The sequence below is a fragment of the Dipodomys ordii genome, unplaced genomic scaffold, assembly GCF_000151885.1.
Source record: "Dipodomys ordii isolate 6190 unplaced genomic scaffold, Dord_2.0 Scaffold3, whole genome shotgun sequence".
NCBI lineage: Eukaryota > Metazoa > Chordata > Mammalia > Rodentia > Heteromyidae > Dipodomys > Dipodomys ordii.
In genome coordinates, this window is record NW_012267219.1 from 27,022,343 (window position 1) to 27,094,431 (window position 72,089).

General features: G+C 37.4%; 2 protein-coding genes across 6 annotated transcripts in view; one reads left to right on the forward strand and one right to left on the reverse strand.

Moving 5' to 3' along the window:
* The first annotated feature begins 6,565 nt into the window (after positions 1–6,565).
* LOC105989327 (pleckstrin homology domain-containing family G member 7) lies at positions 6,566–51,554 on the forward strand. Of its 5 annotated transcripts, none has more exons than XM_013021292.1 (16): positions 6,566–6,964; positions 7,449–7,471; positions 17,052–17,179; positions 20,450–20,490; positions 25,826–25,924; positions 26,845–26,988; positions 30,644–30,739; positions 31,879–31,980; positions 35,018–35,131; positions 39,284–39,458; positions 41,401–41,516; positions 41,860–41,953; positions 44,902–44,981; positions 46,853–47,006; positions 49,268–49,365; positions 51,074–51,554. In XM_013021292.1, the coding sequence occupies exons 1-16, from the start codon at positions 6,566–6,568 to the stop codon at positions 51,179–51,181; spliced, it is 1,971 nt and encodes a 656-aa protein (XP_012876746.1). In that variant the 3' UTR covers positions 51,182–51,554. The 5 variants fall into 5 exon arrangements, with proteins under 5 accessions (XP_012876746.1, XP_012876754.1, XP_012876783.1 ...); XM_013021300.1 differs by having other exon boundaries at positions 25,829–25,924; XM_013021329.1 differs by lacking the exons at positions 6,566–6,964; positions 7,449–7,471 and adding an exon at positions 10,996–11,090.
* A 6,274-nt stretch (positions 51,555–57,828) lies between these two features.
* The window catches only part of Eea1 (early endosome antigen 1), a 94,302-nt gene continuing 80,041 nt past the window's right edge, over positions 57,829–72,089 (reverse strand). The window contains exons 21-29 of the mRNA XM_013021281.1: positions 70,767–70,961; positions 69,653–69,835; positions 65,292–65,477; positions 63,667–63,798; positions 61,996–62,181; positions 60,428–60,666; positions 60,045–60,165; positions 59,262–59,360; positions 57,829–58,398 (exon numbers count right to left, since the gene is read on the reverse strand). Of these exons, the coding sequence (XP_012876735.1) occupies positions 58,276–58,398; positions 59,262–59,360; positions 60,045–60,165; positions 60,428–60,666; positions 61,996–62,181; positions 63,667–63,798; positions 65,292–65,477; positions 69,653–69,835; positions 70,767–70,961 (1,464 nt within the window). The 3' untranslated portion in view covers positions 57,829–58,275. The remainder of the gene's footprint in view (positions 58,399–59,261; positions 59,361–60,044; positions 60,166–60,427; positions 60,667–61,995; positions 62,182–63,666; positions 63,799–65,291; positions 65,478–69,652; positions 69,836–70,766; positions 70,962–72,089) is intronic.

Here is a 72,089-nt window from a genome sequence, read left to right on the forward strand (position 1 = left end):
ATTTACATGCTAATCCTAAACCACTCCTTCCTGTAGCTCCTGGGATTGAAATGCATATTTGGCTTCTCTAGAGCCAAGGATTCTACCCCTCAAGCTGGCCATGAAATAAGCATGAGGGAAATATAGAAAAGAAATCTAAAGTCTTTGGAAAGAGCAGTGGGTCATGGATACAAGGAAACTATATACAAGTATCTACTAAAACTCAAATTCACAGCTGTGATATTGAGATTCCAAACAAGGGAGGTTTTCATCAGGAAGTCCGGCCCTTCCAACCTTCTCACTTCAGCAGATACACAGATGTAGAGATCCAACAGCAGTAACAGGAAGTCTTCCAATTTTTATCCTGGTAAAAGTCTTGAAAGAGGGTCAGGCATGCAGAGAAGCTCCGCTTGAAAAGCAGTTTTTATTGAGATGAAGCACACATAAGCCTAAATATGTAGCTCTCATTGTTGTGCCAGTAGCTGTGTATACTCAAAAAAAGAACCAACTGAGGTATCACCTCTCAGATCAAGAAATGGAACATAGTATCCCAGAAGCTACATACCAGGCTTGCAGTCCCTGCCTCTCCACTAAGTTCTAGAGAATCATAATTTTCTTGTTTAAGTTACAACCAGAGTTGGACACTTTTTGCATTGGAATCCAGTTTTCTATTATCATTATCCTCTAGGAGAGACAGTTTTATAATCATGTGAGGAGACTGGGAGATGAGTGACCTTCCTACCATAAACCAAAAGCAAAAAACTTATTCACTTTTCTTTGTTCCTAAAGTGAAAAGAAAAATCTTTTTTAGTCAGCCTTGGCAGAAGAGCAAATCGTCTGGTCTCCTGTGCTATAGTGGCATAATAGATATTCCTTGATAGTCTATGTTAAGTTTACAGGTGGTCACGATGGCCCTGGTGGCCCAGGAATATCTAGTCATTTTTCTATGTGCTGAGTTAATGCTATTCAAAGAAATCTGATATGACAGAATTAAAGATAAATATAAAAGCCAAGATCTTTAAATTAGACATATTTTCTCCTAAGGCAAGGTTTCTCAAATTTTAAGCGTTGGAAGAATCATCCATACATCTTGTTAAAACCCCAAACGTTGAACCCAATCATAGAGATTTTGATGGCAAGTGAATGTTTTGTTGTTGATGTTGTTTCTGTTTGTTTATTGTGACAGTATTGGGGCCAGCCTGTGCTCTCACTTGGCTTATTTGCTCAAGACTACTACATTAGAAATACTTCTACTTCCAACTTTTTCAGGATTAATTGGAAATAAGAGTCTCATGGACTGCCAGGGCTGGTTTTAAACTGTGATTCTCACTTCTCAGGAGGCTAAGATTACAGGCATAAATCATCTGTTCATGGCTTTGGAAGGGGTTTTTGGTGTCAAAAAGTTCCCAAATGATGATGCTGGCTGCTGGCCCAACAACGCTACTTTGAAAATCACTGATTTATAAGAAACTTTCTAATAAGTATCTGTAATAGTTCTAACTGGTAATAACATCAGTAGATTAGTAAATAGGTTCGTTTGAATTTGTTTTCAGAATGAAACTACAGAAATATTTTTAATGATGCATGCATTAAACAGTCCATCTAGATATCAAATAAATGTTCTTAGAGGATGGTGACCTAATCAAGATCATGGAGGATACAATACTTTTCCCTTTTAAAAAAAATTTTGTACCAGTCCTGGAGCTTGAACTCAGGGCCTGGGCTCTGTCCTTGAACTCAAGTCTAGTGTGCTACTACTTGAGGCACAGCTGCATTTCTGACTTTTTTGGGTAGTTAATTGGAGATAAGATTCTTAAGGTCTTTCCTATCTAGGCTGGCTTTCACCCTGGATCCTTAGATCTCAACCTTCTGAGTAGCTAGTATTACCAGTGTGAGTCACTTGGACTGGTTTCATTTACATTTTAATTACTAATGTACACAAACTTGTTCCAAAGGACAATAATCATCTCCTCTATATTTAATGTTTATCCAAGCACCCAATTAAGAATATAGATCAACACAAAATATTTTTAAGTTGGGGTGATAGATTCTGATAAATTATTCATCACTTTAGAAACTCAGACCTGCCCACTGCACCATTAGTGAAAATTATTGGACCTCTTAACAGGAAGTAGAAAGCCACATTTGCCATCAATTCTACATTGGAACAGCCATTGTTCAGGAAAAGCTCATCACACTGGCTTTTTTCTTTGGTGGGCTTAGATTCTCAACTTGCTTCCTTTTAGATTTTTTTCATAAACAAATAACTGGAAACATCTCTAAGAAGAGGAGAGGCCAGTTCCTCATTTTAGCTGTATCAAAGTTGCTTGTGCTCCTCCTAGGGGAGGGCCCGTGGTTGCAGGTATGTAATCGGCTGTCTAAAAACTTCATCTGGCCACTGGCTCTGTAACTAAGTAGACGCTGTGGATGGGCAGGATCCAGCCAATGTCACATTCAGAGGCCGATCATCCCTCAGGTACTAATAATGTTTGACTGCTTTCTGTTTCTCTCCTACATGTTTGTTTGGTTCCTGTTGCTACCAGCTTTGTTTGGTCCTGTCTAGCTGGTCTTTCCAGGTTTAATAAGAATTAGTGAATCATTAATCTATGAGGCTTTATAACTGGTACAAAGAGATCCTTCCCCAACAGTATGAGTGGGTATTTACTGGAACAACACTTGGGAGGTCAAAGCTGGTGGACTTTTCTTTATAATGATCACATACTGATGGAGTCTTTTAGAGAGGGCAAAGAAGAGATAGGTGAATAGAATTACTATTAATTTCTGACTCCATCACCGCCAGCCAGAGTTGTATTGAGGAAAGGCATCTCCCCAAAGCAGTAGCCACTATCTCACTAATTCCTGCAAGAAATCTGCTTGGGAGGCATTGTTATGCCTTCTTATAAATGCTGCGTGGAGGCAGATAGAAGAGAAAGGGCCCATCTCAGATCACACAGCTTATTGGCGGTGAGGGTGGAAGAGAAACCAGATCCGTTTACTCCAGCATTTCCTGATTCTCTGCAAACCACATCCCAAACTGTACATACAGTTTCTCCAGTCCTTTGGTGAGTCATCCTAGCCATTACTATTACTTTGGCTGATGTGTAGTTATCATTGCTGTGCTTTTAAAATTTAAGACACTAGCCAATAAATAATATTTAGTGAACCTTTAATACTATTGGGCTCACCAGTTGTCCTATCCTGAGATTAGATGACTGGAAAGAATCCCCAGTGCTGTATTCTAATCCCTCAAAGAAGAAAAAAGGTCAATTCAAAGCCTAAAGATTCTGATATACCTATTACAAAAATGCCTATGTAAACTTACTGAATTTCTTTTACATTCTTGTTGTCTAGATCTTGGATAATCCGCTAAAGGAAAAAGAAAATTAAATTTCTGGGCGTGGACATGTGTGAAAGTACCTATAACTCCAGTCCTCAGCTCAGCTGTTTGTTTGTTAGGAGAATAAGGAACTAACCCCACCATAAAACAAGCGCAGAGCTCAGGACCTTAAGCAACTTACTACACTTGACTGGGTCAATAGTCAGAACAGCCATTTTATTCGCTGCACTTCCCATGAAGCCGGCCTCAGTCTCTAGAGCAGCAACTAGGAATTACCAATCTTGAAGGCAGTTCAGGCCCACCATCACTAAATGTGCATTTTGCTTGGTATTATTCTCCTTCTTCACCCAACCCCCTCTAAGGCATTCTAGATGAATATGTGAAATTCTTGAACACTCAAGTCCTCGGCCATCAGAGCAAACCCAACAATACGAATGTAAGATTGCTTTGATAAATATGAATTTAATTGACTTTCGTTGATATCTAAGCAACTCCTTAAAGGCTCCCCAGTATTTGTTAGTTTGATTTGTCCTTAAACTAGGGGAGAGTCATGGAGTAAATTAAGAGAGCGTGAAGTTCCCAGAATCAATATCACAATATAGTCATGACAATAACATAATATCAAGTTTCTTTACCCCTTTACTGATAAGGGAAGATGGAAGAGCTGTTAACTCTTCTTATGCAAAGATGTCAGAACCTCCTAGGCCTGAAGCAGATTAAAAGAAACTACTTCTGGTGGTAATCCAGCTACTCAGGAAGCTGAGATCTGAGGATCACGGTTCAAAGCCAGCCCTGGCAGGAAAGCCCTTGAGACTCATCTCCAATTAACCACCAGAAAACTGGAAGTATCACTGTGGCTCAAGTGTAGAGTGCTAGCTTTGAGCCAAAGTGCTGAGGGACAGTGCCCAGGCCCATAATTCAAGCCCCACGACCAACAAAAAAATGAAAGAAAGGGGGGAGGGGAGGGAGGGAAAAAGGGAGAGAGGGAGAACGGGAAGGAAAGAAAGAAACAACTACAGGGTGGAAAGTGCCTCACTTAGCCAACCGCCTAAAGTAAAATAAGAAGTAATGAATAAAAGTCAGGAGTGTATCAATGTTAGACCATTTAGTGTTAAAGTATCATGGCCAATAAAAGCCTGTATTGGTTGTTTTATGTCCACAGAACCCCAGCAAACAGTACTAATTCTAGTTCAGGTGCTGTGGTGATAATCAAGAAAAGGAGGTCAACTCATGTTTTTAGCATTTGCTATTATCACATAGAAAAAGTAAATGACACACTAAAGAAAAAGCTCAAGAAGCATAGACAAATGAAGAGATGAAAGTGGGGGGAGAAGGATGCAGTCAAAAACTCAATGTAGCCAGGCACCAGTAGGTCATGCCTATTATTCTAGCTACTCAGGAGGCTGAGATCTGAGGATCACGGTTTGAAGCCAGCTGGAGTAGGAAGGTACATGTGACACTTATCTCAAATTAATCATAGAAAAAGCTGGAAGTTGTGCTGTGGCTCTAGTGGTAGAGCATTAGCAAAAAAGGAGCTCAGGAACAGGGCTCCAGACCAGAATTCAAGCCCCAGGACTGGCAAAATTAAAAATCAATGCATATCTTACAAAATTAAGAAAAGTGAGGGAAGTGATGGGTTGGGAGAAATGGGAAAGGGGAGAATGTTGAAAGGGATAAGACTGATCACAATGCATGTATCATAAACTGCTTTGTTGAATGGCAACTCCTTTGTACAATTATTTAAAGATAATAAAAACAAATACAATCAATTGGCACAATCATATCTGGTAAACAAAAGAAATAGCTCTATCAAAAAGTCTTGTCTATGCAAATAAAATTACATAGAATTAAAGAGTATAATATTATAATCCTAAAATCTTGCATTTCCAAATACATTCATTTGTAAGCAATTCCAAATCATTGTGTATTCTGGAGATTCTAGAATATGTGATCAACTGCTGATGCTTAGCCACAGAAAACCAATCTTTGCACAGTCTGAAACTACTTTCCACATTGCCCAAGGCAGAGCAGATGGCTGTGGTATCTATTCCACAGTTTCCCCCACTTCCCCACCAACACTAAGCAGTAATTGATGGGATAGGTAAAGATTGATATTTTCCCACACATTCTTCATTCATACAGAAAATTACAGAATAAAAGAGCTGCCCTAAGTCATTTCCATGTCCCTGTGATTCAATTGTCAAATGTCAGAATCAGCTTTGTTTGAGCATGAGAAGGCTTTGCTAGAAGGCAACTATACCTGTGAATCCTAGAAGACACTCCTCATCATTAGATGGGCATTTAGTGACATCTGGGGTTTTCTTTTCAAACTCATAAGTCATTTGTCTAAAATAGGAAAATTGATGAAATCTGTCTTTTTACCAAAAAATTTACATCAATTATCTTTTTCATTCCGTTGGTTGCTTGATTTGGTTGGTTGTTGGTTTTGAGAGGGAAAGAGTTGAGATAGGGTCTCACAAGGTAGCCTAGACTGGTTTGGTACTCATGAGCTTCCTCCTCATCTACAACTATAGGCATGCATCACCAGGCCTAGCTCACATCAAATGACCCTGAAGGCATGCCTCATTACATAATTTAAACTCTGACAGAAAACCCTTGTTTTTCTTGTTTGTACATCCCAGGAATGGAGAAATGTGTCTAAAATACACATACATAAAAACAGTGTAAATTCAATGTATATCTGATTCTCTTAAAATGGTATAATCAATAGGTGATTAACTATATGACTTCCAAAAGACAACAAAGTCTTTACAAGATTATTTGTTTGACCCTAGAAGGATATTAAGTAATAGATGCCAATATACGACTTAGATAGGAAGACATGTGTTAATTATCTTCTAAATGTAAAGGGTGGTAATGAGAACTGGGCTTTACTTATCTCTACAGAAGAATTTGAAGTCACCTTGTTTTCTCACCCCAGCCTCCTCATTTACTACAGGTTCCATAGACTGCTCCTCACAGAAGACGCACCAACCTTCATGTCATTCGCCTCTAGAAAAGCACAAAAAAATACCAGGGAATGAGTGGCTCTTGAATATAGACACTGAGCAACCCCACTGTGATCCAGAGAATAGTAACAATATCTCCTGGAACCTTCCAGCAACCAGTCCTCTTAGCTTCATGGAGAAGACGGAATCATCCAGCCCAGAGACAAAGTCCCATGACTGTGGGACATCACCTCAGAACCCGTGGCACTCGTCAAAGAAACCCTGTGAGAGTCAGAGCCACATGCTCCAGTTTGACCGACAAGCTCCAGGTCGCATTTCCACCTCTCCCACTTTGAGAAGGTTGAGGGGTAGTGGCTGGGGAATTTCATCCTTGCTACCCCAGCAAAACGCCCTGGAATTGCCCACTTGGGGAAGCTGGAGAGGACCTGTGAAGGCCCAAGGCTGTCTTTCTAAGAGTCTCCCTGGAAGTCCAAAGGGTTCATCACCTTCCCTGTCACCCCTGACACCTCACTCTTCTGACCCTGCAAGCATCAATAACACAGCTGGCAAAGTCAGATTCCAACCCAGGCCCACTGAGGATGTTCTTCCTGGGCTGCAGCTCATCAATGAGGGGTCTCTTCACCAGGCCGACGAAGACCTTAGCCTGCCTTGCGCCACCCCAGGGTACCCAAGTCCTAAGGTAACGTAGCTATAATTACCCATGCAGTTGGTGGACAACAAAGTGAAATAGGTCTTGGAATTGCCCCATTACCCCAAAGGTCAGGGGACTGCATCATGGGAGACAGCCCAGAACGATATTAAGTAGACATACACTCTTTGAGGAGCACCAAATCTCATTCACCACACTTGGTGAAGAAGAAAAATGAAGAATTACTCCAATTCATTTTATTATGTGTTTTTTATGACACTTAAGCCACCTAGGGTCTGTCAGGCATTGGATAGCAACTCCAGCCCTCTTGCAAATACACACCACGTGAAGATAAGATGGAATAGGTGATTTAAAAGAGAAGAGAGAGCTAACTATTCACATTTCTTACTCGTCCCTCTCCCCCAAAGTAGAACATTTTAGCTACAAGACAAATTGTGTGTCCTTCCAAGGTGTCTGTTTTGGCCTTTTGGATAGTTTTAAACCATATTAAAACAATATGTTTAATTCATTGCAGGGAGAAGAATTCTATGGATCCAGGTGTGTATGTACTTATTTTTTCCAGAGATATGATATTTACTGGCCATTTACTCTTATGTCTTTAAATAGTTATACAAAAAAGTTTAAATTCAGTGTGTGCATTTACAAGTACAATACATCTTAATCAATATCCCCCCCCATAATTCTTACCCATACTTTTATGCCTTTATTTCTGCCCTGGTACAGTAACCAGAAGGCATGTATCAGTGCACTTGGTTTAACACCTCATCTGAATTTGGGCTTGGGAGTACAAGAGTCTTCATTTCATGAGACTCCCTTAAGAGCACAATATTTTGTTATGACTCTTTTGGGCAGGGTATAACAGCAATATAAACTCATGGCTTTCATTCTGAATTGTCCATATCTAGACCCTGTGGCTTGATTAATGTCCATTTAGTAGTGATTTTCTCTGGCAAAGAAAATGGAAAGTCTAGAAATATTCACAGCCTTTCAAAAAGAAATTCAAAGAGAAAAGATTAAAAGGAACAAGATGTCCTCTTTAAATCTAGCATGACTTTAAAATGAATATGACAGCCTGTACCCTTATCTAGAATACAAGTTGATTGTGCTGCTTTGGAAACGAGGGCTCTGAAGTTTCAGCATGGCCTCTGGGTTCTAGTAGTTGTGTGTCTTCCCTCCCACAGATGAAGAGTTTCTGTGGTAGAAATAAAATTTGGTTCCACACCCAATTTCATCTACCCAATTTGTGGAACTGGCATGGAAGATCATGTAGATAGACTCAGAGGAGTCCTGAGAGAAATAGCTACTGTTATACCAGACCCCAGTCCTTGATCCAGTTTGCTATTCATATATATTTCATATATATATTCTTTTATTCATTAATCCTGATTTCCCTAAATGTATGGTCAAAATTATAAATTAGTTATGGTGCCTCAGAAAAGGCAAATTATTATATGTAGTATATCAATTATTGTATATAACAAACCACTCCAAAAACGAATAATAACCAGTCATTGCTTCTTTAAAAATTATGAGGATAAAAATTTTTCCAGGGGCTGGGAAGGTGGCTCAGTGGCAGAGTGCTTGCCTTGCATGCATGAGGCCCTGGGTTTGATTCGTCAGCACCACATAATCAGAAAAAGCCAGAAGTGGCACTGTGACTCAAGTGGTAGAGCATTAGCCTTGAGCTGAAGAGCTGAGGAACAGTGTCCAGGCCCAGAGTTCAGGCCCCATGACAGAAAAAAGTAAATAAAAATAAATTTTCCAAGAGCAAAGACCATTCCAACATCCAGGAGTCAGCTAGAGTCTATTTCCAAATATACTGAAGGAAGAAATGGATAGAAGGAAACAGGCAGGCTGATAAGCAATTTAGGATTACAATGCAATGAACTACCTCCAATGTATTTTTGTTTTGACAAAGGACTTATCCAAAAGCCAAGCAAATAAGCTGTGTGAGTGGAATTTTATACATTAGGAAAGAAGGAAGGAAAATTTGTGGGTAGGGAGACTTCTTTATATTCCATAGTCACGAAAAGCTGTTAATCTCATCTAACTTCCATGTTACCCTGAAAAACTGACCCTCAAAAGGAAGTAGGAAAAAAGTTAAATATACTCAAATTAGAAAGTGGGGGTAAAATTACCTTGGAAACCAAATGACATGGTATTTGACAGTCTATCTTGAGGGGGAAGGAAAAAAGAAAAATATTGATGAAGAATCCCAGATACTCCTTCCACCTAGGGTACCATTAGAGGGCAGCATAACATGGAATTAGCTAAAAGCTGAGTCAAATGTCTGAATCTGAATTCTATCTCCACTTGTCTCTGGCAACACAATCATAGACAACTTCTTTATCAGCTTGAGGACATCTTCATCCATGGAGTGGAGATAGAATGAATATCTATTTCAGAAGTCTTTTGTACCTATTAAATATTGTAAGTCAAATAATTGCTATTATTTTTAGAGGCACAATTCATTCATTCATTCAGCACTTCTCATGCAATTTATTGATTTATAATTCTTTCTAAACTTCTATGACACTGAGTTAAATGACTGATTGTGGAACACTCATCTGATGTATCTGAATATTGAGTTTAATACCTTCCACATACTTTATTTATAACCTGTGATTGCCTGGCACAGAGTTGGTATTCAATATTATAGAAAGGAAAACAAGTGGATCAGTTAGTTAGGTTTGGACTTGCCTGTAGGGGAAATTATTATTTTGGGGGGGGTCCGGTCATGGGGCCTGAACTCTGACCTGGGCACTGTCCCTCAGCTCTTCAGCTCAAGGCTAGTGCTCTACCACTTGAGCCAGAGCGCCACTTCTGCCTTTTTTTCTTTTTGTTTATGTGGTGCTGAGGAATGGAACCCAGGGCTTCATGCATGCTAGGCAAGCACTCTACCACTGAGCCACCTTCCCAGCCCCTGCGGGAAATTATTTTGTATATTCTTCTCCTCCAAGTACTTACTTATCCCCCTCTTGTTTCTTGACAAGCTCAAGGTTGACATCTTACTTTTGTACTTACCACTTGAACATAATTTAGAATCTTGGGCAGTTGAATAATTATTGTTTAATCCCATTTAGTAGTATGTTGACTTGTCACAAAAAGAGCAGTAGCCTAGAAAGAGGGTGACATTCTAGATTGTTACCAGTCTAGTTACCCATATCTTTAGTAATCAAAAATTGGGCATGGTGGCACAAACCTGTAATCCAAACACTCAGAAGGGTAGGCAGGAGGATAATGAGGTCAAGACAAGGCTGGGCAACATAAAACCAAACATATATAACTGATTAACCCTAAAACAGCACAGGGTAGGTAGGGAGTACCCCTGTCCTATGTGAGAGTCTATGGTGAGACTTCTGGGTAGCAACTTTGCTCTAGGTTTTAAAGGGACATGTCTTCCAATTATTCACTCCACTCTGTATTTATAATACAGCCATCAGGTGCCAGGTTCTAAACAAAAATAAACTGTAGAACGTTCCTGTTCTTTCTGCCTTCTCCAGTGGATTTCCATCCAATAAGATATATTAGATGGAAGTTGAACTAGAAATTGTAGACAAGCATACAAGTGAATATTCACAACCATCTTCTAAGACACTCAGTGGAAAAAGATATATCCTAGATTTAAGCAAGAGAACTACCATTTCTCTTCTGAGAACAAGAAAAATTTTTTAAAAGATTATCACTGAATCTTAATTTACTCTTCCTAATCAACCTATCCTTTAAAGCAAGCACCCTAACTGCTCTACAGATAGTCTAGGGAGAATCTGAACTCAGTAAATGCCAGCTGATATTAAATAAGAATAATAAATCATCCTGACCAATCTACTGTTTATGAAACCTATGAATTTGGTGCCCCATGGGGTACGTATTTCTAGCAGCAGAAACTTTCCCTCTAGCATTTCCTCAGGCACTCATATGCCAGAGCAGCCTCATCCAGCTGAGTGCTGACTCCTGGGCACAAAGCTTGCTAGGCTGTGGGGGGAATTCCTGGGATTCTCTACATTGCTGCTGTCTCAGCCCACACCATGGGTCTTCCAATCTGCTGTGAAGGACAGAAGGAGACATTCTGGTACCAGAAGGGAGACAAGGTTATTCCAGCAACCATGGGACTAGTTCCTTCGGATTTGACCAGCTTGGGACAACGCAATTCAGGGTTAGTGTATATGTTGCTGTTATGGGGTTCTGGGTGGTAATGGGGGTAGGCCAGGCATAGCCTGACACGCCCTAAAGGACTGCCAAGTCTGGGTGAGTCATCAAGTAATACAACTTTTTGAACCTAGAAATTTGTCCTGAAGTTAGCCAAGTATCAGACAAAACAATAACAAAATGTGTTTCTCAATAAAGGGCAATATACTCACTAAGTACTATGATAGTACCATGTACCATGACAGTAGGTTACTAGCCACCCCCTAACTGTTTTACATTTATCATTAGTTTGTTTCTTAGCTTAATCTCCTTATGAGGAAATTACATATCTAAATGCTGGATACACACACACACACACACACACACACACACACACACACACACTTTTGTCTGAGGGGAGGAATAAATGATTACTTCCAGTAGGTAGACAGTCCAGAACAGAACACAGAATTTTTGCATACATACCACCTTTTAAAAGAAGCAATCTAACAAGACACCAATTTGTAACCAACAAAACACCCCCCCACACACAAGCAACCTAAATTCAAAGTATCATTAATTTCACTACTGTTGTTTGTATTGGCATCATTTGTCCAGTGTTCTGAGCAATGACCAGGGTCATTGTCAATTTCAGGAAATCTAGTACACTGGCAAGCATGAATTATACAAGGCCTCATTTTCTACAGCTATGCCTCTTCATGTTGTTGGGTACAAGCATTCCCTCTAATAGCTTTCCTAGGTCTCTGTATGGTTACAATACTTTTTGTTAACCCCTGCTGTCGTTTGATGAACAAAAACCAATAAATGTCCATAGAGGGTCTGTGACCCCCTCCAGGGGCATTTCTACCTTCCTAGAATGAGCATCACAGGGTTTTACCCACCAAAGCAAAAGCCAAGGTCATGGACTCAGGCTTGTGCAAGCTAGTTCTTTCCTCTGCTGCATATATGCAAACTCAACCCCAAACCTGACCTAGCCCCTGTCAAATAGATGCCTCTTGTGTTAGAAGGTACTCCAGACAAAAGAGAGATGCATGGGATGAGGGTAACCATCAATAATGGGGTAGAGAGAAGGTGAGGGTCTCAAACTTATTTTGCTATTGTATATGCGTATTACTGCTTATTTATCCCCACAATTCATTTGAGGACTGTCAGTATTTTATTGTATAGGTCAACATGTCTATGTATTCAAGAAGTTTTTAGAAAACCTGCTTTAAGTCAGGCTCTATGCTTAGTGATTTGATTCTGTGATATACAACAAACCAAGAGAAGCTGTCAATGAAGTCATTATAAGATAAAATGTATAGGTAGGAGACAGAATGTGTGTGTGTGTGTGTGTGTGTGTGTGTGTGTGTGTGTAAGAGAGAGAGAGATGATATTCCTTGAATAGTCAAAAACAATGATTTCTGAGCAAGGATATCTAGGCCAAGGGTTTCAAGGTGGATCTTTTTGCCAGGCAAACAGAATGGAGAGGAGCAGGCAGATGGGCATTACAGGAGCCAAGGCGTATAGGCAGACAGGACATTCATGCAGAGCACAATTAGAGAACACTATACAGATACTTACTGGAACCCATATTCTACAGGATTTCATGTTGGCAAATGATAAGGAAAGTTCTAAGCCCTATTGTGCTTATTGTGCCATTTACTCAACAAATGTTCACTGAGTTGTCACTAAACAGGGGCATTTAGACCAGGAGCTAGGAGTACAGGGTAAGAGAGGAAATAGGCATGAATCTAAAAACAGCCTTTTAAAGTAAAGCACTTTCCTTGAGAGAGGACAACATGAGAGGATTATGCAATTCCTTCCTGTTTCATCCATGACAATGGCTTGAGAAAAGCAAAGACAGGTACAAACAGTCTCAAAAACCCCAAGGAGAAGAGATAATCAAATAAAGATGAGTCCAATTTTATTTCCATATTTCTCTTTTAAGGTATTTCTTTTAGATACCCCCTGAGCCTGCATCTCCTGTTATACGTAGGGTGAGGCCTGAGAATAAGGAAAGTGTAAAGCATTTCTATCCAAGTCTCCAACATTTGAGACACCATTCTGAGCAGTGATTTATAAACCATTCCTTTTTCCAGAGAATAAATTTCCAAGTAAAAACTAAGGAAGGTAAATGAAACCAGATCATGCAAGTATTGAGTATATAGATTAAAATGCTTTGCTGGTATAAGACAACCAAACACCCTCTGAAGCCAGAGGGGAATAAAGTTACACTTACATCTTGGATAACTCACCTTGAGTGAAAGTACAGAACACAGTCAGGAGGATAAACTGAAGGGGAAGAACCAAGTTAAGAGGTTGATTTTATTAACACATATAAACAATGCAAACAGCTTATCTGACAGTTTACAGAGGAGAGCATAAAGAGGAAGAATTACCTCTTAAAACATCAGGGAAGACTTCTTGGAGCAAGTGACCGTTCATAACTGAAACTTAATATTTGTCCACAACATCTATCTGTAGAGGCTGAGGCATCTTTCTTATATTTTATAGAATTTTACAGAATATAAGTTATTTGCTAAGTAGAAAATCGTAAACAATTTGTTCTACTATTCATACATTAAATGATCCTTTAAACAGGGGAGGGGTTTAGCCAAAGGCTAAACATTTTAAGTGATCCTATTTTCAAATATGTAAAAGAATTGTACCAAATTATTTATAGTGTCAAAACTGCCTGCTTTCCTCCTCTAGTGAGTATCTAGGAAAGTGGGTAAAATTACAGATGTAGTGGCCCACCTTAAACCCACTGGCTCAGAATCACAAAAATGGAACTTAGGGGTGGTATTTGTAATAAATCCCATAGAGAGTACTAATGTACAGCAGACTGGTCAGTAGCTTGATGAACTTGACAGGCCATGATCAGGATCTCAATATCAAACATATTGATAAGAAAGCAGCATGGGGGCCAGGTGTTCTGTGAGAAAGAAAGGGAGGGAAGAACAAGTGGAAAGAAGAGAGATAGGCAGGGAGGAAAAAAGAGATGGAGAGGGAGGGAAGAATAGGGAGAGAGGAAGAAAGGGAGAAAGGGGAGGAAGGAAGGGGAAAGAAAGGAGGAGGAACAAGGAAGGGAGAGGCAGGAAGGGAGAAAGGGATGGAGTGAGAGGAAGGGAAGGAGAAAGAAAGGGAGATGGAGAGAGGGAGGAGAGAAAAAAGAAAAAGTATACATCCTTAAGACCTCCAGTCATACTTACCTAATGAAAATAAGTTTGCACGTGTAAAAAAAAGTATACATGCTCCAAGATTGCATAATTAAGAAGCAAGAGATCAAAGTGTAGGCAGAAAGACCATGAGCCACTGGAAGATCAGATCATAGGGCTTGTCTACAAAACATGGTAAGACCTGAGTAGTAAGTAGATAGGAAGGTGGAAGGATCAGAGGAAGGGCTGGGCTAGGGAGATTACTGGTGCTTCAGATAAAGGCACTTGGGTATAATGAGTGCCACATGAAAAAAAAATCATAGCTAACACCTTCATGATTAGAGGGGTATGACAAACCTGAGCTTGAAATTTTTCAGGAAATTTCAAAGCCCTTGCTGCTGAATTAAAACAAATTTCCTACATGAAGTATCCTATAAGCTAAACTATTGGTTGAAGAAAAAATAACTTGAGGGTCATAGCTGTTAAATAAGAGGAGAATTATATCTCCCATCCCTGAGAATAGAGCAAAGGGCTCTGAATAGTTCTAATAAAGAAGCTATGAGAAATTCTAGGATTTGTTGTTCAGGCAGGTTCCTACAGGGCCAACCTCTCAATTCACCAAGCTCCTTAGATATTATGGAGCAAATGCCCACCAACTTTGGTACTTCTCCCCACTGTGTGTAATATATCAACCACTTATTCTGTGAGTACCCCCAAAGAGGGGAAATTTCATAAAATGTGTAGAGACATACAGTGAATCATCCTACTTACTAGCTTTTCCAACAAGGCATCTAAGAAACACTAAAGTAACAACCTCAAACAATCAGTGTTGGATTAGTAGGAGTGAAGGGACCACCTCCACAGGCTTGCTCACTTCTGCACATCATTTGCAAAGACTTCTGGGTTTGAGAACTTTCCCCTAGTCTCCTTCTGTGATTTGAGTTGACATGTCCACATGATCCCTTCTGCTTTAAATTAGTCAAGATTAGAAATTATAATGTTGGCTGGAAACAGGTAGCTCATGCCTGTAATCCTAGTTAATCAGGAGGCTGAGATCTGAGGATCTCAGTTCAAAAGGCTAATAAGGACAAGCATGGCTTTTTATTTTAATCAAAAGCCTACATTCTCTTCATGATAAGAATGATTATTTCAGCCAGGCACTAATTCTATCTACTCAGGAGGCTGAGATCTGAGTATCATGGTTCAAAGCCAGCCCGGCCAGAAAAGTCTATGAGACTCTTATCTCCAAGTAAATCACAGAAAAAGCTGGAAGTGGAGCTGTGGTTCCAGTAGTAGAGTGCTGGCCTTGAGAAAAAGGAGCTCAGGGACAGCACCCAGACCAGTTCAATCCTTGGAACTGGCAAAAAAAAAAAAAAAAAAAGGGTTATGGCACCAGACGCAAAATTATGTTACTATCACATTGCAAAGGTGTAAATGAACATAGTGCAATATGAAATGTATCAATTTGCATATGTAATGAGATTTCTTGTATTTACTGCAGTGTATGGAAATCCATATTTCATAAATATGATGTAAAAATAGATGTGTATGGCGGGCACTGGTGGCTCATGCTTGTGACCTAGCTACTCAGGAGGCTGAGATCTGAGGATCATAGTTCAAAGCCATCCGGGGCAGGAAAAGTCCATGAAACTCTTATCGCCAATAAACCACTAGAAAACCAAAAATGGCTCTAAGAGTGCAGGGATAGCACCCAAGCCCAGAGTTCAAGCCCCATGACTGACAAAAAAAAAAAAAAAGAAAGAAAGTAAGAAATGATAATGTTGTAAGGTGAGAAAACAGAAAAAACACATTTTGTTGTTTGGGGGTTTTTTGTTTGTTTTTGTTTTTTGTCAGTCATGGGTCTTGAACTCTGGGCCTGGGCATTGTCCCTCAGCTCTTCAGCTTAAGGTGAGCACACTTAAGCCACAGAGCTACTTCCAGTTTTCTGGTGGTTATTTGGAGATTAGAGTCTCATGGACTTTCCTGCCCAGGCTGGCTTTGAACCACTATCCTCAGATCTCACCCTCCTGAGTAGCTCAGATTACAGGCATGAGCCACCAGTGCCCAGCTAGAAGCCACATTTTGAGAGGTCAAAATTTGGAGTATTTATTAAAAGGCCGGCTACTAAATGGTAGATTCCTGTCTCAAAGACCAGCAGACAGCAAGTATACTTAACACAGTGAGGAAACTAAACCATGAAGGCTGGAGAAGAAAGAAAGAACAAAAAATACCAACTAATCAGTTAAGCTCCAATGGAAAGCTGAAGTGGGACTCCATGGTGACGGAAGAAGAGGCAAGAGCCAGGAGATAGGACATGAACACAGAGACATGTGGCATGGCATAATGGCGCCTGAAGTGGTCCAGGCTTAAATAGAGTTAGGTCAGAGGGCAGGGTCACAAGAAACTCCCAGTCCCAGGCACTGGACTGACAGGTTTGATAACCTATCAGCCAAGAGCCCGACCCTGCCTCCAGGGATTCAGGTGGCATACCCATCTCCTGCGTGGTGGGGGCTTCACTTTTGCTCGCCATGAAGACAAGATGCCAGACTCTACCATCCACTATGTGACCAAGATGGCACTGGCCAGACCCAATCACCCTATTTCAATAACAAGGATCAAAGAGGTGGCAAATTAATGTGTGCTATTTGTATGTCATCATGACCCTCCCATGCCTGGATCCAGAAGTGTCCTCTGAATTCTTCGTAAGAGACCAAGTAGCTAGCAGGCACTTCCCACTAGCAGCTATTTCCTCATACCAACCAGATAAACTGAATGATAAACCTGCCTGAACCCAGCTCTAAATTTTCACCTGCATCTATTGAACACAGGTTCTATGAACACAGACGGAGTTCTGTGGTGCTGAACTTGCCAGGACTTGAAGTATTCCCTGGAGATCTTCTGGTGTCTGATGGAGCTGCTGATTACCTGTGTCACCCACTTCTGCTGCTGAATCCAGGTGCTATTCATTCTACCTATGTCTAATATTGGGCACATATTGTCATTAAGTAAAAGAGACTTTCCAAAAGTGGATCAGTTAGACTGAAATTCTTATCAATTTGAATAGGCACAGACACGAATCACCAGAATCATCTACCAGTCTTGTATTATGCAGTCCACTTACAGAGATAGATAAAGCATTTGTCAAATAATTATACCAGGTTCAGGACTTAGGACAGGTCCACCAATAAAGGTGAACAATTCGGATCAAGGCCCTTGGTGGACTAGTAAACAACCTACCTATAGTTATTGTACAGTTTATCCATTACTTCATTCAGCCTCAACTGGTGTCTTCCAACTAGGGTGACACTGTAGAATCAGGGATGGTGGTAGCACATGAATGTCTGATAAAGAGAGGCAGTCTTACGGGTGGATCTTCAACTGTGAAAGAAGAGAGTACTCGTGATGAAGGAGGTGTGGGGGGGGGCTTTACTCATAGTTTTGAGGGCAGGCAACTCAAAGCCTTTGAGAACTAAAAAAAAACTAGTAGTTTTTAAACTGGGGCCCATTTTATGGAAGAATCCTTACTTAGAAATCTAGTATATATATAATAGATCTAGTTCAAGTTCATTAACTAAATCTAGAAGGGATTCAAAGACATATCTATGGCATTCTCAGAAGTCGTAGACATCTGGAAAACTACTTTTAAAAAAACACCAAGCTCTATGGGCTGGGAAGGTGGCTCAGTAGTAGAGCGCTTGCCTTGCATACCTGAGGCCCTGGGTTCAATTCCTCAGCACCACATAAGCAAAAAAGAAAAAAGCCAGAAGTGGCACTGTGACTCAAGTGGTAGAGCACTTGCCTTGAGCTGAAGAGCTGAGGGACAGCGCCCAGGCCCAGAGTTCAGGCCCCATGACCGGACCCAAAAAAAAAAAACAAAAAAACCCACCAAACTCATTGTTTATTCACCACTGTCCAAAATGAAACTCATAAAGAAGTGGCATAGTCATGGTGAGAGGTGATTTGTATTGGAGGAATGGAATTAAGGCTCCTGACTCTTGCTCCAAGTTCTTTTATTAGCTTGCTTCAGCCACACACTAAATGGCAGATGGAGTCCTCTAGATTCAAAACCTAGAATCCATCAGGGAATAAGGATAACATACATTTTTATGGCTCTTCATTTTTGTAGTTCTCTTTTACACTTCCTATCTTAAGTGATTACAATGCATTGGAATGAATATCTATCATCTACTATGATACAAGTCAAATGAACAAACCAGAAGGTACAAAATAAGATGCTTAAGGATATGTTCCACATGCAGAAATCAGAGCTAAGTCTAAACTAAACATAACCTAGCCCATGTGTCATAAACTAAGATTATGTGTCATGAACTAAGATTAGTACATAGATTAATATATATATATATATATATATATATATATCATGACTCTCACAAATGCTCTATACCCATTAACAACTATAGCAGCAGTTCTTGAAAAGTTGTCAGAAATGCAGATTGTGGGGCCCCACCTCACACTTCCTGAATCAGAAACTCAGGATGGTGTCCAGCAATCTGTGTTTTAACAAACCCTGAGTCCCCAGAGTAAGGAACAAAACCTTGAGTGCTATGTGATGATTCTTCTAGATGTTTTCTAAGCTTCTCTTATAAATTGTATGCCTAGCATCATGGTAGATGCCACACAGTCGAAGATGAACAAATCCCCTACTATAGTTCTCCATTCCCTATTTTATTTTTGGTTGTTGTTTTGTTTTGTAGTACTGGGAATTGGACTCAGATTCCTCTGACTTTGTGCTCTCTAGAGAAGATTCCAATCCTTTTGCTTTTAGCTTGTTTTTCAGATTCAGTCTCACACTTTTGTACTTACTGGACTGGAACCAAGATCCCTCTCCTATGTCTACCTCCCAAATAACTGTGATAACAGGCAAACATCACCACACTTGTTCCCTCCATGCCCTTTTCTAAGGAGTTTAGAATCCAGATATCATATTCTAGAGTCATGCTCTAAAGCAGTGCCTCTTGGGCTGTGATACACATATGAGTCTCCTGAGGTATTGTTTAAGTGGAGATTCTGATTCAGCAAAGAAATTTAACACAGATGATGAAAGACTATGTATTCATAATCTCCTGAAAACTTGTAAGATTTTCCCAAGATTCTAAATGTTATCCGCAAAGTTCAAAAAACAAAAGAGAGAAATTTGCCAAAGACTGGGGCCCCAATAATTGCAGTTCAAACTGCATATGATAATTCACCACCAGTCATATGAGGGACAATAACTCAGAGTTACTGTCCACACTAGGGAAGATTCTACCTACTCTCCTAAGTACAAAGATAGTAATGTGGTCAGAATGGATGAGAGGATTATCAAGTGGGCTGATTTGGGCCTGTCCAAGACAACAGTAGAAAAAGTCCTCAAGTGAATATTTACAGTGGATGCTCCCCAGAAAGTGACTTCTACTGACTGAAAAATTAATAAGACATTAGAGTCTCACAGAGACAAATTTAGATGACCTCCATGTTCTGAGGGCGCATAGCATACCACATAAACCTAATACATAATTCCCAGATTTTTTTAAAGTATCTCACTATGCATCCTGAGCTGCTTGAACTCAAGATCTTCCTGCCACAGTTTCCTAAGTGCTAAGATTCTAGTGTGTGCCACCACGCCTGACCCAGATTTTCTGAATATCATAAACAACATAAAAATCAAAAGGCCAATTCAAAGCAACTCCTAAATACTAGTGGGATGGTAACCAATAGCAACAACGAACCCCATAGAAATGGAAGGAATGTTGATGTTCCTATTTAACAGCACCTGGGGATTACTGGGTTGAAGAAAGCTCCAAGTTTCCTGTTTAGGTAAGCTCCTGTCATTGAATATGAGGGGATGCTTTATGAAAGTGTCATGTAAAATAAAGGCTAATTCTTTCAGTCACAAGGTGCTATGATTCTGTATTAAATTAATATTCAATGTCTTTATTGCAATTTGTAGATTTCTTCCCAGGTGTTGGGGAAAAGAAGGCCTAAATAACACCCTGAAGCAGCAGCATAATACCACATTGAAGAACAATGGAACATCAACATCTAGGTTGTCACATGGAATCACTCATCTGCAAAAATATAAATATGCATTATGTACATAAACAAAGAAGATTAAAGTACAGCAGATTGTGTTTGTCTCATTTTCAAAAAGCTGCTTGCAGAAAGGACTGCAATGATCTGTCAGTAGTTGTGTTAATGATACATTTCCCTTTATTTCACCCATTAGAATCCAAGAAACCAAGATGGCCTTTCTTCAAAAGAGGAGTGGTAAGTGCACTGTCTTTTTTTTTTTTTAATTAAGCTAAGAAAGCAAAATAAATGGCTGAAGAGCCTCTTCTGCTTTGTCTTAACATAAAAGCACATGGTATGTGAAATGTAAATGATATCACATCCATACTATTGGATATGAAACATGCCAAATAGTGCCATTTTGGCAGCAAAACAGTACTAATTGCAGCTGTTAATGAGTTCTACAAAAAAGAAAGCAATGCAATTCTAACAGAGGGATGTTTTTGAGCACTAAACTTATAACTTAATATGGTTTAGAAACAGCTCACTCAATGAAATGAAACCTGCATAAATCTATGTCCCAGGTGGCAGCCAGCACCACATATATGGGAAATGTTCAAAAATTAATGAGATATTACAGAAACAGACTCTACAAATACTCTTCTATTCTGGGAAAGTCAGTGTTCTGTCAATTATTAAAGAGCAATACATCTAAATCAGCAGTCCCTAAGTCTTTACTGCCTAGGACAAAGATGGCCTGGGACAAGTTAAGCCTTTCCTACTGTGGATGCAGGGAGGGAGGTTTCATGATCATAACCAGCCTACCTGGCTACTTTATAGACCAAAGGAAAATCCTGTTGCTGGGTCCTCTGATACATTTCTGCTTGCAATACACATACATGACAGTCTTTCCCAGGAGCAGAGCCTATGGAAAGTCCCTATGCATTCTCTGATAAAAATCTGCTCACATGATCTCTTCAGTCTATTTGTTACCCATTGCTGAGATCTATGATGGTTTCATAGACATAAACATCTTGAGGGTTTTTTTAAGCCTAGTAGTTCAGTTAAAAGCCCCCTAAGGTTCTAATCATACCTATTTAACATACAGATCTATGTCTCCCTCGCTCTATGTCTTCTCTTTGCAAAGATGGAAAGTAATCACTGAAGCCTGACAAGATGGTTTCAATGACAAAAGCATAGATAATGTGGAACACTAGGCACTCAAAAACACTCATTCAGTATTGGTCATATTATTGTAGTAGTGTTTTTAATTAACATCTGGAAAACTACTTGTTCTCATAGCCAGGTATATGATTAATGTTTATATTTTTAATTAATAGTTTTATATGGAACTGAGTCTAAATATTATGAGTTACAAATAATAAATTGTTAATTACATGGCAACACCACCATGATTCCTAGGGCTATTGGCTCATCAGTCATTAGGGACATACTTTCTCTGTTTTTATGAGATAATTAAGACAGAGCATTCTCTCCTAAGCATATCATATAAACAAGAGGCAGGGCAGGTCACTAGTCAGGTGTGAGATCATAGGAGGAGCCTAGTTTCCCCTGGCTCTCCCAGGTAATACATCTATAAGAGTTTCCTATTCAGAAGGGAAGGACCTAACTATGAAAGAAATGTCCTACAAGTAGTTAGAATCAATCCATTACTTCCCCTTAAAGAAGCAGTTTGTTCCACACGTTGGGTGAACTTGTGCCAAGGACTGGGCACATGTAAGGTTCCATGTATATTCAGGTTGGTGCAGTGGTGGCAATACAAAGAAAAAGATCAACCCCTTGCACATGATGGCATTGACTGGAGGCACAGCTCAAGTGACTGAGTGCTTTCCTAGAAAGCAAAAGGCCCTGAGTACAAACTCCAGTACAGCCCCAGATGGCATAATGTTTGCAAGTAACTTAAATATACCCCTCTGTAGACCCTACATCATCTTCAGATTAATTATGGTAGCCAATACTATGTTATGCAAATAGTTCATATTCTAAACTTTGGAGAAATATAGGAAAATGAGTTTGCACATGTTCAGCACAGATACAATTCTTTTTTTGGGGGGGGGGTCTGGTCGAGGGGCCTGAACTCTGGGCCTGGGCACTGTCCCTCAGCTCTTCAGCTCAAGGCTAGCACTCTACCACTTGAGCCACAGCGCCACTTTAGGCTTTTTTCTTTTTGTTTATGTGCTGAGGAATCGAACCCAGGGCCTCAGGCATGCAAGGCAAGCGCTCTACCACTGAGCCACCTTCCCAGCCCCAGATACAATTCTTAAAAATATTTTTGATCTGTGGTTGGGTGAAGTCATGATGTGGAACTTATCAACACAGAAGTAAAACAGAAAAATGGCTTAGGACAGTGTTCTCAGCAATGAAGAAAAACAAACTTCTTGAAAGTCCAGTTTTAAAAGGATATAATATCTGGTTTGCTTAAAATCACTATGTCTACCTCCTTCCTTCTTCCTCAGCCTTATTTATTGAATATCTCCTACCTATATAAATGGCATAATCCTTATCAATATCACACACAATATCATACAGCTATAAATTATGATGCACTTTCCCAGTCTATTATAGAATTTCTTTTTTTAGCCAATAGCTTACTGTTATTGATAGTCAGAAAAAAAGGAGAGAGAGAAGGAAGAAAAAAATTCTATAATAGACTTGGAAAACCCATCAAAACTTATTGGAATTATCATTTATATAGGTAGGAGTTCCCCCCCCTCTTTCTTGCTCTTTCTCTCTATCTATATAATATATACTTTCTTAGTAATGTTGTTATATATACACACATATGTAATGTTACCACATTACCAGGCACTGTTTCTGATTACATATATCATTGTGCATGTATCTCATAGCTTATGTACATGAACTCTTAAGTTCTTACAACAACTCAATAAGGTATATGGCATTATTACTTCAATTCACAAATGGGGAACTGGGTCTAGAGACACTGAACAGTCTGCGTACAATCACAGAGCTTGTAAACAGTGGACCAGGTATGTTTCTAGCTAACCCCAACATTGCACCAGCCCTCCAACTGGGGAGGGGCAGGGAGTAGTCAACACTGGATACTACTTCCTCTTTTCTGACTGTCCTTACTGTCCTCATCCACACAATGCTATCTCTTTCTCAGCTTCTCCAAAATGTACACAGTCGGTTTGACCGTTTAGTCACTCTAATTCTTCATCACCAGAATCTACTGCCCTACAATTTACATGTTAGGTAGTAAATATGAGAACCCACCAAGTCAATCTTGGCTTCTTACTTTTCTTTACCCATTATATCTCCCCAATACGCTGCAGATTCCAGCCAGCAACAGGTACTAGATAGCACTGTGATTTGAAAGGGTTAATATGACCACTGGGAAACTGTCACCTCCCTTCTCCTGGAAACACTCCCCCGCCCCTGCCAATTTTTTAAATAAAAAATCAAGGTATTTTAAAAAGTAAAATGTTCTTGTTGAAGAACAAGATAAGCAGAGCTCCCACTAGATAGAAGCAGTCCCAAGGGAGGGACACCTTCCTCAAATGTTTTTGAGCAGGAACTTGGTCAAACCCAATGGTAGCCACAGTGAGTACCCTTCAAAGTATGAAGCTGGCACCCACTTCCCCACAATTCCAACACTGCCATTGTCTTAGCTTCTTTCTCTTCCAACTGGCTGGTTTTTTTAAATTGCCATAACATACAATCACTATGGTTTCAGACATAAACAAAAGGCATATGCCCCCATTGCTGTAGGAGGTCCCCAACTGGCTCCAAGATTTCTTTGCTAGCTAACATGAAGAATCAAGCATCAACAAGAGATTTTGTCTATCAGTGCTACAGCTAGGCCAGAGAAATCCACCATGGCCCCTTATAACAATTTTGAAGCTGTTACAGGGTCTCCTATCCAGTTCACAGGATCTCCTTCCCACAATAGCTGTCAGATGGGTCTTTTGTTCTTAGCATAATGCTAAGTCACTTGCCAACAGAATGAGGCAACAGAATGCTGAAAAATTACTGGTGATAAATATTCCACTGAAATGCAGCCAAGCTGATGTTAGAAAGTCTACCCTTTTATTTGATAGCTTCTTCCTGGTTTGGTTGGTAAGATGAACTCTTCAAGTGGGCAACATTCTCTGTTGCAACAGAATACTGAATGAACCAAAAATAATGTTCACAATATATTGTTTAAAAAGAATTATAAACCAGACTCCATGGCTTAAGCCTGTCATCCCTGTCACTGGGGAGGTGGGGATCAGGGATTTGTTGTTTCAGGCCAACCCAGGCATAAAAGTTTGTGAGACTCCATCTCAGCCAATGGCTGAGCATGGTGGCACATAGATCTTATCCCAGCTACAGAGTAAACACAATGGCAAATACAAGGGGAAGCAGAAATTAGGAAGATCATAGCCTAGGATGGCCAGGACAGAAAGCAAGACCTGCACTCAAAAATAACCAAGGCAAAAGTAGATGGAGGTAGGGATAAAATGGTAAAATGTTTACCTATCAAGCTTAAGACACTTAAACCTCCTCAGTCTTGCCAAAGAGGGAAGGGTCAGGGGAGGAAGGAGGAGGAGAAGGAGAAGGAGGGGAAGGAAGAGGAGGAAGAGGAGGAGAAGGAGGAAGAAGAGGAGAAAAGAAACTTAAAACAGATGTGTAAATAAACACAACTTAAAAAGATTATGAATATGACTAGAATGTGTTTGATGGTTATCTGAAAGTGAGGATTATGAATGGCTTTAATTTTGTTATTGTTTTTCTTTGTTTCTCAGGTTTTCTACAGTGCCTTTGAAGTCATATTTTTTTTTCCACTCCTGGGGTTTGAACTCTGGGCCTGAGCACTGTCCCTGAGCTTTTGTGCCCCAAGGCTAGTACTTTGAGCCACAACTCCACTTCTGGCTTCTTGTGGTTAATTGGAGATAAAGAGTCTCAGGGACTTTCCTGCCTGAACTGGCTTCAAAATGCAATCTTCAGATCTTAGCCTCCTAAGTAGCGGGGATTATAGGCATGAGCCACCAGCATCCAGCTTTTTGTAATCAGATTTTTTTAACAAATGTTATTTAGAAGAGATACTATAATACCAAAATTAAGTGGGTAGTCTCATTTTAAGAAAACTAGAGTTTTTCATGTTATTTGTTATTCTTTGGTAGAGAATCATAGTGTTGGACAAGCCTACTTAACACTATCAGCTTTATTTAGACATCTGCTATATGAGGGGTCAAACTATTACAGCCATGATGCTTTCTCATGCTGATGGCCTGTGTAAAAGTCTGAACTCAGAAGAATATATGTTACTCCACGGGGTGGACACTAGACTTAAGAGTCCATGTATTTGTTGTATGACCACTTTTTTTTCTATTAGTGGAATGAAAGGTTTAAACTAGACAATCTCTTAAGCCTCCAGCTCTGTCATTCTGTGACTTGGCAGGTCATAATATAACTTAAAATGGCCTTAGAGCTGTTTGTGGTTTAAAATGCTGGATCTGTTTGTGGTTTGGTGTGAATATCAGAGAGACAACAGGAGATGCAGAGGCTACTAAAACCATGTCACTAAGGAATTCATGTTTGAAAATACTATATTCTTGCCATCTTTAAGCAGAACAAAGATAAACACAAACACATGTCCAATCTGGAAAGCTGCCTTTCCTCTGTGCGGATTACAGACTTCAGGGGCTACGAGTTCTACAGTCTTAAGGTTTGTCTTGAATTGTTTGTTATGTGGAATAGCTTTCCATTTTCTTCTTCTATTTTCTTATCATTGTTTTAAGTTATCAGATTATTGCCTTGTTCATAATAACCTAACACCAGGTTCAAGGAATGATCTCAGGCCTGGGAGAAACACTGAACCTGAACCTAAGGGGAAGTTACTTTAGCTGAAACAGATAATGGATGAGAGTACCGTGCAGGCCACAGAGCCCTTTAGAAATGTTACCACAGTCAACTACCATATATGTCATGTTGAAATCCCTTTATAAATTAATAGACAGTAAAGTTAAAAATCACAATTAGAAAATATTTTATTTCTGTCAGTAATGGACCATATTTATGGTCTCATAAGATAAGCTGGTCTAGTGATACCTCAGCCACCTTAGTTTGCCTATCACATGATGTTCTCACAACCACCAAATTGGCTAAAGGAGAACTTTTTAGAACAAATAACTACAGTTGTTACTAGCATTCACCTCTGTGTCTTCCCTCATTTGAGAAATACGTTGCTTGTAGACACTTTTTAACAGTCTTTTAGAGTTCAAAAACAGTTATAATCATGATCTACAAACTTTTGCCAGTGGAACTTAGAATCAAGACTACCCTGTTCTAGATTTGATTCTTTGAGGCTTAAAACAAGCTGGAAATGATTCATTAAATTCTCAAGCATAATTCCAAACATCATCAATTTGAATTTGTTTTTTGTGCTAAATCCACATGCTTCATACTGAGGAACTGGTGTCCCTGAGCCTCAAGGAAAAGCTGTGGTTTGGGTAGTTCGAAGAGCTGTCAATGGGGACACAGCATCTGCATAAGGATTCCTGACACAGTGTGGATGAAGGAAACTGAGAACAGGTCAACTCAATGAGGTAGAAATGTTTTACTCTCTCTTTGTCTCCCCATGTATAGGATAAAACCTGGAGTGAAGTCATGGAAACACATAAAAAACTCCCTGATGATCAATTCGATTTGACAAAGCAGCAAGAGGCCATATGGGAACTTTTCACAAGTGAATGCACTTATTTCTTGGACCATTTGCTAGTTCTTAAGATGGTAATGCTGGCTTTAATTCTTATAGTATCTGGGAAATATTAATTTGGTTCTTTAAGGATTTGAGTTTGTGCTTTAAAAAAGTTAATTTTTCCCTTTCTGAAGATCTTGAAGAAAGTTTTACTTATTGCTTATTTGTGGTCAGCTATTAGTGGCTGTCTTTTCAATCTTTTCTTAAATGTAGTCTCTAAGGATCAGATGAAATCTTCTCCTAGTACACTGTCCCAGCTTCCTATTGGCCATGTACATCTCTTCTGCTTCCTTCTCATCAGCATTCACTTACTCCTATGTGAGAAAGTTCTCTACCACCCTCAAAGCAGCCCAGCCCAGCTTTAGTGGGTTTCCTCTTCTGGAGTTTTTGCTCCCTCAGAAATAATGCCAGGTCAAAGGATTCACCAACAGCACAGTCACAGTTGCAGATTTCTGGGGCTATATCCACATAAAACACAACATAGTTAGATTATATGGTATATTCGTGATTAACCTTATGATGATTGTACAGTGCTACAACCCTGTTCTGGAGAAGATCCAATAATACAGTTAGTTCATTATAGAAGAACCACAGAGGAAAGGAGGGAATGGAGACCACAGAGAAGACTGATCTATGTGTTTCTCAATACTACCTCTGCCCGTAACATTTTTGAATTCTAGTCTTCATATCTAGAGAGCACTGCTTTGGGAAAACTGAGTTCAATCAGTGAATCTCTTACTTCAATGTGACTTCTCTATTTTCTTTTTTTTTGGGGGGGGGGATCCGGTCGTGGGGCCTGAACTCTGGGCCTGGGCGCTGTCCCTCAGCTCTTCAGCTCAAGGCTAGCGCTCTACCACTTGAGCCACAGCGCCACTTCTTCTTTTTGCTTATGTGGTGCTGAGGAATCAAACCCAGGGCCTCAGGCATGCAAGGCAAGCGCTCTACCACTGAGCCACCTTCCCAGCCCCTCTATTTTTTTTAAATAAGTTTTTTATTGTGAAAATACTGCACAGAAGGGTTACAGTTACATGAGCAAGGTAATGAGTACATTTCTTATCCAGCGTTGTTGCCTCCTCCTTTGTTTTTCCCCTACCATCCTGTCCTTCTCTATTTTCTAAGCCAGGCTTTTGCAAGCATTTTCCATAAAGGCCTATATCTTAAGTCTACTTTGGGTTGCTGTAATTTGTAAATAAAGTACTTATTTGACTCATGGAGGCAGAAATGGCAGGGTTGTATCTGGTGGATGCCTTTTTTGCAGCATCAAAACATGGAAGAAACTATCATATAGTGAGAGAAACCACAAAGAGAACAAAAGTAAGGTCCCCTCACCTTTATAACAAGCCCACTTTTGAGGTGACAAAGTTGCTCCAACATCACTAGTTCTAACTCCTCATTCATAAGGGTAGAAGTCCTTATGGCCTAATAAGCTTTTCCAACACTAAAGCACTGCGGATTAAGTTTCCAACCCATGGATTGAGGAGAAAACAAATCATAGAAATTCAGACAGTAAATATTTTAAACTTTCAGACCATATGGTCTTCATTGCAACTTCTCAATTTGCCATTGCAGTATAAAAACAGGTACAGATAATATGAAGAGGGATGTACATGAAAGCATCACTGTAAAACATGATTTACAAAACAGGTGGTTGCAATGAGTTACAGCCTACAGACTGTAGTCTGACAATCTCTGAACTAGGCTATAAAAAGAGCATGGCAATGTCCTCTCTATCATATTCAATTATTGTATATCAAATTCATTTTGTTTGAACTCTATAAGTTTTTTTATAAGATTTATTGTCAGTCACCACACTAAGTCCCTTCTTAGCAAAGTTTTAACCACAAGACACTGAAAAAACTGAAATTTAGAGTATGTATTTCAGGATGTTTAGGAGAGCAAGTAACAGAAAAGTAGATTAACTACCATAGTAGTAAATTGGCCATGTGATGATAAAGTCACAGGAAGTAGAATTTGAAATTTGTTTGATCAAAGGGCTCAAAAACAAGGACAAAATTTATTTTCCTCTTTCATATCTGCCTTCCCAGGCTGCAGCTTATGACTAGTTTCTCTCATAATCACAAAATAGCTAGTCTTTGAGCAGGAGAGGAGGGAGAAAGGAAGAGAGAGGTGGGGTGGACACTTTTTCCTCTGCATTCTAAACAAATCTTAAGATTCATTTTGTTCAACAGCTTCATTCACATGTCCAACCCTGAACTAACAATTTTAGCTAGATAAGGAATAAATACTAACTGGCTTAAGCCCATCAAGGCCACTAATGGAAGCCAGGTCAGTAGGCCACAAGGCACATGGGCAGCCTGGGGAGGAGAGAATAAGGTGAAAACCAGGATTCTATCACGGAGGACAGCACTAGAGCAGGAAGGTCACCTGCAAAGCAATAATGATTCACCCAATTAAGTATACCTGGTCCTAAGGACTCAGAAACTTCCATCCCACTACCTAAGCTTTTCAAACTAACAATTTCTGTTTAAGAAAAGGCTAATTTGAATTTATCTTTAAATTCCCCAGTGTATTTAAGTAATTTGCAACTTAAATAATAAGATAAATATGCTGGAGAACCCAATATATTTTTTAATCTCAAATATTTCAGAGAAACCATGAATTATAAAAACAACAACGAAAAACTAGTTCCTTCTAACCTGTCCCAACTGAGCTATCATTATGGATTCTTGGGTTTTGTTTTGTTATGGATTTGGTTGCTTGTTTTGCCAACTGTTTCAAAGGTTGGAATTGACATATTTTTAGACTACCAATACCAATCTGGATTTAGGAAGCTCTGGGTTAATGGTTCTCCACATTTGGCCTTTAGATCAGCTTCATCTGAATCATTAGGGAACTGGTTAGCAGCACATCCTCAGACCCCATGCCAGATCTACAGAATCAGAATCTCTGGGTTGGAGACTAGCAAGCTCTGGTTTAACAAGGTCTCTGGATAATTTGATGCTTGTTCAAGAACCACTCTCTGCACTGGTTACATAACTCAGGTATGGCACCTGAGGAAGATTAGTCATCGGAAGCCTCATCTTTTCACACTTAAAATTCTTAAAATTGTCCCTTTAAATGCTAATGTAAGTCAAGTATTCCTCTGCCAATTAATTATTCTCTGCAGTTTATAGAATAAGGAGCAGATTAATTGTGTTTATTCTTTCTTGACTCATTGTTGCTCCTCTTTTGTGTAAAAGCATCAATTTAAGAAATAATAACTCAAGACTTACTTAGCCTCTTCATTAATAATTAACACATTTATCCAAATTGACTCACATTACTACTTACTAGTCATTAATTGACTCATTCTCTATTTTCAATTCCTTGGAAGTTACAGACATTTGGGTTTTTATAAGGAAGGAATAAATGAGAACATATCATGAGCTATGAATTTAGTGCTGTCAGCAAGAAGAGAAACTGGGATTTCTTGGGCAATGTGAAGCACAGAAAGTCCATTTGGACAGATTGTATTCAACAGGAACAGTGTAAGGACTCACTTCAGGAACAACTTTATATAGAAGGTCACATCTCCAATATATTCTATCAAACTTAAATGCCATGATTTGTATTAAAATTCTTAAACGTTGGGAATGCTTATTTCTACAGTCTATAGTAATATCAATAAGTATATATGATATTCTTCAAAATTTAAAACACAAAATAATGTGCACTTATTTTTTAAAGATCTTTATGAGTACACTAAAGTATCTGCAAATTCATGAATATCTCCTGGATGTGGATTTGTGGAGACTTTTTGCAAACCTGGAGGAGTTAACTCAGGTAAGCCAAAGTAGCAAGATACCAGCAATCATGTATTAAAATTTACCAAAAGATCATGAAACTTCATGCTTGGTGCTTATCTACAACTTGTATTCCATATTAAAATATGTAATGTAATTTATTTTACATTCTATCTCCAAATCTGGTCAGGAATTCAGTTTTAAAAAAGGACTTCTAAAACATATCCACTGTCTTCTTACCAAGAGTCTTCATTTTTTATTTTCTATAACTGTTTGAGAAAGTAGACATAATCCAAATATCTGCATCATTTTTATAAATTGCCAATTTCAAATGAAGGCCATTTTCTCATGTATAATAAGAATGAGGGAATAAGAATGAGGGAAAGACAGCAATAAAAATTTATTCATCTGAGATTAGGATACAGTTTGCAGTTTGGTAGTAAGCATTGCCTAGGATGAGCAAAGTTCTGGGTTAGATCTTCAGCTCTGTGTCTGTCTGTCTGTCTATCTGTCTGTCTGTCTGTCTCTCTTTATATATGTGTATATGTATATATGCTTAATAGTTTTTTAAATACACACACATGATACACATATATAGAAGTGTTGAAGAAATAAATCTTTAAATTTTGGTAAAATAGAAAACATCTGAAAGAATGACAATTAAGATTCATCTTTTTTTTTGCGGGGGGAAGGTTGGTTTTTGGTTTTTGGTTTTGTCAGTGGTGGGGCTTGAACTCTGGGCCTGGGCGCTGTCCCTCAGCTCGTCAGCTCAAGGCGAGCACTCCACTACTTGAGCCATAGTGCCACTTCCCGTTTTCTGGTGGTTAATTGAAGATAAGTCTCACGCACTTTCCTGCCGGGGCTGGCTTTGAACCGTAATCCTCACATCTCAAGTCTCCTGAGTAGCTAGGATTACAGGTGTGAGCCATGGGTGCCCAGCTTCATCATGTTTTTATGTCTAAGTTTTTGTGGCATTTTAAGACAAAGTTTTGTTATCTAAAACAGTCTAGCCTTGAACTCCAGATCTTCTTGTTTCAGTCCTCCAGGTACTTGGACTACAGACATATGCCACCATAACCAGTTTCATCATATGCCACCATAACCAGTTTCATCATACTTCGATTTCCTACCCTGAATTTGTACCTACTCTTGTTTTGTTTTATTTCTCTCTGGCCCTAGACAAGCCTTGGTTTTGTGAACAGTCTTTTGAGTATCATCAAGGACTATGTAGATGCTTCTGAGACTTCACGATTGGTGGATTTCATTCCTGTGCTCACAAAGGTAAAACCCTTCTGGAAGATCTCATCTTCATGAAATGAACACAGCCATCTCCCAGGACAGTTGTTCATAGCTACTTAATTTCTTTGCTGTTCCTGGAAAATTTCTGCCATCACCTCCCCAGAAAGGAGCCCTCTCTTTCCTTACCAATGAATGGTTTTAGAGATAACATGCAAATTTTGCTTACCTCTGGCATGTCTCCTGTTGATTTACTAATACAAAAAATCTGCATGCACAGAAAAGCCATTTCCAAATCTGTTCTTAAAGCAATATCTGTGGCGAAAGTTTAGTATTCACTAATTACGTGGTTCAATTGTTCTTTTAACAAAAATATCCATCTCTCACAAAAAAAAACTTTCAGATCCATCACACCCTTGATAATATCTCATGCATCATGAGGAGAAATGAGGAAAATCCATAGTCCTAGCTTGATCAGAGTTACTTATTTCCTTTGTAGATAGATGGACCTCCCGCTCATTTTTACTCTGACCTTTAATCCAATCTCTATCAAGTCTCACTCAGCAAGATTTTAATTCATGCTCCATTAAAAATAGATATTGAGGGGCTGGGAAGGTGGCTCAGTGGTAGAGCACTTGCCTTGCATGCATGAGGCCCTGGCGATTCCTTAGTACCACATAAGCAAAAAGAAAAAAGCCGGAAGTGGCACTGTGGCTCGAGTGGTAAAGCGCTAGCCTTGAGCTGAAGAGCTGAGGGACAGCGCCCAGGCCCAGAGTTCAGGCCTCACGACAGGACCCCCCCCAAAAAAAACAGATATTGAGATTTATTTAACACTTACTGAGTATAATGTGTGAAGTATATCCTGCACCCAACATACAACATTATACAAATCCCTACCCTTGAGGAATCTCCATTGTAGTGGAGGAGAAAGCCACCTAATAATGTGACTGATGATTATCTGCTGAAAAAGAGAATGTAGATATTTTGAGATTCCAACAAAGATAACCTTCTAAGTCGGGGTGGGAGTTTGAATCATTACTGAGGGAAATGGTTCATGGAGAAATGGTGCTAAAGGTTGGGTATGAAAGAGTTTTACTATATCAGAAAGATTTAAATGTAAAAACTCAGAAAATATAAAAAATATATAACATTGGGAAATTAACTAAAAAATCTCCATACTTTCATGGAAGTCAAAACTGTTTTGACTTTTTTTTTGTAGTCTGGAGAAATAGCAACTCTCTACCAAAATGCATGGCCTTCTAAAGAACAGGATATTAGTAGATTCTTTTCTAAGGGTCTAGAATATAACTTGCATATGAATCCTCTGTACTTTGTTTCAGGCTTGCAAAGATGGTTTATGAAGTTTTCCAACATATAAAAGGTTCTATACCAGTCAGGTTAGATTCAATTGTGCCACAGTAACTAGCAACCCTCAGATCTCTGCAGCTGGTTTGTATCCACTTGTGCTCAGTGTTCCATTTTTCTCCGTTCCAACTTTAGGATACATGTTGATGGAGCAGTCACCACTTGGAACATCACAAACTGCTATAGCAAAAATGAGCATTTGTTGCCGAGTACTGGCTCTTTAGTTTTCTGCCTAAAGCAAACTTGGCTCATCTGATCACATTTCATTAGCCACAGCAAATCATTATGTACCACCAGAGGAACATGTACATGCAACTAGATGAAGAGTAAATAGTCTATCATAGCTTCTCACAAGATACTGCAAGATTAGGACACCTTGGAGTCAAACACCAACCATCTGAGGAAGTCACTAAGAAGGAAACTGAGGCTTGGCTAGGTAGATAAGTACTAGAACTGGATTTCTAACCCTAATCACTAATAACTCATACTATTAGCCTCCTCCTTGAGTGGTTTCTCAGGCACTCAGTACCTGAGAGAAGATGTTCCCTCCAAGTCCTCTTCTCAGCTCAGCCATCAACACACATCCTCCAAAATAAACTCTCACAATATTCTTCCAAATTACTTTTGTCTATACCTAACATTGCTTTCCATTAGTATTTCATCCTCTAAAGTCTGTGAAAAAAATTATAGATTTTCATTGTCTCTGGCTTTATTGCTGTCACTTCTATGTGTGTGGTATATGTGTGAGAGAGAGAGAATGTGTATATATTGTTTAATTTTAATGGGTCTGCTTCCTCTGCTCACTATATTTCTATTCTACTATGGTAGTTCAAACATTTCCTGCAAGTGTCTTCTTTGCTGATCTACCCCATTTTGGTAATATTGGAAATTCCTTAATAGGGCTCATGGAGTGTTCTATTAATCACTAAAACCTATCAACAGACACATAGGCTTAACAACCTGATAGATATTATGGAATCCTAAAGAAAGTATCTGCCTGTAATGAATCAGAAATATTGCTGAAGAGAGAATAACCATAGTTTTCAAAAGAGATACTTAACTGAAATGGTGGCATATCATGTGATATGTTCAGTTTGACCATTATATATATGAATATATGTATGAAAAACTGACCATTCGCCTTATTCAAAAATGAATTTGAGGTGACTTACAATTGCATACTCATTATATCAAGCTTCAGGAATTACAAAGAATTATGAAGAAGATAAACATTATGGTAGATAAGACTACTAAACAAAATGCATGGTACTGAATATGCACACTTCATAGAGATGTTCCAAATTTCTACATTTTTAGAGGCCAGGAGGATAAAATGGGTATTTTTGAGAAATATTTGATAGAAAGTTAAACATTGTTACTATAATTACAACCAACACAAGCTTAACATCAACCAACAATAAAATCAAAGGTAATTACTTATTAGGCACAAATCATGTTTCATGATCCTCAACTAAGCATAAAATGAGGAGAAAATGATTAATTAAATCATGATCCTTTAAATATAATTTTCCTTTAGTGTAGAGGATAAGGAGACCATTTTCTGGGGTGTTAATTTTATTATAGGAACAGCATATTTTTTAGAAGAATATATGTTGCAGAGCTTACCAGTCAGTTTATAAACTATACAGCCACAGCTCCCTTGAGATCATAGTGGAGCCCACATGAACCTCTGCTGATTCTCTTCCCCTTCTTCCAGTATTTCCGAGGAAGCCTCTGTCAGAGCCACCAGACCTACTGCTTGAATTACTCTGCTGCTGTGTTTTATCTTGAGAGCCTGAAGCAGAGAGATGACTTCAGCATTTATCTAAAAGTACAGTACAAGTTAATTGTCTTTCATGTTTTCTGGCACTCTTTGGTTGTAACAGAAACTAAGAATTATTATAACTGGATCCAAGGGAAGAAAAAATACATGATATAGAATATTAATTCTACCTTCCTCATAAATACATCTTTCTCTACACACTAAGTAATTTCAAATAGTACATATGAAAAAATGATATCTAATATCCTTCTTGAAATTTTGTCTTGGGCTTTAGAATGTTTTATTTCTGCATTGGTTTGCTTGTGATAGAAGCTAGTCATCCGTGGGGTTGGGGATTTACCTCAGTGGAAGAGCACTTGACTAGTAAGTGCAAGGCCCAGAGTTCAGTCCTCTCCATTGTAAAACAAACAAAAGAAATCCATCAGTTGTAAGGAGAAAGTAGAATAAAAATAAAGACTTTGTTGGTGACTAGACGTTTGTACCTTGTAGGATTTTGTCCCAATAAAGTCCTATTGCACAAAAATTAGGAGCACTATTTACATTGCATTCTATACAAACAGCACCTTCTAGGTTAGCTCACAGAGGCCAATGTAATTGTTGCTCTTAGAACTGTGTAGTGTGGCAGCTCTGGGGCTCAGAAACATTAGAACAAAGGATTTCTGCTGAGGCATTCAGCATTTGCTAACAAACAAACTGGGAACCAATTTCCCTTGTCTTCTCCAACTCCTTTGCCTCCTCTGACATTTTTTAGCCTGAACTGTATGTTTTCAGAACTATGCCTGAGTCTTTTTGTATGAACCAGGGAAAGTGGTCCAACCTCTTCCAGAAAACCAGCTTTTCCCTACAGCTGCAAGAACTCCTGGCAGAACATCTTCTCAAAGGCTTGGAAGGAAAGGTTTCCTGGGCTCCCAATGACTCAGTTGTGAGTCCATGGGTTTTTGCCATGGCCTACATATGACAGGAAGCCTAGGTTTGGCAGGGATGAGAAAAGAGAAGTGAAGAGGCTTAACCCAATCTTGGGTAACTTCCACCTTTCAATATTTTCTTTGCTTTCAAAAGCAAAAACTGAAACCTCGTTTGATTAGCAAGCATATGGGACAATCATTCTGTAAATATTTTCTCTGAAAACTAAGGGATTAGATTCTTGGCCGAGACTCTAAGTTACACCTCTTACACTGTGGGAAAGATGACTTTGACAAAATCTAGCCACCATTTTCAAATTGTGATACAGAAGTGTCATTTATGTTAATATATGAAACAAGCACAGCATCTAAGGATATTAGAGAAAGGCAATAAGGGTGCAATGTTGTTATGGTAACACATAATGCATGTATAATGTGGAGTGTTTTACCAGGCACTACCTTGACCATCTCTTAAAGATGATTTAATCAACTTACAAATGTGATTATGCTGTTCCCACATGTTCCTGAGGCTCAGAGAGGTTATGTGACATTTGTGATATCATAGGTTGCAAAAATGGCAAAGAAAGCATATTAAGATCCTTAGATATTTAATGTGATCTAAACATGATGAATACATATATTGAAAATCACATGGTACCCTTTAAATATGTTCTTGTGTATTAACTAAAATACTCGATTTAATTTTTTTTAAATCCAGTGTTCTTTGTATTAGCACTCTTTCCCATTCCTCGGGTCATTGTTGCCAAGGATCTGTTAACTTTATGTTAATATGTGAAATTATATTATCCAGAGGTATTCAGGAAAAGGGGTAAAGGATGAAATGTTGTTACAATAATAAATGATTTTAAAATGTATTATGTTGTCTGGTGCCAGTAGCTCACACCTGTAAATCCTAGCTACTCAGGAATGTGAGATCTGAAGATCACAGTTTGAAGCCAGCCTGGGCAGAAAAAGTCTGTGAGACTTTTATCTCAATCATAGAAAAAGATGGAAGTGGAGCTGTGGCTCAAGAAGTAGAGTGCTAGCCTTGGGCAAAAGCAGCTCAGCACCCAGGCCCTAAGTTCAAGCCCCAGGACCAGCAAAAAAAAAAAAGTGTATAATGCATTACTAGACATGAGGCAAAACTAAGGGGCCAGGAGAGACTTTTGAGGAGTTGAAAAGAAATCCACCTTCTACCACCGCAAATTAAAGAACAAAAATATCCATATACAAACTAATGAGGACTGATTTTTTAACCCCTGCTATGGACCAGGCACTATGCTTGCTTTATGCCAGACATCACTGATATCTTTGGCTACACAATAACTCTGTGGAATTATTCCAAGAACTTGGAAAATTTAGGCAACTTGCTGTTAAATAGAGGAGTAGGAAGGCTTCTAATTCAGGTTTATCTGAAGCTGATATTCATTCTCTTGCTTTGCTGCGCTGTGCTATAAATACCTTTCTTAGAAATTTACATCTCTCAGGTTATAGGCTGGCTCAAACTAGATTATCAATGGACTAGAAAGAATTTACTCACCTACCATGTGGGATTTTTGGTTTGGTTTTTTGGTTGTTGTTGTTTTTGGTCAGTTGTGGGGCTTGAATTGAAGGCCTGGGCACTGTCCATTTTTATGCTCAAGGCTAGTGCTCTGTTACTTGAATCACAGCACCACTTCCGGTTTTTGAGTGGTTAATTGGAGAGAAGAGTCTCACGGGGATTTTTCTGCTCAGGCTGGCTTCGAACCGTGATCCTCAGATCTCAGCTTCCTGAGTAGCTAGGATTATAGGTGTGAGCCCCTGGTTCCTGGCTGGGATTGGGATTTTTAGATGTACAAACATTATCTAGGTGTGCATTGATGAGAATAGGTTTTTCCTGCTATTCTATAATCAATTAGAATGATGCAGAGGGAGAGACTGGAACCGATACAAGGTCTTTGTATAGCTCAGGACTCTAGAGCCCTAAGATTCAATGTTTGAGATGGGTCATAGATGAGGTAGCTCAAACTTCTCAACAACCCAGTGAAATAGTTATTCTTACTATCTACCTGTGGCAGGTGAAATTTGAAGCAGTAACTCTTCCAAGTTTTCTCTGCAGGCATAGCTCAAGTGGTAAGAACACCTGCCTAGCAAGAATGAGGTCTGGAGTTTACCCCCCGTACTACCCAAGATTTACCCAAGGTTCCAGGTATATTCACTGCCCAGCTCAATGCTGCATCTCACCAAGATATTTTTGCTAGGAAAATATTTTTATTTGTGTCCCTTCTCTTGCTGTTTCATTAAACAACATGGATTGTTTTATAAAACATGTTGATCTAGACTTATCAGTGAAAGGTTCTTTTATGTCCAATCTTTCTTGATAGATATATTGATCTTCCTAATGCACCCAAAAATAAGGCCAAAAAAGGAGATTAAAGAAAAACAGCTTTACCTTCATAATTGTCGGTGTTTTTTTCTTTCCCTTCTGAGGTTTACCAGAACACTAAAAGTCTCTGATATCCCTAGCTTGAATCTTTGTCTTCATTATGCTTTGTTGGGTTGGTATTTGGACTACACCCATACTTACATTTACCCTGACTACCAGTGAGTGCTGGAAGTTAGAGCTATTCCTGTTAGCACAGTAATTTGGAGAACTGACCCAAGTTGGGTGTTTTGAAGGGATCCCTAGTTGCTATTGGAAGTCAGTTACTGGAACTCCCCAGCTACCTAGGAGAACCAGGAAGTATCACTGGAATGCTGTTGAGTCAGCCTGGAAATCAGCCAATGAAGCCACAGCTCTTCTCTCCTCCTCCCCTTCTTTCTACCTATTACCACTCTACTCACAGCCTTGTGGAGCTACACAAGAACTTGGATATCATCAAGTGCTCTTGCTACTTCACAGAAGAGAAACCCAAGGTCCAGAGAAAGGAAGACGGACTCCTGAAGCTCTGTGACCATGTCCCATGTTCTTTTTCATGACTCAATGTTGGTATGTAGGGTATAGGGAAGAGCATACTTGGAAAGATTCTTGTGTGAAGAAAAGAAGAAATACTTTGATAAAGCTACTAGTGTGGCTAGCACCATTATGCAAGGCATACTTGAGCAATGAAAAACAAGTGAAAACTTTGCACTAGTATATAAGGCTTACTAAAGGCTATGTAATATGGAATTTTCAAAAGCTAGTCTATTGCTTATAAATTGCTCCAGCAAGCTCAGAGTTGAATGCTAGCAAATCTCTAAAAACTTCGTATCTCCAGGTTTGCTCACACCTCCACAGGGGAGATGATATTCTGACACGTCTGCTTTTCCCCCTCCTCAGTGGTGTGAGCAAAATGAACAGTGCAAGCGACTTCACCTGCCTGAACTCCTGGTGGCCCCTTTGCACAGGCTGACTCGATATCCCTTATTGCTAAAGAACATCTGGAAAAGAAGTACAGACTCCACTGAGAAAATCATGATCTACTCCATCAAGGAAAAGGTGGAAAAGTCTATTCGTAAGTCCCCGAGAAATGTGATCTTAATTACAAAGCTGGGAGTTCTGTGGCTCCTGGGAACATCTGGGCTTCCATTCTAGAAGGTAATTACACTGACCTGGGGTCATGACTCAGGGAAATGAGATCCAAGTGTGAGTACATTATAAATTAAACACACAAAACAATGGGTTCCAGTCATATCCTGACACATTTAAGAGAACAGTTAACATCAAATTTGCATGGGACATAGCTCTGCCGTGAAAGGTTTCAGAAGTGAGTTCAGGCAGGAAAAGTCCTATTTCCCAGTTGATTGAAAGCACTGTTTTAAACATCCATTCTGAATTCCCACAAAGCAAATGAGAGTAAACATCCTGAGAAACCTATCTGCTGCAGAAATTGCCATTCATTCTGTTTTTAAATCACTGGAATCTAGGGCCAATATTAAAATAATGCCAGATGCAATCTTTAGAACTGAAATTTAGGATGAGATCCGAGCAAATCCTTTGAGATTATTTTTGTAGCTATATATATTTGAAATTCAAATAAGGAATCTAGGATATATGCCATAAAGCAAAATATGTTATTAAAAAGTGCTGGAAAATTAATGTGGAACTTCAAAAGGCAAACTGAGTCTTACCAAAAAAAAAACTAACATTTTGTTTTTGTTTTTGATTTTTTTTTTTTTTGTGCTGATACTAGGGATTGAACTCAAGGCTCAGGTGCTGTCCCGGAGCTATTTTTTTTTTTCTCAAGGCTAGCACTCTACCACCTCAGCCACAGCTCCATTTCCAGCCTTTTTTGGTGCTTAACTGGAAATAAAAGTCCAAAAAGCTGGGCACTGGTGGCTCATGCCTATAATCCTAGTTACTGAGGAGGCTGAGATCTGAGGATCATGGTTCAAAGCCAGACCAGGCAGGAAAATCTGTGAGACTCTTATCTCCAACAAACCACTCAGAAAACTGGGAGTGGTGCTGTGGCTCAAGTGGTAGAGTGCTTGCCTTGAGCTGAAGAGCTGAGGGACCACACATAGGCCCAGAATTCAAGCCCCATGACCAACAAAAACAACAAAAAGTCTCAGATCTTCTGGCCTGTGCTGGCTTCAAACTATGATCTTCAGATTGCAGCCTCCTGAGTAGCTGAGATTACAGACATAAGCCTGGTACACAGCTAAAAAAGAAATAATCATTCTATTTTTTTTTTTTTTTTTGCCAGTTCCAAGAATTGAACTGGTCTGGGTGCTGTCCCTGAGCTGGTTTTCCTCAAGGCCAGCACTCCACCACTGGAACCATAGCTCCACTTCCAGCTTTTTCTGTGATTTAATTGGAGATAAGAGTCTCATAGACTTTCCTGGCCGGGCTGGCTTTGAACCATGATACTCAGATCTCAGCCTCCTGAGAAGATAGAACTAGTACCTGGCTGAAATAATCATTCTTATCATGAACAGAATGTAGGCTTTTAAAATCAAAAGCCATGCTTGTCCTTATTAGTCCTATGTTTTTTCTTCCTTTGCTTAACAGCCTGTGCGGTATGGGGTATAAAAATAAATTATGCCAGGCGCCAGTGGCTCACGCCTGTAAGATCATGGCTCAAAGCCAGCTCAGGCAGGAAAGTCCATGAGACTCTTATCTCCAATTAACCACCAGAAAACTGGAAGTGGCTCTGTGGCTCAGGTGGTAGAGTGCTCGCCTTGAGCTGAAATGCTGAGACAGCGCCAGAACCAGAGTTCAAGCCCCATGACAGACAAAAAAAAAAAAAAAAGATTTACAAAAGCTTTGTATTACTTTTCTCTGCAAGAGGTTGCTTTAAAATTCATGAGTTTTCTAAGATATTTAAACAGCAAATAAGTTAAAGGAAACTGCAGGGGGAAGGCAGAATGTCTAAATGATATTGTATGTGCTGGTTAAAATTTATACTGTAATATTATGTGCATTTAAAAACATATCACATACATCTTGTCTTTCAGGGGATCTTGAAGGAAAAGTGAAGTGGCTTGACAATTTCCAAAAATTTAGACATCTACAGGAAATTATAGTGTGGCCTCCTCTCTGGGATAGAGATAAAAGATTTTTCATTCCAGAGGTACAAAAAGGATCAGTTATGTCCCTTTCTGGAAGGCTAACAATTAAGTGGACTGTCTTAATCCCCAGCTATCCACTTGAAGAACAACTCTAGTTTTATGAGCAAGGGGTAGTTTTGCCTTTGTCTATATGGCATTATTTCTATGTGGAGAGAAAGAATGACATCACTGTACTATTCTGAAGACAGTCTCTCTGAGAGGTTTTCCTACTCTTTTTCATACCCAGTGTTCATCCAGGGGCATTCCTAAATGTCCCCATTTTCTAGATGAGTTAATACCCTCAGGTCCTTGAATGTGTTCTTTTTATCAGTAATATCTCTCTTATTTTCTCCTTTGTTTTGCAAGTGTTTGAAACACATTTTTAAAGAATACATGGCAGAAAACATCTTGTCACCAACCAACAGACACCTTCTCTATGAAGGAAAATTAACTCTTGCAGGTAAATAAATGATTCTCATAAAATCCCAACATCTTTGCTCATTTATAACTTGTTCAACTGCTATTAGTTGAAGGGCCAGGAAATCATCAGGATGATGGAAGCTGTGAATAAGAGCTCCAGCTTGACCTTAGACTTCACAGTGGAACTAGCTATGTTCTATCTGAAAAGTGGGACTGCTGTATGTAGCTCATAAAATCATTGTTAAAACAAAACAACTTACATAAAGTCTGGTATACAGTAAACTCTGGGTCAGACCTAGCAATCATCACCATTATCATCATTTTACTCCTGCAGAGAGATAAACAATCAAATTTCCAAGTGTTTACTGAGAACTCATTACATAACACACATTGTACTAGGTAGGTGCCACTGAAACACAAAGTACTCTGTATACTCCATTCTCTCTGGTTGGGAGGCTCTATCCTAATTGTAAACCTAAAGTTTAAATTCAGATTAGTTTTTAGGCTGAAATGCCAGCAGTCTTTATGCAACACAAGGGTCTGGGGTGAACTTTGAGAAATAGGAAAGATGAGGTTGATGAAAGACAGGGCAGATAATGAAGGCAATAGAAGGGGCTAGGAGGTTGAAGCCACCTGGGATAATAGGCTCCAGGCAGAGTGAACAGGAGGGAAAACTCCTGCAGTTAACTGCCTGTTCTGCCTGTCACAGAGGTCTTCCCTCTTCCACCTCCTCTTTTTGTTGTAAGGAATAAATGGCCCAATAGATGTACAGCACCTAAAAGAAGAATGGACATAAGAGTACAATCTGAATGTGGCCTGGCCACAATGCATTTTGTAATCATCCCATTCATTCATTCCTACACAAAATCTTGTTGTTAACAACTGTGTATAAGGCCCAAAGGAGATGCCTGCTGATGATAGCAGAGATCCTGTGAGAAGAATACACTGGAGTCAAATTGCTTACTCTTAACGTTTATTGACTATCTGCTGTATTTCAGAGACAGCACAGGCAACTGTGAAGCAAGAAAGGCAGATAGGTCAGTGTTTTAGATAAAAGGGATCTAATGAGATATACAGAAAAGTTATGTTTACCCCTGTGTGTTTTATGTATGGAATCTGAGCTTATGGGGCATTTTATATCATGCTCAAAGTCATCATGCAGGTAAACAGCAGAGTCTTGGCTCAAGCCAGACCATACTGACCTGAGAGCCTTCTAGAAGCACAAAAACAAACAGCAGGACTCAGCCAGGAAACGTGGGCAAAAAAATAAAATCACTAAACTTCTTTATTTCTATTTTTATTTTATTGGTGATGCACATCAAACTCAAGATTTGCCTTTCCTCTACCACTGTGCTACTCATCTAGCACCAGTCACTGAGTTCATGAAAGGGATATAAGGCCTAAAAACATGTTTACTTAAGAATTACTAAGAAGCAATGTGAAAAAAATGGCAGAGAGAAAATGAAACCAGAATGACTAGGCAGGAAGTCTAGGATGAAGCAGGGGAGGTAAGAATAATCTGTGCCTGTGGTACTCAACCATTTTTAACCTTGTAGATAGCCAAACCTCCCACTTCCTTTTACTTATTTTTTGCCATCCAGCTTGTGGGAATAAAATCACAAAGGAATAACTTCTAGAATAATATAAATAAATACAAATAGGACAGACTACAAAAATGGTTGGATTTTCCTACATTTGCTTTTTAAGTAATTATCACAACCTCTTCAGAGCAAACTATCTTTTCCTCTGAAATCACTGAAATGTATACATTTCCTTTTCTACTTACTAAATAGTAAACTACAGTAACGTTGATTTCTCTCCATTGCTCCCCTCTTTAAGAAAATTAGAAACGTAGCTGGGCACTGGTGGCTCACACCTGTAATCCTAGCTACTCAGGAGGCTGAGACCTAGCCAGGCAGGAAAGTCTGTGAGACTCTTATCTCCAATTAACCACCAGAAAACCAGAAGTGGCACTGTGGCTCAAGTGGTAGAGTGCTTGCCTTGAGCTGAAGAGCTCAGGGACAGCGCCCAGGCCCAGAGTTCAAGCCCCACAACTGCCAACAACAACAAAAGAAAGAAAGAAAAAGAAAAGTAGGAAAGTCTATTTGCCTTACATAACTATTAAAAGTGACACAAGAAAATTTGTAAACACAATGCTTCATGCAAAACATCTAAACATTTATGGAAACAATATGAAACATAAGAAATAACTATTTTAATGGCTTTTAGTCAATTAGCACTGCCCAAATGTCATCAGATGAGTATTCCAAACACAGACATTCTCTCATAGACAGAAGACTGGATATCTCTAAGATGCTGGCCAATTGGTCCTGGTGGTTCTTACTGAGATTTGTCACCCTGGCTTGCAGGTGACTTTCTAGTGTCCTAAAAAGGAAGAAAAAGGGATCACTGACAACTCCTCGCCCTAATCCTATTATATCAACACTAATCCTATTATATCAACAATTTCCTTACTTACAATATACTTATTTGAACTATAATTAATTGCCACAATTTCTTCTTTCATCCAAATACAGGCACATGTGGGTTAGAAGTTAAACATAGGAACAGGGGAGGACATAGTTCAGTGCATAAAAATGACAAAATGACTTTTTTAAATATGCATTGTTTTCAAAGGCCATCAACAGGGATGAGTGAAGGGGCCAAAATTCTGCAGGTTTAATTCACTGATGGATTTGCCTTTGGCTTAGTTGAAACCATTACAAATACTACTCAAGTTACCTTCAATCCACCCAGGAATATAGCACAAATACATTATCTTTTAAATTGAAAGATGGGCCTGTGATCAAGTTTGTGCTTTGGGAAAAAATCAACTCTACATCTACAACAGGCAGCCCTTCTGACCCATCTTCCTGAAACTCCCTGAGCCACAAAACCATTCTGTTTTGTAAGGGATTCTTTGTTTATTTTTTTAAAGACTACTTATCATTTCCAGTCTACATTTTTATTTTGTCTATCTTTCCTCAGAAAGTACAAGATTCCTAGATGTTTATCTGTTTCTCTTTGATGATTTCCTCCTGGTTACAAAAACTAAGCGTAACAAAAAGGTAAAATGCTATTTCTAATGTTTCTAAATGAGTTTAAGCATATTTTTTCCTGTCAAAACTCTAGTGTTCTTCTACACCCAATTGAATCTCACAATCTCACACTCTACAAAAAGAGAATAAACAAATCATAATTCTCAAGTATGCCAAAGTAATTGTATGATTTTACCCCTGAAGCTGTTGGGTGTGCTGGTCCACAAAAAGCTTTCTGTCAAATTTCCAATTTCACAGTCTGCTCCCTGAATGGTGGATGACAGTAGTATCAAGAAGGGTAACTCCTCTAAGGTTCACAGATACCTATGCTCAGAGGTAGAACTACAATGTATATTAAAAGCATCAGATATCTGGTATTGTTTCTTCTACTCATTCCTTCACCAAAGGTCTAGTCTTACACAGATAATATCGTAAGTCTAGGTATCTCATGTCTTTTAATAAACTATGCCTCGAGAGAACTTGTTGCTTAGTTGAGCTAAATAATTTAAGAATCTTTGAGCAATAAAATAGATCCTCATTAATCAAACTATACATAGCTAGGTGATTGAGAAGGAAGTAGGTGTTGGAAAATACTGGAAAGTCATTATTTCAGAATTTTTATGACCTCCTATTTTAAGATATTTAGACTAACATGTCTCTAGAAGCCAACTTCAGAAAATTTTTATTCCTTCAGAAACCTTGATGCCTGTATAGACTATTTTCATTTTAGAGTTGCACAAATCATAGCACAGGATTTATCATCTTGTAAGGTAACTTCTGGCTTCATGTTTCATAATTTGACTTCAAAATAAGGAATATTATGTGTTTACATTTCCCTTTGCTGCTGTGTTCAATGCACAGCACACAAATGCCATCTTTTAGACCCTTTTAAAAAAATCATTGTCTCATTTACAGATTCTAGAACATAGAATCTACTTGCAGTTTTACATTAGAACCCACACATGGAGTTGATCAATATGAGGCTCCCTTTATCATTCTCCTTTTTTTTTGTCGGTCATGGGGCTTGAACTCTGGGGCCAGGGCACTGTCCTCAGCTCTTCAGCTCAAGGCTAGCCCTCTACCACTTGAGCCAAAGCACCACTTCCAGCTTTTTCTGCCTATGTAGTGCTGAGGAATAGAACACAGGGCCTCATGCATGCAAGGCAAGCACTCTACCACTGAGCCACCATCCCAGCCCTCGTTCTCTAAATTTAATACTAGGTATTAAAATATTGAGAATGAAAATCTTCCCAGTGATATGATTAAAAGAGTTACCATAGTTGGACACTGGTGGCTCATGTCTGTTGTCTTAGCTACAAGGATGGCTAAAACCATGAGGATAGTGTACAGAGTATATACATGGGATATTTTCTCATCCTATAACTAAGTACAGTGACACACACATGCCATGCTAGTTATGTGGGAGGCTGAGATTGGAAGATCCCAATTACAGACCAGTTCAGACAAAAAAGTCTGTGAGACTTCATCTCAACAGGAAGAATTTGTGTATCACTGTTGTCCCAGATATCACAAGAAGCTTAAAATAGGTGGTTCAAGTGTTGTCCCAGACAGCCAAAAAAAAAAAAAAGGGTTGGACGTATAGCTCAGTGGTAGAGTATCTGCCCAATAAACCCAAGGACTTGAATTCAAACGCAGCACAACTAAAAAAGTAAAAGAATAATTTAACCCAATTATAGATGCCAATCATTATGTATTTAGGTAATTAAACATGGAGATCAGAAGCACCTTACTTTAAATCACCATGCTTTGAGAACAATTATTTTTGAGATCTAGAAAGCACAGTAAGCCTGATGTCAGCAGGCTTACTTCTAAGAATGTTTGCTTAAGAATGAATCAATATTTGCTTCTTATCCCTTATACTGTTTCCTCTTTAATTTCAGAAACCTGGGGGCACAGACTTTGGTTTGATATGCCCTTCACTTACTCCAGAGCTGCAAACTGTTATAAAAGAGGGTGGTTCATGCATGGTACTCGATCAGCCCATTCCACTAGATAGACTAGTGGTCAAGGGCATTGATCCACTTCATGTATCAGGTATGTGCCTCTCCCATCATTCAGCTCCTCTGTTTGTCATCACAGTTTTATGTTGGCATTTTTGGTAACAGGACATGAACCATAAGTCTTCATAAAAGACAAGACTGTATTCCTATGTGGTGTATAGAAGTCATTAAGAGTCTAGCTTCCTGAATTGAGGAAGACTCTTCACTCCCAGCAGGAAAGATGAAGCAGCCTAGATAATGGGCCAGTTTAGTTCCAGCCTAATCAGCTGTAAGAGCTATACTTTTGGTAAAATCTGCTATTACTGAATTACTGAATTACTTTGAGTTTTTTCTCCTCAGCTCCTTCTCTAAATGCAATGCACACATAGCTTTCCAAAACACTATACTTTTATCACTTCTAATTTGTAATTTACATGTGTGTTTTTTTAAGTGTCTTTATTGTTCCTCTGATCTGAATTTTGACAGTTCAAATATAAAGTATGAGGCAGAGGAGCTATAGAGTGAACAAGAGTAAAAGGGGACAAAGAAAGACTGGGTATGGGAGGCACAAAAACATCCTTTTAAACTATGCACTTCTAGTTCCTAGTTCCTCATTTGCAAGTGGGAACTAGTGGACTTACGGAAATTCATAGCATAGGGCCAGTACACAGAAAAATGTATAAAAACAATGTTATTATAGTAGAAAATCAGGGGTGGGGGGGGAAGAGCTTTTCCCAGCCATTCTTACTGTATTATGACTATTCTCTTCCTTGCTGTACTTTGCAGGCCCATCCATAACAAGGCCTTATACCTATATTATAATCCAAATGATGCATTCTGACTGGAATTTCAGTTTTAAATTTTTGAGGATAATACATTCCAAATAGTAACCAAGAACAACAACAGGATCTCTGAAGCCTCGTTTACTGTAGGAAATGTATAAGGAGGGAAAAAATCAGGGAGTAAAAGAAACATAGTAAAATTATTTTTCCAGAAAGTCATTTAAGTAGGTTTCATCCTAGACAAACAAGACAGGATTTTATGACCCAACTCTAGCAGACTTTGCTGTAATAGAATTTAGGGCAAGTAAGGTTTAGATGAGTGAGAGTAATCTATGATACTTGAACCATTCATACAATTAGGCAAACAAAAGTCTTGCATTCACTTGACATGATGCAAACCTGGTGAATCAAATTCACAAATTTCACCAATAACAATGACAGTGAAGTAGGAGAAATAATCCTTTGCTGCCTTAGGCAAGAGGCCTAAAGGTTTTGCTACAACCAGGAGACAGCCCTGATTTGTTTCTAAACATTAGCAAACATAGAAAGCCACAGAATTTTGTTCCCTGTGTTTGACTAATAATTCAAGGAACAGGCTTCCATTTACAGATCTCTGTTTTTTGTTTTTTTAAAGAAGCAATCAGGGCTGGGAAGATGGCTCAGTGGTAGAGCGCTTGCCTTGCATGCATGAGGCCCTGGATTCGATTCCTCAAGCAACACATAAGCAAAAAGAAAAAAGCCAGAAGTGGCGCTGCGGCTCAAGTGGTAGAGTGCTAGACTTGAGCTGAAGAGCTGAGGGACAGCGCCCAGGCCCAGAATTCAGGCCCCACGACTTGACACACACCCCCCCCGCCAAAAAAAAAGAAGGAATCTGCTCTTCTAGTATATTCTGCCATTTCTTTGAGACCAGACAGAAAATAACCAAACAGATTATTTCTTTGGTAGACCAAAAAACTATGCATTTCTTTTTGTTTTGCTTTGTTTCACACTCAATAGATGTTATTTGAATCCATTTTTTTTAAACTTTTCTTGGACTGCTGTGAAGATTTCAGGTGATTTTATACTTTAACCACATCTTAAATTTATTATAACACTTGTGATATAACTGCTATTTAAATATAATAGCAAACAATTAGAAAGAGGTGATTACCAATAGCAAATAATTTTATCATTTTTCTACATTTTCATTATCTACATTTTAACAGACATACACAGAACCCACTCTGTATGGATTCTCATTGTGTGAGAAGCCTACTATTCCCAACCTAAGCTTCAGGTGCATTTTTCTCCCTCCGCTGACATCATTAGCTAAGGAAGACAGGCTTTTCACACTAAATGAGCTGTTTCAACACAGTACTGGAATCTTAGCCTTTGAATCTGAACTTTTTCTTGGTATCTACATAAAACTCTTACCTTCATTAAAACAAAAAGAAAAATAAAATGAAAGACAAACCCTAGGTTTTTATTCTAGAAAAATGTTTGGATTTCATATAAAGTGATCTGACTTTTTGTCTCTGTAATATTGTTTTTCTAGTCTTTGGCCTGAGACATGCTTTTCTTATACAACATGAAAACAGATATCAACAGTGTATAGCAGCATTCTTATTACAAGCCCAAACGGAACATATCAAAGTATGTATCTTAATTTTGTAGGTATTTAGTTCTTCAGAGATTCCCTAGGCTCCTAAGAGATTCCAACCCTCCTAAGTAGTTGCCAACTACAAAGTTTTGCATACTTTCTAAGCAGCTTCTTAAAGAGGAGAGGAAGGGAGAGAGACATCTAGCCCATTTCCTGCTACAAAGCTGGTTATTGAAAACTTCCTTAAACTTGCTGACTTTACACAGCCGCTCATTTGTTTCCTGCTTCAGAAAGTCAAGTGCTACCTCTCTGCAGTTTCTATAGGAAAAAAGGAGAAACTGCTTTGGATTTCATAATTAACTTTAAGGTGCCACAATTTCCAGAATGTTAACAGCTTCAAGAAAAGTGCAATGCAATAATGAGCCAGGTTAAATCGGCTCTTCAGTCTTTGAAAAGATGTCATTATTTTTACAATTATGGAGAAAAGCAGCTGCCTAACCCTGTTTCTCTATCTCAGAAGTTTCTATTTTTGTCTTTCCTCTGGTAGTCTTCAATCATAGCAACAATATAGCTAGACAAAAAAGGCAATTATTAATTGCATTATCAGCAATACTGCATTATTGTTCTTGTTTTTACTTTGTTTTGAGATAGGGTCTTTCTATGTATTGTAGGCCAGTCTTGAACTTGCTATCTTTCTGTCTCAGGGTCCTAAGGGGTAGGATTATAAGCATGTGTTACCAAACCCTCCTGTATTATTCTTTTGTTTTGTTTTGTTTTTTTGGTCCGGTCGTGGGGCCTGAACTCTGGGCCTGGGCGCTGTCCCTCAGCTCTTCAGCCCAAGGCTAGCGCTCCACCACTTGAGCCACAGCGCCACTTCTGGCTTTTTTCTTTTTGCTTATGTGGTGCTGAGGAATCGAACCCAGGACCTCATGCATGCAAGGCAAGCACTCTGCCACTGAACCACCTTCCCAGCCCCTCCTGTATTATTCTTTTTTTTTTTAATGATTTTATTACAGTAATCATTTTTTTTGTTTATGTGGCACTAAGGAATCGAACCCAGGGCCTCATGTGTGCTAGACAAGCACTCTGCCACTGAGCTACCTTCCCAGCCCCCTCCTGTATTATTCTTAACAACTCAGTTTCTGAGTCACCTCCCTCAGTGTGCTTTTCAAATTACATCACTGACTAAAAATTTTGTTTCTTACTATGAACTCAAAAATTCAACTTCCAAATTATTTAATTCTAAATTAGAAAAATGAGTTGTGAGAATATAGTTTGAAAGTGGATTTTTATAGTGAATCTTTAATTATATTTTTATCTTTAAGTAGTTGTACAAGTTACCATTCAATAAATCAGTTTATGAATACAATGCATTTTGACCAACAGCATTCTCCCCATCCTTCCTAACCCAATCCCTCCCCTCAATTTTCTTAATTTCATAGGATATTCATTGAATATTATGACCGAATTCAAATTTTTTGAGCTCTCATTAGGAAACTACTGAGGACCTTGATTGACTAGGACTGTTTAACCAACTTGTGCAGCATATTCATTTAATCCATTTGCATTTCTCTGGATGATTGGGGTATTTATATTCGTTATAAGAAAAAGGAAAACATATGCAAATTTTTTGTTAGTCTCCAATTTAATAACCAAGTCAATAAAGTATCATGGAAAATAGTAACCCAAATATGTAAAAAAAAAATCAATTCAAAATTCTAATTTGCATTTATGTACGGATTTTTCTTCTTTTTTCAACAGAAAACATGGATAACACAAATAACAACAGCCATCTCTGGCTTCACCAAGAGTCAGAAAACCAAGAAAAAATCTTTATTCACATTATCTGCAGAATCCTCTGAAATTTAGGCAGCTAAACTAAGTGGTATGATTTTTTAGAGGTTAGGACTTAAGGTATTCTTTCACATGAACTTTCCTAACACTTACCTTGTGATGAACTGGAAGGAAATATGCATTTGGAAGGTATTCTAGGATTTGAGAATTTCAGCCAGAAAATCCAAATTTGAACTCTGGGGAGCTTGTTGTTAAATACATATTGATATCCAGACTATCCTCAATGTTTCAGTTGGATCTGTAAAAGACACAAGAATAATGGTGCTAATATAACTTATAAAGGATGAATGATGAGATAAATGGAGCATCAGAAAGAAGACAATGCCCACTGTGTTTGTCCAATATAAATTCTAACATCTTACTCAATATATCTATAAAATAATTAAAACAATTTTCTTACTGCTTATAAATCAATCTGACTGCTTTACAGTCCTACCTCAAACACAATGATAATTTTGATGTACGTTTGACTGCCCTTTTAATATGTTAAACAATAAGTAAGGTCTATATTCTAATAGATTTTAAGTTCTTATTCTCCAGCAATGTTTTTATATGCAATATAGTTGTAATATTCTAACTTCAAAGTAGAAAACCTCAAAGACTAAATTACATGAAGAAAGAAAAGCTAATATTTGTTCCTTATTTGCTGCTTAACACTTTTACATGGGAGATTAAAGAAATTGAGTATTTTTTGTATAGTACTGGGTTTTGAACTCAGGGTCTTGTGCTTGCTAGGCAATCATTCAACAGCTTGAGCTATGCCCCATAGCCCTTAACTTCATTTTTCAAATGATCATATTTATAAAAATATGCATATTGGGTTTGAGGGGTGTGAGTGTGTATATGTGTGTGGGTGCAGAGCTCACTTAACATGGTAAACTTATTATTTACTTAATGTGGTAAATGTGTGTGTGTGTGTGAGAGAGAGAGAGAGAGAGAGAGAGAGAAAGAAAGAGAATCAGGGATTGAACCCAGGAACAAGTATTCTATTGCTGATCTATACCCTCAGTGATACTATTTACTATTAATAGCACATAAAGAATCATTAAGACATATCAAATAGGAGCCCATAAACTTCAATTTCAGTATGGTGCCTTTTGTAATTCTCAAAGGACAAGAAACAAACTTATCAAATCTGGCTGTAAACCAAATTTGCAAGAACCATTGGCTGTTGTTGTTGTTTCATTAATAAACAGGGTAAGTAGAGATGATACATTTGAGTTGGGTGGATGTAATTCTTTGAGAAGTTCATAAATATCACCAACAAGCACACTGAAATACTGAAAGGCTGTTGTGCAAGGGCCAGGTGCTATTAGGAAAGTCAGGTCTCTTTAAAGTCAGGTCAGACATTTACTATAAGCAAGAAAATTCAAGGAAAATCTGGGAAGCAATAACTATTTTTAAGAGAAGAGGGAAAAAGGCAGAGGAGAACAGTCTTCAAGAAGTTCTTAGGGATGGTATCTACATGTGATTGAAGGAAAATATGTCCAAGAGAAGGCAAGAGATTTGTGTAAGGTAAGATTTATGAAGAAATAACTGGCAAAAATAATTACTTTTATGAAAAATAATCATATTTTAAGGATTTTTATCTATAAAGTAGAAAGAAAATGGAATTAGGGCTAGATGATACACACATACATACACACATACACACAATATATATCATAGAGATACATGACACATACACATTCTCTCTCTATAGAGAACTTTTCTTTGAAGTTCATTAAAAGGAAAGACTAAATTAACATAAAAGATATAAAATAGTTCAAGAACATGCCACATATAAAATCTTGAATTCTGTCTCACAAAATAACACCTGATATAATACTACATGCATGAGGATGTACACACATTAAACTCTTTAGAGAGAAGTACTTTAGAATAAAATGCGGGTTGGGGGGAAGTCTGGTAAGCAGCCAGGCACTGGTGGCTCACGCCTGTAATCCTAGCTACTTAGGAGACTAAGATGTGAGGATCGTGGTTCAAAGCCAGCACAGGCAGGAAAGTCTAAGATGTGAGGATCGTGGTTCAAAGCCAGCACAGGCAGGAAAGTCCATGAGACTCTGATCTCCAATAAACCACCAGAAACCCAGAAGCAGCACTGGAATGCTAACACACACACACACACACGCGCGCGCGCGCGCGCGCGCGCCGCGCCGTGCACACTGCAAAATCAATGGCATATTGAGCCTTCAAAAAAAGTACTGTTAAGCAAGGTGCAGTGGTAGATGCCTCTAATTCTAGCTAGTAGGGAGGTGGAAGTAGGAAGATGGCAGTGTAAGGCCAGCCCTTGGCAAAAAAGTCAAGAGATGGGCTGGGAAGGTGGCTCAGTGGTAGAGTGCTTGCCTTGCATGCATGAGGCCCTGGGTTCCATTCCTCAGCACCACATAAGCAAAAAAGAAAAAAGCCAGAAGTGGCGCTGTGGCACAAGTGGTTGAGTGCTAGCCTTGAGTTGAAGAGCTGAGGGACAGCGCCCAGGCCCAGAGTGTAAGCCCCACAACCGGACCCAAAAATAAATAAATAAATAAGGTCAAGAGATCCTATCTGAAAAATAAACTAAACAACAAAACTGGTGGCAAAGCTTAAGGGCTTGCCATTAAAGCTCTGAGTTAAAATCTTCCCCCTCCCAATGTATCTTTATATGGTGGCACACATGCATGTAACCGTAGCACTTGCAAGGGAAGGACAGAGGATCAATAGTTCAAGGCTGCCTGAGACACCTAGCAAGTTCCAGGCAGCCTGGAATATTTAAAAAGGCTGTGTCTCAAAGATAGCAACAAAAAAGTATCTTTAAATCGTCATCTGGGATTAATTTTGTATTTTGTCATTTTTAGTTTTGTTAATTCCCCCACAATATTTAGTGAAAAGGAGCTGTCCTGAGCAAATTGTTACAAATAATTTCTCTTTAACGAGTCCTGATGGGGAATATGCCAGTGATCTCAGTACTTTGGAATCTGAGTCAGGAAGATCACAAGTTTAAGGCCAATTTGAGCCACAGAGCAAAGCCCTAAAAAACAATTTCTTTTTTTAGATCAGGAAGTTAATTGCTATCTTAACAATTAAAACACAACCACTCTCTAAATCTAGGTGCAAAGTCTAATATTCTGTAAATTAATTAGTACAAAATAGTTAATATTTTCTCTTCTCCTCACCCCTTCCCCCGCACCCAGACCTTTGTCAAAATGTTTTTGTGCCATTCCTGGGCCTCTTGCTATTGCTGACTCTTTTGCTTGAGCTACAGCTCCATTTGTGGCTTTTTGGTGGTTAAATGGAGATAAGAGTCTCATGGTCTTTCTTTCCCAGGGCTAGCTTCAAACCATGATTCTCAGATCTCAATCTCCTGAGAAGCTAGAATTATAGACATGAGCCACTGGAACCCAGTTTTTTCTCTCTTTTTAAATAGACAAAATAATTTATAGTCATAGAATAACATTACTACAAAGAAGTGTTTTTAATATCATCTTTAACATATTATAAAAACAATTCAATAAGGATCCTTCCATTTTTTACACAGATTTAAATGCTGTCTGGTAATTAATTCATCAGTTATATATATAATCAACAGCCTTCTAAACACTGAGGTTAGAAATTACAGTATTTACTGAGCCAAACTCACAAAATAAGGCACAACTACATGATCACAAGTAATAAACACAATACAAATTATGAAGGCAAAACTAAATGAGAAAATATTCATGCAAGAATATATACAGAGCTATGAATATATGATCCAGTTCAAGGAAAGATAGAATGTCATACACACAACTGATTCATTTTACAATAAGTTCATTACTTCTACACAGAAAAATCTTAGTGATTCCCAATTCTATTTTATACATTTTTACGTAGCTTTTATAAGTTTATGCACAACATTTACATCTGCAACAGTAACAAATTGATCATTAAAATTCAGGCAAAGAGCAATTAAGACACGGTAATTACAGATTATCATTCATCAAGCTCCTGTCTAGAAATAATACTAAACTGATGGCACATTAAAATCTTATGGATCAAATTATCCATGGTTTTTACTGCCAAAGTGCATTTAACAACAACAACAAAAAAAGACTGCTATAGTCAAACAGGTCATGAATATCAAAATATATGATCATAGTTTGCTTTCCACTTAAAAGCTACACATTTTATGCTAATTCAAAGTTTAAAAAGTAGCTTTAAAGATCTTAAAACTATATAAAATAATCATAAAGACTTTTTAAGAGATGGGAAAATAAATTTGGCAGTTACTATTTAACATTACTGTAATGAAATTATTAAACACTAATTCCACTTTCAGAGGTAGTTGAACAAAATATTATTTGTACACTGCATTGAGGTTTTTGTGTTTGTTTCCCTCTTTTTTTCAAAAAGGAACTAATTCTATACCAGTAGCTTTGCCTTCTTTCTATTAACCACAAATCCACCAAAACCTGATTTTAACTAACGTTTCTGTGCTAACAATTGATGCCAATATGTTTTCAATTATAGCCAAATGTTGGTCTCCAGGACAAAACGATAGTACCAGCAAATAACTAAAAGAACCAAAAAGAACTCAGAAGAGGATTTTTTAAGTAAAAATGAACAAAAAAACTAATTTTATTCCCCAAATAATTAAATCAGAGTTAATAGCAAAAGATGTTTGGTTTCATAAGTACTATCAGCATAGTAACCTATGATAAATAAATACTTTGAAAGCTATGAAAACAAAAAAATTTACCTAAACATACAAGGTTATACTGGTATTCCTCACACCTTTTGTGTGTGTGTGTGTGTGTGTGTGTGTGTATGAATGTTGAGAAGAGTGGGGTTGGAACCAGAAGATTTGGTGCTATGAATATCCATGTTTTCCCAACACACTTAGGTTATTTATGTGCAAAAGTATGAAATTAAAATATTTGAAAGGACTTACAAGTATATAAAATGCATAAATAGTTCAGTTTATATTACATAACTTATTTTTAATAGTGCCATTGCATTTCATCTTTATATATGATCAAGGGTATATTGTTTGTCTAAGTTTATGGACTTGAGAGCTACTGACAATACAGTTTACCTAAATTGTTTTAATAAACAACATCTCTCCATGTCTTTTTAAAAATATGCTTTATGTATGGCATAAACATATAATTTTCTTTCAGAATGATATTTAGAAGTATATTTAATAATTTATTGTAAATAAAATACTGTTATCCTCTGCTATTGTTATTAAATAAACACACTAAATGCGTGTGTAACTTTACGTTTTTCCTTCAGGAAGATAATATACGAGGGGCTGGGAAGGTGGCTCAGTGGTAGAGCACTTGCCTTGCATGCCTAGGCCCTGGGTTCAATTCCTCAGCACCACATAAGCAAAAAGAAAAAAGCCGGAAGTGGCGCTGTGGCTCAAGTGGTAGAGCGATAACCTTGAGCTGAAGAGCTGAGGGATAGCGCCCAGGCCCAGAGTTCAGGCCCCACCACTAAAAAAAAAAAAAAAGATAATATACGAGTGTTAATTTTCCAAACTCTTGAATTAATATGACTGAAAAAAATTAAGTTTAGTTCCATTATTCAGCTTACAAATTATCCTTAAGGTGCTTAATAATGCTGTTCGTTTTTATTGCAAATTTGGAGTTCCTAAAGTGTATTTCTTTTAGGTGATACTGTTTATTAGTTGTTAAAGGTAATTTCACAGTTGGTTTTTTTTCCCCCAAAGTTAAAAGATTTCCCAGCTAACATGGAACTGTAGCTTAGAAACATTTTGAATCAATTTTATAATTTCAAAATTCTTCCCTATTAAGAAGAAAATATAACTTAGAATATCTAATATTTTCTTACCATTTTATGTTTTGTTTTCATAGGTAAGAGTATAGGATTATCAGTTAGTAGCTTTAAAGTAAAAAATAGCAAAACAATTACAAGGAAGCTGAGCTATGCATGTGAAGGTTAAATCAAGAAAAAAGTAGTGCCTGTTGCTGGAGGCTCACGCCTATAACCCTAGAGGCTAAAATCAGAGAATCACGACGTGATTCCAAAGTTTGGACCTAGCCTAGCCAGACAAATACAAGAGACTTTAACCTTCAAATAACTAGCAAAAAGCCAGAGTGGAAGTGTGGCTCAAGTGATAGAGCGCCAGCCATGAGTGAAAAAAACTGGTATTTTGAGGCCCTGAGTTCAAGACCCAGTCTCAGAAACAACAAACCAACAAACAAAAGTAAATGTATAAAAACAAACATTCCTAAAGATGTTGAGAAGTCAAAATAAGAGTATAATGTGAAGGATAATCTCAGAAGACTTTCCATTAATAAGAAAATGACATTAGAACCATTATACAATTTCTTTTATCCTTCAACTAAGGTGGGAAGTTTTATAAGATTTTTAAAGAAAATATATGGAAATTTACAAATAAAATTGGAAAACAAAACAAAAACAAAAAGAATTTACCCTAATCTCTGACATATAATCCAAGTATTACAATAAAGTAAGCAAATTGATTTTACAGAGGCTTTCACAGCATCTACTTAAGAATTTAGTCATTACTATTAAAACAAAAGCCATGTTTGAATCCATGGGGAATATATATTTTAACATAAACTGTATTTAGAATACCCAAGGAGTAAATTTATGTAACTAAGCCAGAGACCTATATATTAGAGAAATGAATAGTGAGAATTACAGTCCTGCTCATGACTCTACAAAGAAAAGATTTAATGCAATTAATGTGCTATTGTGCAACAAAACAGCAACAAGTGATAACAACAACCACATACATTTTTATAGATGGAAAAAGAAGAAAGTTATGGATTGAATTAATCACTGGTGAACAATGAAATTATATTTAAAAAAATACATTGCTATTTTCTGTCCAAAGTTTATTTACATTTCATTGGTTAATTCTGAACTTGGCATGAAAGCTGTCCGAAAGAATAAATGGAAAAAATAACAAAAGATAAACTCAAGTCTCACAAAAATAGAAGAGTTGTACTTGATATTGATAACATTCCAAAATATACTAATTCTAATTTGGTCTAGTATATAACCAGAGTCCAAATCAAAGAGTAATCCAAGACTGTTTGAAACACATTTATTAAAAATCTAATGTTAGTGTAATAATACTCTGAAGTTCTGATATCCCATTATCCTTGCAAGTCATTGAAACATGCATCACAGACACGAACAGGCTTCTTGGAAGAAGGAGTTAAGGCATTTTTGGCTGAACACTCAGCACAGAAGATATTTCCACACTGCCGGCAGTGATGCTGTAAATACAAAAATTAACATTCTCAAGCACAAAACTATACCAAAAGTATTATAAAACTACATGAATATCTCAAACTACACTGTCAATGCTAACTTTCCAGTGATTACTTTGGTATTTAATTTCATTATGTTAATTTAATTTTTGTTATATTAAATCAAACACTTCACATTTGCCAAATACTCTTAAATATTTCATGTAGTTTTTAGCATGAAATTCACCAAACAGTTTAGAAGGCTTTTTAAAAGTGTAAAACACACTATTAAATACAAAATCTATTCCAATTTGCCAAAAGTTTCAGGAATAATGTCTTCAATTGGAATTTATAAACATGATAGTATTACTTAGAATACATTTTCTACCTGTTTTTCCTTATTTAAAGGAACTCGGTGATTAAAAGATAAGTTTAATATTTGTATGCTAGCTCAGAAAATGAATATTCCAGAGACCAATTCATTAAGGAAACAGCTAGAAGTAAAACTAAAATTCAAACACAAAATGCTATCCAGAAACTACATTGTATGATGTTTAACTACCATTTTTTTTTTTTTTTTTTTTGGCCAGTTCTGTTGAACTCGAGGCCTAGGCACTGTCCCTGAGCCTCTCTGTGCTCAAGCCTAGCACTCTACCACTTGAGTCACAGCGCCACTTCCAGCTTTTACTGTTTAGATGGTACTGAGGAATTGAACCTAGGGCTTGATGCATGCTAAGCAAGCATTCTATCACTAAGCCACAATCCCAGACCTACCTACCAATTTTATCAATAAATAGAAAAAAATTAATCTTTCAAGTGCAGAATGATTTTGATAGTTAAAATAAAACTAACTAAATCCATAACCACAGCTCTCTGAACAAAATCATTACCCGTCTCACAGTGACCGAGAAGCCTTTCCCACAGGCCATGCAGTTTTGTACTTCATTGTCCTCAGCCCACTTTCTGTTCAATGCTTGGGTATGTTTGATCTATTAAAAAAGTTTTAATATATTATTCACATTTTAAAGAATGACACACTATTCCTAATTCATATCAGATATTTACAAAATTTTGACTATGCAACATGGAATAAAACTTTGTAAGTCAGGAATACTTTGATCAACATTTGTTTTTCAAAAACAGATATAAATCTGAAATGTCTAAAAAACATTAGTCCTCAGGGCAATGGTAATTTTGACCCTTTGGTGATTTCCCATCCACTCAAAGCTTAATGATCAATCCTTTCTTAGGATTCGGAGTGCACAACAAGATCATTTCTTTAATATAATGACATCTATTTCTTAGTATTCCTGAATTTTATAATTCTTTCCCTATAATGAAAATTCATGAATGGCATGGTTCTCAAATTAATCCTTAAGATATCTGAATCAAGTTCTTCATGTCTTTTTTATTTAAATATCATAAAACCTATAATCCAGACAGTAGCTATTTGAAAGTAATTATTAAACATGAGTTTTTGTTGTTGTTGATTCTGTTGTATTTGTTTTGTGGTGCTGGGGGTGGAACTCAAGGCTTTGAATGTGCTGAGCAAAAAACTTTACCACTTAGCTATACTCTTAACCCTAGAGGTCTCTACTAAAAGATGAAAAACAGAATTTTCACTAAGAGGTCAATTCTAGGCTAAGGAACTATCTTATATCACGGTAGCTTACCTGGAGGGACTGGTTTTCTCTGCCAAGCTCCTGGACAGCAGCAGTTGTATTGTCCAGCTTTCTTTGCAATTCTAGTACTTTGGTCTGAAGCTTTTCAATTTCACCTTCTCCTTTAAGACACCTGGAATAGATTGCAAAAGTAATTTTTTCCATCATTAAAAACCCTGTAGAAAAAAGTAACTAACTACTTTAATAATTTTAAATAATCATTAATTTCAAATATCTAATTGGTTTATGGGTTAATTTTTAAATGGCTACTTACATACCTTCAGGAGCTACACAATTTTCTCAATTCTTCCTCTATTTTAAAACTGTGGAATATGACAATCTTTTTTTTTATCATTTACAAAAGGTATAAACTAATTTTCCTAGGCATCAATCACCTTTCCAGTAGTGCTCTTCTTTCATCTTGATTATTCTGAACCGTTGCTTCTAGGACTGCTATTTCACCCCGTAAATCATCCGTTTGTTTCTCAAGCTCACTAACTCTCCGTTGACTAGATTGCCACTCCTTCTTTACAGTGCCTAAGTTCTCATTTAATGCTGTGATCTGCATGGTAAGTTTAGCCTCATTTTCTTCATGTTTCTTCATTCCTACTTCTTTTTCTTTTATTTCAGAATGCTGAGGAAAAAAAGGGTGGAGGTTATTACAAAAATAACAAAATAAATTTAAATTATTGAATTGAAAATAATGAAAATCCTGTTCATTCAGTATGGTTTCCTCTTAAAAATATTGAAAATACTGTTTCATCATACACTAATCAAATTTATTCTGCAAACATCTGTGTGTCTTAACTTAGATGTACTCAAACACCATAATGTAGAAATGATGGTTAAGCAGCAAGCTTCTTATAAATTAAGGTAAGGTAACGCAATTTGATATTCTTTTTTTCTTCCAGAACAAGGGAAGATATACAGGGTTAACATAAAAAGTTCTCCACAGCTGGTATGTCCAGCTTTCCATTGTCTTTTGATGCATCCTTCAGTTTCTACCCACCAAAAAACAATACAAGCCCTTCAAACTACTGTTTGAACAGTCAACTTATCTGAGAATATTTGGAGTCAGTTCAGTAAAGGAAGCCAGATGCTTCCCATTTGGCATGTCCATTATAGGGAAAGAAAAACAGACCCTGGTCACTTTAATTACGAATAAAAGTTTCTGTTACTCTGTACCAGCATTCATTTTGACCAAAACAAATGAGTTTAACCTCATTAGCTTTCACACTATTTACCTCAATCTATATAATTATAAGTTTCTTTTGGCTTTGAAAGTGTTTTAAAATTGTATTTTAATTTTTATTGCTATAATCCAGGATATAATTAAGGAATAAAATATTTCCAGTTAGCCGGGCACTGGTGGCTCACGCCTGTAATCCTAGCTACTGAGGAGGCTGAAATCTGAGGATCACGATTCAAAGCCAGCCCAAGCAAGGAAAGTCCATGAGACTCTTATCTCCAATAAACCACTAGAAAACCAAAAGCAGTGCTGTGGTTCAAGTGGTAGAGCACTTGCCTTGAGCTGAAGAGCTGAGGGATAGCACCCAAGCCCAGAGTTCAAAAAAAAAAAAATTTCCAATCACATCAGCTATTTAAGCAGACCAGATTCTATCTCTTTAAATATAAAATGTTTTAAAAAATGACAATCATAATTTCTAGATATAAAACTCCTTTCAATGGACTGATTTAAAGCTGGTGGTTCACGCCTATAATCCTAGCTACACAGAGGCTGAGATCTGAGGATCCAGGTTCAAAGCCAGCCCAGGCAGGAAAGTCTGTGAGACTCTTATCTCCAATAAACCATTTAGAAAACCAGAAGTGGCACTGTGGCTCAAGAGGTAGAGCGCGCTCGCCTTGAGCTAAAGAGCGCAGGGACAGCGCACAAGCCCAGAGTTCAAGCCCCACGACCGAGAAAAAAAAAAAAGTGTGAGTTACAGCATAACTACTCACTGACCAGTTTAGCTTCTTTCTCAACAAATTCTTTCTTCAATTCATCTTCTTCCCTTTTCACCTGCTCTTTTAGCATTTGCTGGGTTTTTTTCTCCTGTTCAAGAGTAGCCTTCAAGGAGTCGACTTTTCCTTGAAGTTCTAATTTCTGCTGAATCAAAAGCTGTTTGGCATCTTTGAGATTTGTTACCTCCTGTTGAACAGGCCAAAATAAAATCATCATAAATAGTAAATATTTTTAAATTACTACAACAGATACACTGAGTTTTACATCCTTGGGAGACTCAAGTTCAGTATTTCAAACAATCAGTTAAAAGAGGCCAGACTACTTCCTGATCACTAATCATTTGATTCAGGTGACACTTACCATGCACATTTTGAGTATGTTATGTGGGAAAATCTCTACTTCCTACTTTCCATTTCTCACATAACAAATATTTATTGATCATCATTTGGTCATTATATACTGTACTGAGGACATAATTTTATATTCTCTGCTTTAAGTCTCATGCTAGAGGGAATAACATAAAATAATTTAGGATGTAAAATGGTAAGCATGGTGATAAACTTTCGAGTTCTCAAGACAGAGTCTAACCTTTCACTAAGATATTAGATAATATGTATATGACAAATGAGGACTAGATTCTTCAATTGCCACTCTATCTTTTAAGGGATAAAATGTTAAAAAGAAGACATTATTAAAGGATTTGAAGAAAAATAATTGAAAAACATACCTTTTGTCTTATCTATAAGTTTATCTGATTTAAGGAAGGTAAGGGGAAGCACAAAAATGGTGGGGGAAAGGGTGAACTAATTCAGCAGTGATAATCACTAGACACTATGTTGAAAACGAACTATACAACTTGTGGAGGAAAGAGGTTAGGAGAGAAAAAACTGGGAGAAAATGAGGGAAGAGATCACACTGTTCAAAAAGAAATGTACTCATTACCTGACTTATGTAACTGCAACCCCTCTGTACATCACCTTTACAACAAAAATAAAAATAAAAGAAAAATAATTGAAAAACATACTCCATTAAAAATCTTACTTCTAATCGGGAACCAGTGACTCATGCTATAATCCTAGCTACTCAGGAGGCTGTGATCTGAGGATCACAGTTCAAAGCCAGCTTGGGCAGGGAAGTCCATAAGACTCTTACGCCAATTAACTACCAGAAAACCAGAAGTGATGGAGTGACTAAGTGGTAGAATGCTAGTACTGAACAGAAGAGATCAGGGATAGTGCCCAGGCACTGAGTTCAAGCCTCACAACTGATAAAAAAAAAAATCTTACTTCTAAATTCTTGCAAATGTTAAGACTATTAAATTATTAACATAGTTTTCTAAATCAATTCCTGATTATAATCTCAGTGAAATCTAAACTTTAGGGCTACTTTGCCTTATCCAGTAATCACAAAACAAAACTAACATAATTTCAATATGTATATTGATACCATGAATACAAGAGCACTTTAGCATAAGTATTTGTCAAAAACAAAATAATTTGCCTGCACATAGTGGGTTTTCTTAATTTCTTGAATATATAAATTTAAATTTATAATACATAAATATAAATATATATATTTACAAATATATATAAATATATATATTATATATAAATATAAATTTATGTATAAATTTAAAGAATAACATAGAAGACAAGAAAACCATGAACCTACCTTTAGGCTTTCCTGTTTGTAGGATTTGAGGTCTTCACTTAGTTTAATAATTTCTTTTTCTTGTCTACACTTAATTTCCTCTATCTCTGTCAATTTAGATTTTTCATTCACTAGCTCCTTCTCTTTCATGGACTGTAAAAAAAATGTTAAAAATATTTTTTAAAAAATCAAACATTTAGCTGAAAATGAGTATAATAAAAGGCTGCTATTATTTAATATTGACTGCCCTTTCTACCAACCACACAAATTACATATCCTCTCTTCTTATTTCCCTTAATAATGCCATTAACAGGATTAAATAGTTATCATTAATAATGTGAAATGAATGTCTGGCCAAAATAAGAATACTATAAAGTTTAGCCAAAAATATACCATTTTTATTCTTTTAACTCCTTTTAGTATCACTAGATTATATAAGGTACTAAGTGGAACATTATGTATTATATCATTTAATCTCTACAGCAGGTAGATTTTTCAATCTCCATTTTAAAGGTAAAGGAGCAAAGGTTTAAGAAAATTTTAATAATCTATTTAGAAACAGTTCTAACACTAAACTAAAATGTGTTTGATCTAAAGCCCCTCATAATTAAATACTTATACACTACAGAACTTCCTAAACTTGGAGCGTAAGTCATAAACGTAGATCATTCTAGTTCACTATTTGAACCTTTACAAAAAAACATCTCAAATTTTTTAACTAAAGAGAATTACAAGAATTCCACAATTCAGAATATATCAAGAATGCCAGGAATTGTGTATTTCAGAATAATACCCAAACATCTGGTAGAAATATATAATTTCAAAAGCCAAACAAAAAATAAAGTGTTTACTAGAATCTGAATTTCTCTTTATATAAAATTTAAAGTAATTTTTAATGTGTTAGTCATAAAAATCTTTTTGGGTTTTTTTGTAGAACTAGAGTTTGAACTCAAGGTCTCACATTTGCTACGCAGGTGCTCTACTGATGAGCCATATCTCTAAGCCTAAACAAATGCTTTTAAATTTATAATTTAGCAGAGTTTATGTAAAACTCTGTTTCCTGAGTAAAAGCTGATTCTTAATTTTAAGAACAGTTAACAAATAATTATTTTAAACTTTCTAATTTTGCATTCACACATCTAGAGGATAACATTATAGGAGAAATAGTTTATTCTCAAACAGTCAAGAATCCATGGTGTTTATAAACCTTTGAAGAGCAGTAAGAAAAGTCAGTATACATAACAAGGAAGTGATTAAGAAGTACTTGTTATCCTAAAAAAAATCACAATACTAAAAATGTTCTAGCATCTTCTGTAGGTGTTCTAAGACAGCTGTTGAAATAAAAGTGATATCAGTACTGAATAAAAAGTGTTACTAGGGCTAGGAATGTGGCTTGTCTAAGATGCAAGAAGCCCTGGGTTCGATTCCTCAGCACCACATAAACAGAAAAAGCCAGAAGTGGTGCTGTAGCTCAAGTGCTAGCCTTGAGTAAAAGAAGTTCAGGGGCAGTGTCCAACCAAGCCCTGAGTTCAAGCACCAGGAAAGACCAAAAAAATAAAAAGACAGAAAGAAAAAAAAAGTATTACTAGATGATCTAAAAGGCCACTGAACTTCTAGGAGTCTGGATTAAGTCAGAAATGAAGTACCTTTTCTTTCTGAATATCTTGTAATGCTTTACTCTGCTCCTTCAGTTGCTGTTCTTTCTTTACTGAATCTTGCTCCAAAGTAGCTTTGGCAGTCTTTAGTTCTTGAATCAATTTATTTTGGTTTCCAATCTGATTTCTGTTTGAAATCAAATCTTCCTGTGCTAGAGAAAGCTTCTCTTCTACAGACTTACAAAAAACAATTTCCCCAAATTATTATGTCATTTTTAACAAAGTTCAACAGAAACATTAGTTAACAAAAACATTATGGGAAACACTAGTCTTTTCTCCAATTAACAATACACATGTTCTGAATATCCTTCACAGCCTTTCTGTCATGTGAATATCATCAAAGCATTCAGTTAAAAACAAACTTATGATGGGTTAGTCTACTTTATGCTGAAGTACATGATATAGCCTGTTGCCTCCAGGCTACAAACCTATACATGTTAAAGCATTCAAGACTGTAACAAGATTGTTGAATATTTGTGTGTTGAATATTTAAACATAGAAAATTTTAGGAAAAACATCAGATAATAGGAATTTTTCAATTCCTTTATAGTCTTATAATATTTCTCCTGGACTGTTGCTAACAGAAGCTTCATAATGAATATGTGACTATAGTGTAGAAAGACAGTATTCAATATAATCATTTAAAAGACAAAAAACTAAATTATGTACTCTAATATCTACAGAGTACAATACTCAGTAAAAACTGAAGTTTTTAACTGAAGTTTTAGAAATAATTTATTTATTTTTTTTTTGGTCGGTTGTGGGGCTTGAACTCTGGGCCTGGGCGCTGTCCCTCAGCTCTTCAGCTCAAGGCAAGCGCTCTACCACTTGAGCTACAGCGCCACTTCCGGTTTTCTGGTGGTTTATTGGAGATAGGAGTCTCACGGTCTTTCCTGCCCAGGCAGGCTTTGAACCGCAATCCTCAGATCTCAGCCTCCTGAGTATCTAGGATTACAGGCATGAGACACCAAGCGCCCGGCTTAGAAATAATTTAAAACTGAATGTTTATCTTTAATATTAGCTAGGTGATATAAAGGAATATCATAATGATATCAAATATGCCAGGGAATTGTATATAGAGTTAGAGAAAATGCAAGTTGAGATAGGAAAAACAATTTAAAAGAGCTATAGTCAAATTCTATATTATGTATACATATAGCTTAGCCAATTTGACATATCCCATCAACAAACAAGTATTTCATAAACCACCCAGCAGATGGGGCTAATAGCATAAATCAGCCCAGCATGTCTTCCATTCTACTGGAGTCCACAGTAGAAAGACTTCATATAGGTTGGTGTCATGTTACAAAAGGTTCTAAACCTCCTTTTGTGTTATATATAAAATCAAAAAATATCACTGAACCAAAAGGAAAATAATGGTTAATAACTCTCATTCTCATCTATAGATATCATTTAAATTTACCAGTAATTTAAAATAAAATAAAAATAATTTCCTAAGTCATACTTATACTTCTCATTTTAAATAATACTTCTCATTCTAGATGCATGCCATAATAATAATTTTGCCATAATGACAGTGTTGATTTATGAGCTATAAATCCTACTAGACTAAGCTCTAGGTAAATGACATATTCATATGAAAACAGTGTGATTTATACAGAACTTATACAATCAATCATAAATTCTATCCATCACTGAATACCCTTCAAATTCTACTTTCCTCCATCCTTAAGTTATTACCAACCCAAACCAACATCATCCTGCACTTAAGACTACCATACCCTTTCTAGTCTTTGCTTCCAGCCTTGTTCCCCCCTAACCTTTTTGTCATTCTGCTATCAGACATTTGCCCCAAATACAAAACTATGTTATCTCCCTTCATTAGTTCCTTACTGCCTTAGTTTAAACCCAAACTCCTCCACAAACCTTCCTTGCATTTCAATGCTATGAAAAAGAAATCATAACAATTTAACACTATCTAAATTTGTCTTGCTAATTTTGTTTTTAAGACAGAATTTTACTATGTGCTCTAAGCTAGCCTCAAACTTGTTATTCTCCTGCCTCAGATTCCCCAGTACTGGGATCACAAATGTGTACCATAATGCCCAGCTTAATTTTAGTATTTTGCTGTTGCATGTACATGCTATTGGCTATAGGAAAATTCTTTTACCTGATTTTCTACATCTGTGTCAAATCATTAATTACTATTGATTTCTTCACTTGTCTTGCAGCCTGTTATATATTCAGACCTTTCGTTTAGTCTCCCTCCTACTAATCACTTCTATCTTTACTAACTTCATTTAATCCTAGTTCTTAAGAACTCACACCTGTTTATTCAAATAGAAAAAGAGAACATCTTAACTAATCTTTGTAAGATCAGTCAACTCAAGATTCTTTAAAAAAATTTCCTTAAAACTGAAAATTTTTTCATAAATACTGTTTTCTTCATTTTACCTCTATACTTAGACTTTTCACTTTTTCTACCATATAAAAATCCACTGGTCTTTGTTATGCATCTAAAATACTTCACAATTTAGATAGAACTTTTAACCTAAATTCCAAATACATCCAGCACTACAGGGAGACATCACATTAAGCATGTCCTAGCTTTGCCTACTCCCACCGTAGTACCTTTTCTCAAATGTGCCCCTGAGTGGAATGACCTTTCTCAGGATTCTGCATATTCAAAATGTACATATACTTCAGGACCCAGTCAAGTCCTTTCTCCTCCAAAAAGACTTTCCCACCAGAACCTATGCATAAAATGCATACATTATATATGTAAATAAACATTCTAATGTCTGATTTTCAATAGATGTTACAATTCTGCACCTTAAATAAACAAATAACTGAAGGTCATTGCATTGGAAAAATTGCCACATTTCTTGCTTTTAAAAAGAGGTGGGAGGGCTGGGAAGGTGGCTCAGTGGTAGAGCGCTTGCCTTGCAAACATGAGGCCCTGGGTTCGATTCCTCAGCACCACATAAGCAAAAAGAAAAAAGCCGGAAGTGGCGCTGTGGCTCAAGTGGTAGCGCGCTAGCCTTGAGCTGAAGAGCTGAGGGACAGTGCCCAGGCCCAGAGTTCAAGCCCTACGACCGGACCCCAAAAAAAAATAAATAAAAAAAATTAAAAAAAAAGAGGTGGGAACCAAGTGCCCATGGCTTGTAACCTGTGGTTTAGAGTTAAGGACTGAAGTTCAACATCAGCTTAGGCAAAATAAAAGATAAAACTGTTATCTCAACCAGAAAAAAAAGCCAGAAGTGTGGGGGGGGAAGGGGGAAGGGAAAGTAGGAGAAAAATGAAGGAGAGGATAACAAGTTTGACAAGAAATGTACTCACTACCTTACTTATGTAACTATAACCCCTCTGTATATCACCTTAACAATAAAATCTATTTTCTTTTTTTTTCTTTTTTTGTTGGTCATAGGACTTGAACTCTGGGCCTGGGCGCTATACCTCAGCTCTTCAGCTCAAGGTGAGCACTCTACCCTTTGAGCCACAGTGCCACTCTGGTTTTCTGAGTGGTTTATTGGAAATGAGAGTGTTACAGAGCTTCCTGCCCGGGCTGGCTTTGAACCTAGATCCTCAGATCTCAGCCTCCTGAGCAGCTAGGATTATAGGCATGAGGCACTGGCACCCAGCAAACTTTAATTAAAAAAATTTTTTTTTAAATCTAAGACATAGGAAAGAAACAGAAAGCATGGTATTTAGGAGAACGAAGAAAGAAGAGGAAAGACTGGCTGAATTTTCCATGAGGAAGCACAAATATTTCATTTCTCTTACAGAACTGGTAATGTTATGCAAAAAGTGTTTATCTTTTTCCATGCCCTTCATTTTAATAAGCTTGTCTCTTTATTGCTGACAAAATAATACCCCAAAACAAAATCTCTATACATCATTGGATAATAAAGGTTAAGTTTGAGCTATAATGTCCTAAATTTAATCAGTTAACATTCTAGGAATCTCATGAAGGTGACAAATAACAAAACCTAAAATCAGTATTGCCTAACTAATCACAGTAAAATTATTTGCATTTTCACTAGTGCTTGTATTTAAAAGTTCCTTAGATTTTGTAACATGACCCATCATTAGTTATCTTCAAGTAAAAACATCAAGATCCTTAAGCCAAACTAGCTGACATATGTAACTATTATTTCACTATTACAAGTAGAACTTACTTTAAAATGCCTACATTAATGTATATCATTATTCTGTTATATATAAAACAATTTTTTGAAAAGCATGTTAATCTAAAAATAACATTTTATAGAAAACAAGCACAATGATTTAAAAATATGAACAGTTTCTTGCCCATTTGGGCTCAAATGAATCAAGTAATGAATGTCTATAAACAACTAGCTGAATTTTATGGCATAATATAGTTTAAATACCTTAAGATCTTGCCTTGTGGCTAGAAGTTCAGATTCCTTTCCATAGAAATCAGATTGAAGCTGTTTTAGATTTTCCTGACATTTTTCATATGTGGTTTTTAACACTGCTACTTTTTCTTTTTCTGCTGCAAGTTCCTGGGCTGCCTCTGCTGACTGCTGCTCGAGTTTATTTTCAAGCTCTGTCTGAAACATACAGTAAGTATTTAAAACAGAATGTTTATAAAAATCATTACAAATATAAAATGAAACTCGTACAATTAATCATTTTTCAAAACAAGTTCATCTGTACTTATGTTCTAAAATTCTGCATCATAATGAGTACTTTATATCATAAAGTTAAAGAATGACAAAATTTAAGTCACAATTTTAAAACTATGTAATGCATCCAGTGGCTCATGCCTGTAATCCTTGCTACCCAAAGTTCAAGGCCCCGGATTGACCAAAAGGAAAAACAAAGTCTAAAAAAACAATAAATATAACGGTTTATTAACTGCTTTACCAGTAAACTTAAAGGTTAAAAAAAAAATAGATGCAAGGGGTTTATGCCTGAAATCTTAGCTACTCAGGAGTCTGAGATTTGATGATCACAGTTTGAAGCCAGATTGGGCAGGAAAGTCTGAGGCTCTTTTATCCATAATAAACACCCAAAGGCTCAAAGAGGGGTTGTGGCTCAACTGGTAGAGCACTGATAGTTTGTGCAAAAAGCCTCAAGGACAGCATCCAGGACCTGAGTTCAAGTTCTAGGACTAGCATCAAAAAAATATTAAATATACTATATGAAACCTTGTTTTTTATTGCTTTCCTTAGTAAAGATGATTTGTTTAGAATTTAAATTTTTCTAATATACTAAAATAATAAATTGCCTAATGTTATTTGTGTATTAGATAAATGATTGACAATACAATTTTAAATTATAAGATGACTATAGTGAGTGGAAATCCAGACAGATATTTAATCACATAATAAAACACAGGAATACATTTAACATAGAAAAATTTAGAAAATTGAGAATATGTATATGTTGCTAGGATAAAATCATGTGTTTGAATCATATTATTAGCTTAATTGACTAGTTTTCCTTCCTATCATAAGTAAACAAATTTCTTATCAATACCTTCAGTGAAACAGCTATTTTAACTTCTCCTTGGAGTGCTTCAATTTGCTTTTTCTTCTTTTCAGTTGATTGTTTTAGCTCTTTTATGTTTTCCAGAAGTTGCTGCTCTTCTTTTTCCTTTCGTTTTAAAGTATTTTGGGCCTGAATGACTTCTTCCTTAATTGAACTGAGTTCCAAGGTCACCTGATGAGTAATCTGGGGAAAAAAAAAAAAGAATGGTGATTGGGAGTCAATAATCCATTCATTGAGTACCTACAACATGTCACACACTAGCCTTGGTAGAAATTACTGACCCCTTGGAAACAAAGAATCAGGGAGCAAGAGAAAAAAAAATGCTGCTTTCATGCTGCTTTAAGAACTGACACTATTATTACTTGCAAGAGTAATATCTGTTATGATTTACTTAGTATTATTTTCCTTTTTAAACATATAATTACATATGTAGGTAGAGTTGCAAATGAAGTAGATTAATATGCACTTGTATCATATAGAGTAAGAATGTCAACATCAAGTTTAGATGGTTGGAATATCTATTCACTTCCAAAAGTATTCTCAAATGCTACTCAGCCTATTTTTCCTGTTCAAATTTAGGACATCTAGAAGTCACAATTAGGTTCTTCTGTGGCCACAAAGAAGCACTATTTTAATTTTTTCCAGCCAAGTTATATTTCCCTACTTTATGCATATTTCATTATGAACATAGAATTGCATTTGAGAATTTGATCATATTCAAAATGATTTTCAAAAAAGTTTTCATGATATATCTCCAATGTATAGACAATTTTATCTAAAACAGGAGTCAGATAATATAGCAATAACAATTATAATATTATAAAAACTGGTGATAAAATAATAACTAACATAAAAGCATCTACTTTGTTATAATCAGCCTTCTGAGCACTCTATGTATATTAATCCATTTATTTCTAAGTTAGTCCCCTTTAATTGCTGAGGAGAGTGGAGGACAGAATGATTAGGGAAACTGTCAAACATGTCAAAAGGTATGGTGAATAAACTGCCTAAGAAGAACATTTATTATCTAGACAATTTTTTTTGCCAGTCCTTGGGCTTCAACTCAGGACCTTGGGCACTGTCATTGAGCCTCTTTTGCTCAAGGCTAGTGCTCTACCACTAGAGATCCAGCGCCACTTCCAGCTTTTTCTGTTTATGTGGTACTCAGGAATCGAACTCAGGGCTTCATGAATACTAGGCAAGCACTCTACGACTAAGCCTCATTCCCATCCCTATTTTGACAGTTTTGATTCAAAACCTGAACACTATGAAAAGATAGTTTTGTCATTTACATGGTTGATATCTATATCA

Bases quoted from the DNA above. Each gene is read 5' to 3' on its own strand.
- LOC105989327 (XM_013021292.1), top strand. From the start codon at position 6,566: ATGCTCCAGTTTGACCGACAAGCTCCAGGTCGCATTTCCACCTCTCCC. The intron at 26,989-30,643 runs GTAATGCTGGCT...TATTTTTTAAAG, and splicing joins ATTTGCTAGTTCTTAAGATG to ATCTTTATGAGTACACTAAA. The intron at 30,740-31,878 runs GTAAGCCAAAGT...CTCTGGCCCTAG, and splicing joins ACCTGGAGGAGTTAACTCAG to ACAAGCCTTGGTTTTGTGAA.